The sequence below is a fragment of the Myxocyprinus asiaticus genome, chromosome 7, assembly GCF_019703515.2.
Source record: "Myxocyprinus asiaticus isolate MX2 ecotype Aquarium Trade chromosome 7, UBuf_Myxa_2, whole genome shotgun sequence".
NCBI lineage: Eukaryota > Metazoa > Chordata > Actinopteri > Cypriniformes > Catostomidae > Myxocyprinus > Myxocyprinus asiaticus.
In genome coordinates this window covers 15,892,674-15,964,762 of record NC_059350.1, presented here as the reverse complement: position 1 = coordinate 15,964,762, position 72,089 = coordinate 15,892,674, and the positions used below count along the sequence as shown (strand labels likewise).

Sequence of the window (72,089 nt, the reverse complement as noted above, 5' to 3'; positions counted from 1 at the left end):
GAATAAGATTGAAGGAAAGTTTAACACCACCAATTCTAGAAGCATGTGGCAGGGAATTAATATCATCACGGACTTTAAAGGGAATAAAAACTCCGCCATGAACACCGCTGCCTCTCTCCCGGATGAGCTAAATACTTTTTATGCTCGTTTTAAGGGAAATAACACTGCCCTCGCAGAGAGAGCTCTCGCGGCCGAAGCTACAGAAGTTAGTTCACTCTCTGTCGCTGTAGCGGATGTAACCCGATCCTTCCGACGGGTGAATATCCGCAAAGCCGCGGGTCCAGACCGCATTCCGGGCCACGTTATCGGAGCGTGCGCGAACCAACGGGCTGGTGTTTTTACAGACATTTTCAATCTTTCCCTCTCTTTGTCTGTAGTCTCCACATGCTTCAAAACATCCACCATTGTGACTGTTCCAAAGCAATCCAAAATCACTTGCTTAAATGACTGGTGCCCTGTTGCTCTGACCCCCATCATCAGCAAATGCTTTGAGAGACTAATCAGAGATTACATCTGCTCTGTGCCGCCTCTCTCACTTGACCCATTGCAGTTTGCTTACTGCAACAACCGCTCCACTGATGATGCCATTGCATCTACAATACACACTGCTCTCTCCCACCTGGAAAAAAGAACACTTATGTGAGAATGCTGTTTGTAGACTACAGCTCAGCATTCAACACCATAGTGCCCTCCAAGCTTTTTCTATATGTCTATGAGATGTCATAACTTTACTTAATCAGTTAGCCAAAATCTTTTACAAACATTATACATCTAGCTGGATCAGGGAAATTGGACGGTAACTCTTACACTCCCTTGGAAGAATCAGACTGATCCGGGCTTGTGTCATGGTTGGCGGAATTTTCCATTCTTTAAAGATTCCATATAAACTTCTAACAAAAGTGGAGCCAGTTCTGTAGCATAAGATCGAAAAAATTCAGCGGCAAAACCATCTGGCCCCGGAGCCTTGCCTTTAGGCAAGGCCTTAATTACCTCGTCAAGCTCCTCCAAGGTTATCTCAGTATCAAGAGAATTTTTTTGCTCAGTTGTCAATTTAGGGAGTTCTAATGGTTCCACAAATTTTCTAAAATCTTCATCAGTAGACGAAAACGTGGAACTATAGAGATCAAGATAGAACTCTTTGAAAGCATTATTAATATCAATGACTATGGAGGTAAATATTTCACCACCAGCAGATTTCACTGAGGGAATGGTAGAAAAAGACTCTCTCTGCTTTATATATCTAGCCAAAAGCTTCCCTGCTTTGTCCCCCGACTCAAAGTATGACTGTCATGCCCTGAACAACGAAAACTCCACTTTCCGTGACAAAATAGTATTATATCTGTATTTTAAATGGGTCAATTCTCTGAGGCCATCGGATGACATTCGGCACTTTAGCTCTGCCTCGGCACTTTTAATATTCTCTTCCAACTCCACGAGTTCATGTGCTTTGGATTTTTTGGTGAATGAGACATACTGTTTGATCCGACTCCTAAGAACAGCCTTAAGTGCCTCCCAAGCCAGGCCGACAGAGGATACTGAGGACCAGTTGGTCTCCATATAAACATTGATTTCAGTCTTTAACATTTGTTGGAAATCAGTATTTTGCAAAAGGGATACATTAAAACGTCAGCTATATGATTTCTTTTTCTCCGTATGTGGCAACATCTCTAAACTCACCAGGGCGTGATCTGAGACTAAGATGTTTCCAATTGAGCAATCCACAACAGATGAAATGAGGCACTTAGATATAAAAAAAAAAAAAATCTATTCTAGAATAAAGCTTATGGACTGATGAAAAAATTTATAGTCCCTAGCAGATGGGTTCAAAAGTCACCAGATATCTGCAAGACCAAGATTTTTACACATTCTGTGAAGCATCAGTGTTGCTCTAGTGGGTTTACACACTTTTGCTTCACTATGATCAAGGACTGAGTCCATCAAAAGATTAAAGTCTCCTCCCAATATTATATCATGAGGGGTGCCAGCAGCTTGCAACATCCCTTCAAGATCTATAAAAAAGCCCTGATCATCAGCCTTAGATGCTTAAATATTAGCCAAAATCAGACTTTGCCCCTGAATTTCTACTAAAACATCAATGACTCTTCCAAATTTATCTTTACTCTGTTTAAGACATTTGAATTGTAAATGTTTATTTATCAGTATAATGACCCCCCTACTCTTACTTGAGCCTGCACTAAAGAAAACATGTCCACCCCATATATTCCCAAATTTTTCAGCTTCCTGCAAGGAAAGATGCGTTTCTTGAAGAAACACAACATCATATTTCTTACACTTAAGAAAATAAATAACCTTCCTTCTTTTTATGTGGTGCCCCAACCCATTGACATTCCATGTGGAGAGAGATAACCTACTCATAATAACATTTGACATATTGATATAATAAAAATAAAGAAAAACAAAACAAAATTGTGTGTCAAAAATAAGATTATACAGACCACATTCCCCATTAGTGCAACAATCAAACCCCGAACTTCCCCCCGAACAAAACAAACAGAAAAAAGAAAAACTTGCGCATCAACCCAACGCAGGACAGTCAATCCCTCTAAACTCAGAAGGTCTGTGTACACCTACAAGAACCCCCGCGACAACTTTGCCATCGGAATACTCAAGTCCGGTGCCTCTGCACAATTTTTGTGTGGCAAAATTACATAACAGAATATACTTTGTAAAACAGACCCCAGCCAACAGGCTGAATAAACACAAAAAACATGTAGATTCATTCACAGAACTGTCTTGAAGGTGTGTTCCTCCACAAAACAACTTCCAGCTGATATAAAGCGTTCAGTTTCCTCAGACAGACAAACAATTGTTCAGTGAGCCGGCCGTTAACTTTATAAAAGACGTCCTTTATGTGAGCATGTAGCTATTTTGTGGTCATCCAAAGTGTCCATTCTCAATCTGGCCGGGAACATCAGTGTAAAATCGATCTTCCGTCAATGTAAAAGTTTCTTGAAGGAAGTGTCATTCTATAAAACATACTCCAGCCGCTAGGCGGAGCCAATGCAAAAAGAAACAAAAATGGTGCCCAGCTTTCTCAGAAAATCGAGTCACTGAACAGCGAGTCGGTCCACTAATGTAAGAAACATCAAATGGCTTACTCACTCCATTGTATTTATGAAGGAGAGTGCCAGTTTTGGACATGTAAATACTTTGCTGCCATCCTTGGTGTCTATTCTCAGTTTGGCCGGGAACATCAGTGCAAAAGCGATCTTCTGTTGATGTAAGAGTTTCTTATATTCCTTGAACCTATCACGTTTCTCTCGTCGAATTCGCAAAGTCAGGGAACAAGAAAATATTGCGATTCTTCCAAGAAAGTTTTCCTTTGCTCCTCGCCTGGCGCAACACGAGATCTTAATCAGATGATCTAAAAAATTTGGCCAGAATTGATCGGGGCCTGTCTCCCTCAGCAGAACTGCGAGCCGGGACTCTGTGAGCTCGCTCGATTTCCAGCTTATGGCCTGTTATGTCGAGCAGACTCGGGAAGAGCTCGTCAAGGAATTTCACCATATCTCTGCCTTCTTCATGCTCAGGAATTCCTACAATTCGTATGTTATTCCTTCGGTTCATATTTTCGAAATATTCAAGTTTTTCCAAAATGTGTTCCAAGTCTGTTTTGGACACGGGCGGATTAGAGGATAATTCCCTTTCCGAAGACTCCAGATAATCGATTTGTCTCTCAACATCTGCGACTCTTCTGACCAACTCAGAGAATTTTGTTTCCATCGCCGTAATCGATCGACATATTACAGCGAGATCCTCCAAGTCAGCAACAACCTTCATCAGCATTACTGAGATGTTGGACAGTTGACTCTGGATTTCATCTCCCGACATGCCGTCCAAATCGATTTCCCGGCTCGCAGGCCCGCCAGAGGTTTCAACTTGAGCACGTAAGTGTCTTTTAATGTCTCCAGAGTCTGAGGATTTTGACTTCTTTGCCATGTTTACCTCAAAAAGCAATTATGTAACTGGGTGTATCGAATCTCACCGGATTACAACATGAAAATACTTTAAAAAACTAGCAAAGTGCGCAGAGCTCGCAATCACACCTCTGCTTCTCGCATGGCATCACATGTCCCCCCAGTCTTTGTCTTTTTTAAGAATCAGACTGATCCGGGCCTGTGTCATGGTTGGTGGAAGCTTTCCATTCTTTAATGATTCTGTATAAACTTATAACAAAAGTGGAGCCAGATCTGTAGCATAAGAGCTACACAAATTCCACGGCAAAGCCATCTGGCCCCGGAGCCTTGCCTGTAGGAAAGGCCTTAATTACCTCACCAAGCTCCTCCAAGGTTATCTCAGAATCAAGAGAAATGTTTTGCTCAATCGTCAGTTTAGGGAGTTCTAATGGTTCCACAAAGTTCCTAATAACTTCATCAGTAGACGAAAATGTAGAACTATAAAGATCAAGATAAAATTCTTTAAAAGCATTATTAATATCAATGGCCGAGGTAAATATTTCACCACCAGCAGATTTCATTGAGGGAATGGTAGAAAAAGACTCTCTCTGTTTTATGTATCTAGCCAAAAGCTTTCCTGCTTTGTCCCCTGACTCAAAGTATGACTGTCTTGCCCTGAATAGCCAAAACTCCACCTTCCATGACAAAATAGTATTATATCTGTATTTTAATCGTGTCAATTCTCTGAGGCCATCAGGTGACATTCTGTGCTTCAGCTCTGCCTTGGCACTTTTAATATTCCCTTCCAACTCCACAAGATCTCGTGCTTTGGATTTTTTGATGAATGGGGCATACTGTATGATCCAACCCCTAAGAACTGCCTTAAGTGCCTCCCAAGCCACGCCCACAGAGAATACTGAGGATCAGTTGGTCTCCATATAAACATTGGTTTCAGCCTTTAAATTTGTTGGAAATCAGGATTTTGCAAAAGGGATACATTAAAGCACCAACTATATGATTTCTTTTTCTCCATATGAGGCAACACCTCTAAACTCACCAGGGCGTGATCTGAGACTAAGATGTTTTCAATTGTGCAATCAACAACAGATGAAATGAGGGACTTCTATTCTAGAATAAATCTTATGGACTGATGAAAAAAATGTATAGTCCCTACCAGATGGGTTTAAAAGTCTCCAAATATCTGTAAAACTAAGACTTTTACACATCCTGTGAAGTGTCAATGTTGCTCTAGGTGGCTTACACACTTTTGCTTCACTATGATCAAGGACTGAGTCCATCAAAAGATTAAAGTCTTCTCACAATATTATATCATGAGGGGTGCCAGCGGCTTGCAACATCCCTTCAAGATCTATAAAAAAGCCCTGATCATCAGCATTAGGTGCATAAATATTAGCCAAAATCAACCTTTGCCCTTGAATTTCTGCCAAAACAATAATGGCTCTTCCTAATTTATCTTTCATCTGTTTGAGACATTTGAATTGTAGATGTTTACTTATCAGTGTAATGACTGCCTTGCTCTTACTTGAGCCAGCACTAAAGAAAACTTGTCCACCCCATATCTTCCCAAATTTTTCAGCTTCCTGCGTGGAAAGATGCGTTTCTTGAAGAAACGCTATGTCATATTTCCTTCGTTTAAGAAAAGAAATTACCATCCTTCTTTTTATGGGGTGCCCCAGCTCATTCACATTCCACATGGAGAGAGATAATCCACTCATATTAACAGTTGACATTTTGAAATATGAGAAAAAATAGATTGTGTGTCAAAAATAAAATTATAAAGACCACATTCCAACATTAGTGCAACAGTCAAACCCCGAACTTCCCCCGAACCAAACAAACAGAAAAAAGAAAAACGTGTGCATTAACCCTGCGCACGACAGCGCCAAATGGCGTCCATCCTTCTAAACTCAAACAGTCCATGTATGGCTACAAGAGCCCCGTGACAACTTTGCTGTCGGATTGCTCAAATCAGCTATTGCTATAACAGAAGAAAATCTATAATACAAACTCCAGCCAATAGGCAGAATAAACACAAAGAACATGTAGATTCCTTCAAATAACTGTCCTGAAGGTGCGATCCTTCACAAAACAAACTCCAGCCTGTAGCAGAACCAGCACAAAAAAGGGCTGCTCAGTTTCCTCGGACATTCAAACGAATGTTCAGTGAGCCGGCTGTTCATGAGTGCAGTAGATGACCTAATCCTTCCAATGTCCTTCAAAGAATACTCCACAAAACAAACTCCAGCCAATAGGAGGCATAAACACAAAGAACGTGCAGATTCACCCACACGCTGTCCCGAAGGAGTGTTACTACACAAAACAAACTCCAGCTGCCAGGCAGAACCAACACAAAAAGAAACAAAAAGGTGCCAGCTTCCTCAGACAGTCAAGTGTATGTTCAGTGAGTCAGGTCCACTAGGTGGCAACATGAAAATCACCAGATGGCTTACTCATCCCATTGTCTCTATGAAGGACAATGCTTGATGTGGGCATGTAAATATTTTGTGGCCATCCTTAGCATCTATTCTCAATTTAGCCGGAAACATCAGTGCAAAAGTGACCTTCCGTTGATGTAAGAGTTTCTTGCATTCCTTGAATCGATCACCTTTCTCTCGTCAAATTCGCAAAGTCTGGGTACAAGAAAATGTTGTGGTTCCTCCAAGAAAGCCTTCCTTTACTCCTCACTTCGCGTAACATGAGATCATTATCGGATGACCTCAGAAATTTGCCTAGAATTGATCGGGGCCTGTCTCCTTCCGTGGATCTCCGAGCCAGAACTCTGTGAGCTTGTTCGATTTCCAGCTTATGGCCTGTTATTTCGGAAAGAGCTCATCTAGGAATTTTGCCATATCTCGGCCTTCCTCATGCTCAGGAATTCCAACAATTCGGATGTTGTTTCACCGATTACGATTCTCAAGGTCTTCCAGCTTTTCCCAAACATGTTCCAAATCTACTTTGGTCGCTAGCGGATTAGCAGCTAATTCTCTCTCTGTTTCTCCGTTAATCGATCCGTTTCTTGACATCCTCGATTCATGTAACCAACTCAGAGAATTTCATCTCCATCGCAGTGATCGATCGACATATTACAGCAAGATCCTCCACATCTGCCACGACCTTCGCCAGCATTACAGACATGCTCGACAGTTCATTAATTTTACAGTTCATACAAAATCTTTGTTTAAAGACTGACCCTTAACACTTACTTAGTTTAATAATTTTAAACCATGACTTGCACTAGGGCTGGGCGATAAAACAGTATCGGTATTTATCAACGGTACACCTTTATCGATAACTGTTATGTTGTTGAGCAGAAATGTTTACTTGACTTACAATAAATGGAATATAGCTAATTGTGCACCGGAGCTGGTACGCTATAAGCCACAGGCACCTTGCACCTTTGATTTGTTTTTATTTATTTATTTATTTTAACACTTGCATGTCATAATTTTAATAGAACTGTTTTCACTTAACACTGGGAAGTGACACTGATTTCATTATTATTGTCGACTGGTAATATTTTTTAAAACAACATATGCCTAAGCAAATAATATATGAGGTATATTTGATATACAGTGTAAGCTTAAGAGTCAATTTATTTGTTTACACTGTACATTGATTTAACACATTCATTAATATTGCATTAGGTCTATGAGTCTTGTCTCAGACTCAGCCTCTTCTGGTCTTGGTCTCGACTCGAACTTGACCCTCTCTGGACTCTGTCTTGTCTTGGACTCAACCTACTATGGTCTTGGCCTGAACTCTTTATTCACCAGTCAAGTACAGTAAATTGGATTTTTTTTTTTTTTTTTTTTTTAATTACATGAAGTTTGTAAATATTATGAATATTTCATTTTTTAAATTATGGCTCAGCATTGTATAAAAATATTTAACTAATACATGTAATAGAGAAGACAGACACCAATTCATATGAAAGTGAACAACTGATAATTTGACGATGTTTTGGCGGACTTGTTGGCACGTGAACATGCTAAAAGGTAAGCCTTAATAATTTGTACTTTCCTTTTATTTCTTAAATTGTCCGGTAGTCCAAGTGTGTTCAATCCAGTTCTGGATCACCGCAAACATTGTATATTTTGGATGTCTCCCTCGTTTTATATTCTCAGTTTATGTCGAAGCCTTTCCTGATTAGCATTTGATGTTGGTGTAGAAAATGGAGGGGAGTGGATATTGTGACACCTAGGACGGAGAGGTGCGGAGACCTTGGTGTGCACATGTTAAGTGTCCTCTGTGTTGCAGTTGTACAGGGATGATTCCACCAAATTTCTGTGCCACCACAGACTGATTGCTGACTCCTGCCCGGCCACCCCTGTAAAAAACTCCTGACTCCGCCCCTTTTATTGAGATATACTATAGCCCCTGACAACTTCCCTGTGTGACATCTTGCCCTGGGGCCTCATTTATAAAACTCTGCCTAGATTTCATCCTGAAAGTGTGCGTACGCACAAAAGTCAGATTTTGCGTACGCACAAAAGTTTTCAGATTTATAAAACCGTTCGTACGACAGAACCTGCGCAAAGTTTTATGGTGTAATTTTCCAAGAGAATGATGTTTTACATCAATGTTTGTTTGCTCTTCCTTGCATTCCCGGATGTCATCCTCGAATTTTGCCACCTGAATTCCTCAACCCATATTCAACAACCTGAATATTGAGACCTGGGGCCTCATGTATAAAACTCTGCTTAGATTTCTTGCTAAAAGTGTACGTAAGCACAAATGTCAGATTTTGCGTACGCACAAAAAAAAATAAAAAATAAAAAAAATAAAAAAACGTACGTACGCTACAACCTGCGCATAGTTCCCTCCCAGCAAACAGGTGACGTCACCCGGACGTTGCGAACGTCCACTTATGTCCGCATTTGGTCCGCTTTGTAACGTTCGCTGGCGGACATTCCGAACGTTCGCTACAAGTCCAATTTTCGTCCGGGCCAGAGTTTGCGACCGTCCCTCATCTGACATTTCCATAACACTTGCAAAATCCATTCGCAAACGTGTTCCCTTTTATCATCAGACCTGACACCTTACCACTCAAAGGAAAAATTAAACTAAAATATAAACCCATATTTGATTTAACCATAAGGAATGTGGATATTCCTTAAACACATCCCTTAAATTAACTGTGATAATGGTTTTTATGCAGAAACCATGTTTTGTTTTGCAGATTGACATTACTATGGTTTTGGTTTTGTGGTTGCTATGGTTTTATTAATAAAAATAATAGTTACTATGGCACAAATATTATTTTCCTTAATATTGGTTTAGAAACTACTCAATATTCTGTAAAACATGGCCTTTATATTGATCCTTATTATATTACAAAGATCCCACTTAACCTGCTTATATTTGTACTATAATAATTTTATTGTATTTAAAATAAAAAAAAGAACTGACACCTTGTAATTTTTTCATTAAATATTTTTCCCAACATTACTATATATGACTTTTAAATATTGTCAATTAAATGTGTTCTTTATAATCTAAATTATAATAATTCATGCAATAGTGAAAGAATCCACCATTGTGAAGTTATATTTTATCTGATTAAATAAAGTGCAAATACTGATACATTTATTTTGATTAATATGACATAGTGTGAATAAGTGGTTATTTTTCATGCAGAGTCTTTGCATGCTCCCATATATGAAGTACTGTGAAATAATAATTGTCGTCATAGCAAATATCCACACAAGCACATTAAATCAAGGATAAAACAAAATTCAATGTACAACTACAGCCCAAATGGAAAACTCCTAAGACTTTTATTATTGCTAAGGGTTCAAAATGCAAGTAAACAGAAATGCAGAATGACAGTTGCTGAATCAGATGCAAGCAATGACAGCAAATGCAGGAGAGGCCAAACAGGATGGAAACGAGTCCAATGCTGAAATTGCTGGAAAAGAAAAATGAAAAAGATACAGGTAAACATACATCCTCATGTAAACTTGGACTGTATCACATCCTACACCCATTATTGAAACTGGCAAACTGTTGGTCAGGCTGCAACATAAGGTTATTTTTTTTCCTTAAATAATAATAAAGAATAACAGTTTCATGCAGAATATTGGGTGGAAATATAATTTTCCCCTAAAAATATTTTCAGAATTATCTGTAAGCCCAAATATTTCTTATTTTCTCAAATAGGATTCTCACCTGAAAAGGATACAAGCTTGACAAAATGTATACAAATGAGACTAGATATGGACAAACTACAAACATGTAACCCAATTTTGTCACTACAGACAAATTGTTTGGCATACTTCACAGAAAAGGGTTGAAATGTTTATGACCCGGTTACACAAACAGTGTTTAGCGTTCAAAACAGTGTTACTATGAATGAAAACTATAATACAGTGAAAAAGACACACTATCAGCGTCACATAAAATATATATAATAAAATTGGTTTCACCCTTCCCACGTTACATTTTCTCCTACATTCTTTTGAATGTTCAGTGAATAAAATAAAATATTAGATGCAATGAGTGTACCTTCTACCATCATTTTCACATTTTAATGGCCGTGGAATATTAAGCAATGTGATAACATGAAATTAAAAATTACATTATATGGCCATGGTATATAATGGGCATTGTTCGTGTATTGTTTCAGGCCAGGACAGCTGACATATACTGCTATTGTCAAGTAATTGTTTGATGCCATACACAACAGTGCTTTGCATGTCTGAGAGTTGGCTAATGGCTGTCTAATAGTTGCTGCAAGCATTTTATAAATCGACCAATTGGTGTGCGAGAAGGCGGGAGTTACAGAGAGCAATACCAGTATGCGCACACAAAGTATTAGACCATAAGCACATCATAATGAAACTAAAGCTGAATCCAACACATTTTTGCAAATTTAGAAATCCCGGCTGGCTGAAAGAGGGCATGCCCAGGCAAAACTGTGTAAAATAAATGCATGTACTTATTCGTAATATTTTTGCAAATAATGCAAAGCAAATTTAAAAAAATAAATTTAAATATTAAAATAATTGTTTCAATGTCTTAAGTAAATCATGAATGAATGAACGAATGGTGTCATGATGCTATGACTACCCTTTCCAGGCTCACTATTGGCTGATTCAAAGGTTGTGGCTATATGTCATAATGCCCTGAAGCGGCCATATGTGACTTAATAGTCCTGAGGTGCGTACTCAGTGCACTAATGGTATCGTGTCACACACAGTGCCCCCGTGCCTCCAGTTCCATATGGCTTATAAACCTCAGCTCAAGCCTTCCTCAAATATCGATCAAATTGCCTTTTCTTTCTTTACGTTTTAAACTTCCTTTTTATCCATAGCCAGAAGCTCCCCTTCTCAGCTTCTTCTTATTAACAAATCGTTTATATTCCCTTAATAATAATTAATTATAATTATTCAAACATTGTAATGAGGAAAATTTACACTGAATGTCCCTACACTGAAAAAGTTATATGTGGTTGAAAAATTATATATTTTGACTCACATGTCAGCATGGTGGCCTGCAATCCTCCATTGTTATGATGGGATTCAGCAACTGTATCTTCACAAACAGGACGTTTCATAGTCAGCCTTAGCGTCTGGAGTAAACAGCAACATGCCTCCCTGTAACACTTCTCAGTTAAAGGAGGAGGCGAGAAGCAGATTTTCTGGTTCAGGTAAGCGTTTTATTCTCCCCACTGCAGCAAATGCACTCTTTCAGGGCTCTCACCGAGTTCAATAACTCAGTCTAAACATAAACAACAACTTCAGAAAAATAAACTCTCATCTTTACAATAATAAGCTCTTGGCTTCACAATCAGGTCTCTAGTGCCCAGGTTCTCTCTCTCATCTGAGTGCTGCGTGGCCCTCTTTATGCCGCTCTCCCCGTGCTCACTGAAATTAGAGACAGGTGTTAGACATAATTTGGCTCAGGTGTAAGCGCCCTTACCGCTCTCTCTCTCTCCGGAGAGATGTTTGACCACGCCCCCGCTGCCACATATCCCCACCGCCCGACTCAGGCCGGGGCGGCATCCGGCCTGCCTACCACTCCCCCCCCCATTCCTGGAAAGGAAGTCGGCGACAGCCATCTGCACCCCCGGTCTGTGGACCACCTTGAACTTAAACGGCTGAAGAGCCAGATACCAATGGGTGATCCGGGCATTAGTATCCTTCATGTGGTGGAGCCACTGGAGTGGGGCGTGATCCGAGCAGAGGGTGAAGGCCCGCCCCAGCAGGTAGTATTGGAGTGTGAGGACCGCCCACTTGATGGCGAGACACTCCTTTTCCACGGTGCTGTACTTAGTTTCCCTTAACGAGAGCTTACGGCTAATGTACAGCACCGGGCGCTCCTCCCCCTCCACCACCTGCGAGAGTACGGCCCCCAGCCCCCTGTCTGAAGTATCTGTCTGTAAAACAAAAGGGAGAGAGAAGTCAGGTGAATCTAAAAGCGGCCCCCCGCAAAGTGCAGCTTTAACTTGCGTGAACGCCCATTGACACTGCTCCGTCCACTGGACCGGATCTGGAGCCCCCTTTTTAGTGAGATCAGTCAGCGGGCTGGAGACGTCCGAATAATTAGGTACGAACCTTCTATGATAGCCAGCCAGCTCCAGGAACTGTCTCACCCCCTTTTTGGTCTTGGGTCTCGGGCAGGTCGCAATCGCCACTGTCTTGTCAATTTGGGGACGCACCTGCCCGTGGCCCAAGTGGAACCCCAGATACCCTACCTCCACCCGTCCAATCGCGCACTTCTTTGGATTCGCTGCGAGTCCCGCTCGGCGCAGCGATCTCAGAACCGCCCTCAGATGTTGCATGTGCCGCTGCCAATCATTGCTATAAATAATGATGTCATCTAAATAGGCAGCGGCATAAGCTGAATGCGGTCTGAGGATTCGGTCCATGAGACGCTGAAACGTAGCCGGGCTCCAAACAAACCGAACGGAAGAGTCACAAATTGGTGTAATCCAAACGGTGTGGAGAAGGTGGTTTTCTCACGGGAAATTGGTGTCAAGGGGATCTGCCAATAACCCTTCGTCAAATCCAATGTCGAATAAAAACGAGCAGTGCCCAACCGATCGAGCAACTCATCAACGCGAGGCATTGGATATGCATCAAATTTAGACACCGTGTTGACTTTTCTATAATCCACACAGAATCGCACAGACCCGTCGCTCTTAGGCACTAGAACAACAGGGCTGGACCAATCACTGTGGGATTCTTCTATTACCCCCATATCAAGCATCGCATCCAATTCTTCCCGAACGATTTTCTTCTTGTGTTCGGGTAATCGATAGGGGCGGCTACGTACCACGACCCCCGGCTCGGTCTCGATGTGATGATGGATGAGGTTTGTACGTCCCGGTAGAGGGGAGAACACATCTGCAAACTCCTGTTGCAACCTAGCAACCTCCACGAGTTGGCTCGGTGAGAGGTGGTCTCCGCAAATGACCGGGGTGAACTGATTATGTTTTGAACTCACCTCCGGTCCGAGCTCCGCCTTCTCGGGAACTACCGTAGCCAATGTCACGGGAACCGCCTCCCTCCACAATTTCAGGAGATTGAGGTGGTATATTTGACGTGCGTCCCCTCTATCGGTTCGTTTAACCTCATAATCGAGATCTCCCACTCGTCGTGTGACCTCAAAGGGTCCTTGCCACTTGGCGAGTAATTTAGAGCTCGATGTGGGAAGCAATACAGCCACTTTATCTCCCGGTGCAAATTCCCTTAGCTGAGTTCCCCTGTCATACAGTCGGCGCTGTCGTTCTTGAGCTTGGAGCAAATTCTCCTGTGTTAGTTGCCCCAAGGTGTGGAGTTTTGCTCCAAGATCAAGAACGTACTGAATTTCATTTTTACTGTTTGAAGGTCCTTCCTCCCAGGCCTCTCGCAATACGTCAAGCACGCCGCGTGGGCGTCGCCCATACAGCAGCTCGAATGGGGAGAAGCCAGTGGAGGCTTGCGGGACCTCTCGTACTGCAAATAACGGGGTCGAGCCATTTATCCCAATTTCTGGAATCATCGTGCACAAACTTACAAATCATGTTTTTGAGGGTTTTATTAAATCGTTCCACCAGGCCATCCGTTTGAGGATGGTATACACTGGTGCGAATCGATTTAATATTTAACAGCTCGTACAGTTCGCGTAGTGTTCGAGACATAAATGTTGTGCCTTGATCGGTGAGGATTTCTTTCGGAATCCCCACCTGGGAGATTATTTTGAAGAGTGCCTCCGCAACACTGCGTGCTGAGATGTTGCGGAGAGGCACTGCTTCCAGATATCGCGTTGCATAGTCCACTAGGACCAATACAAAGCGATGTCCGCGTGCTGACCGTTCTAATGGCCCGACGAGGTCCATTCCAATTCTCTCAAAGGGGACCTCGATCAGAGGGAGGGGGCGTAATGGCGCTTTTGGGGTGGCCAGTGGGTTAACCAGCTGGCATTCGAGACATGCCGCACACCACTTGCGGACATCATCGCCAGTGCCCGGCCAATAGAAACGGGCTATTAGACGGTTCAGTGTTTTCCTTTCTCCTAGGTGACCCACCATGGTGATTATAATGAGCCGCCTGGAATACCATTTCCCGACGGCTCCTTGGAATCAACAGTTGGGTTGTATCCTCTTTGGTCCGAGTGTCCTGTGTCACTCGATACAACCGCTCATTTATAATTGCAAAATAGTGGTATGAAAGTGCGATGTCAGGCTGGAGTCATTGACCATCGATGACTCGCACTTGGTCGAAGGTGTGTTTGAGGGTTTCGTCTCACGATTGCTCCAAAGGGAAATCCCCGTCAGGGAATTCCCTGAGAAGGGGAGGGGCTGCAGCCTCTCCCCCTCTCTCGTCATCATGACGTGGAGCTGTCGAGGATGGCCCCGGCTCCGCCTCCCCTGCCAGAGCATCGCACATCACACATCTCCCTATTTTCACACAGGTCCCATCCACGCAAATTCCCTTAAATAAAACTCTAAAATCAGGCCAATCAGTCCCCAAAATCAGCGGATGGGTGAGGCGGGAACTAACCGCAGCCTCCACTCTATGCTTTTTCCCCCGAAATTTAATTGTCAGGGTCACCACCGGATACTTGTGAATATCCCCGTGTACACATTTCACCTTCACCGTTTTGGTTGTGACCAATGCCTCGGGTTGAACCAGGCGTTGGTGGATAGTGGTTTGATTACAACCGGTATCCACCAACGCTTGGCGAGTACCCCCCTTGACACTTACCGGTATCCGGTACACTCCGGCCCGGTCGGGGGCAGCCTGTGGGAGGTCAGAGACCCGCACCACCATCCCCAGCTCCAGAGGGCACTGATCTTGGAAGTGGCTCGGGTCTCCGCACGTCCAGCAGGCCGGCCCAGGCGCTACGTCTGCACTTGCGTCGGCGGGCGCCCCCCCTGAGGGGGAGAGCGGCGGGGCATTGGAGTAGGGAAAGGTGTCGCCTCCCACACCCGGGGAACTGGTCTCAGGGGCTGAGGTCCTCCTCGTCTGCGTGGGGCAGGAACAGGACCTGGAGAGAGAGCAGAACGAGAGGAGATAGGGGAGGGTAATGAGACAGGGGGAAGAGAGAGAGAGAGGGAGGGCTCTTCCGCCCTCGGGATCGCCGCCATGTGGTCCTCCGCAAGTCGGATAGCTTCCTCCAACGATGCCGGGCGGTGGCACTGGACCCACTCCGCCATCCCTTTTGGCAGTCGAACTATGAACTGTTCCAGTACCACCTGGTCGATAATTCCCTGGACGTCACGATCCCCCGCTAGCAGCCATCTTCGGCAGGTGTCACGGAGCCGCTGGGCAAAGGCAAACGGGCGGTCGGAGCTCTCCAACTTCAAGCTCCGGAAGAGTTGAAGGCTTTCCTCTGGAGTGCGATCAACCCGTTGCAAGATGGCTCTTTTTAAATCTCCGTAGGCCAGGAGGCTCGACGCTGGCAGTTGTTGAGCCGCGAGCTGGGCTTCCCCGGACAATAGTGGGATCAATCGGGCTGCCCATTGGCCGAGCGGCCAGCCCCAGATCTCGGCGGTCCGCTCAAACAAGGGGTCGCGGCTGAGGATGCCCCCTGGCTGAGGAGGCTCCAGATCGCCTGCCGGTCCTCGGCTTGAGCATGCATGAGCTCGACAAACCGGCGGTCTTGATCTTGTCAGAGCTCAAGCAGCGTCTGTTGGTGGTTCTAATGTAGGCTGGCGAGGGCTTGGAGGATCTCCGCCAACTGGGAGGACTCTACGGGGCAACTTCTGTCCATCTTCAAACCTTTCCTGGGTTTCGGCACCAGTGTAACACTTCTCAGTTAAAGGAGGCGAGAAGCAGATTTTCTGGTTCAGGTAAGCGTTTTATTCTCCCCACTGCAGCAAATGCACTCTTTCAGGGCTCTCACCATGTTCAATAACTCAGTCTAAACATAAACAACAACTTCAGAAAAATAAACTCTCATCTTTACAATAATAAGCTCTTGGCTTCACAATCAGGTCTCTAGTGCCCAGGTTCTCTCTCTCATCTGAGTGCTGCGTGGCCCTCTTTATGCCGCTCTCCCCGTGCTCACTGAAATTAGAGACAGGTGTTAGACATAATTTGGCTCAGGTGTAAGCGCCCTTACCGCTTTCTCTCTCTCCGGAGAGATGCTTGACCACGCCCCCGCTGCCACACTCCCATTAATAGGGAACCCATCTATAGAAAACATATATTTGTTACACTTTGAATTTTCAAGCTATACAACACATAACAATTAAAATTCAGCAAAACTAAAAGCAATATGCTGATTTCAATTATGACATTTTATGGTTACGTACCCATGTTATCAAATTCTGTCTGTCTAGTATGTACATCTGAGTAACAACATTTAAGCAGCTTTTTAATTTATCCTGTTTTAAATAATTTGATGTATATATATTAACTTATGTTTATTTCTGTTTTCTCAGCCTTTATACTTCTGGCAAATATGTCCTCCAAAAAGGTAAGTTCAGTACCAAATCAAATTATGTTATATGGTTGATACTGGTAGTTTGAGAAAAACAAATTAAATCTGGAAATGTATTGAAAAACGTAATTTATTGAATTAGACACCAGTACAGAAGCTTGATGACGTCCAAAGAGCGTAAGAGGCAGTACAACAAAATCTGGGCTAGAGTGTCAAGGGCACAAAAGAAGGCAGCCAACAAAGAAATGATCAGTTCAGTTGAGATGGCCAGCACTGCTGAAAGTGACAGCCTTAGTCACAACCAGCACTTTGAGGTGGATAATCTTAACATGTTTTCAGATCCAGCCTTTTCAAGATCTGAGAGTGAACAAGATATGACACCCACGCTCAGGAAAGAACTTTCAGGAAGGGCATGTATGTTTCAAGTTAAACAATGCTTTGAATGCTCTCTTAAACATCCTTAAAAGACATGGGCATGCAGAACTCCCCCATACTGCAAGGAAACGAGAACCATTATGAACTTACTATCAAAGATGGTGTTGAGAATGTACAGTTTAATGTGGCAGATCAGCTCTCAAAACATCTGAGCAAATATCCTGCAGCTGTGACAGACCATCTGCAGTCACTTGACCTCTTTATAAACGTTGATGGGCTGCCATTATTCAAAAGCTCAAACCTATCCCTCTGGCCAGTTCTCTGTTCCATAAACTTGTCACCAGAATGCATTTCCCCCCGTGCATATCTACTGCTGCATCCAAACCCAAAACTCTAAACTTTGTCAATGACACTGTTCAGGAATTGGCAGAACTAATCCAGGATGGTCTGACCTGGGGAGGCAAATGCTTAAACATCCAACTAAGATGTGTTACCTGTGATGCTCCAGCAAAAGCTATGGTCAAGTGTGTAAAGCAGTTTTCTGGATACTATGGGTGCGATAGGTGCAACCAGAGGGGATCCTGGGATGGTCGGATGATATATCCTGAAACAAATAACCTGACCATGAGGACAGATGAATCATTCAGGGAGTGCTGGCAACCTGAACACCATCAAGAAGAGCAGATCTCACCCTTCTCTGTCCTCCCAATTGACATGATCAAATCATTCCCCATAGATTATATGCACCAGAGCTGTCTTGGGGTAATGAAAAAGTTGCTGCTGTTGTGGACAAGAGGTAGAAGAGATTTCCGGATGTCATCAGGAGATGTGACCCATGTAAGCAAGAGGCTGGTGACACTAAAGAAATCTATTCCTGACTGCTTTGCCAGGAAGCCAAGGGGCTTGCAGGAAATTGAACGCTGGAAAGCAACAGAGTTCAGACAGTTTGCTCTGTACACAGGGAAGATTGTTCTGAAGGGAGTTCTACAAGATCAGCTATATGAACATTTCTTGTGTTTCAGCACAGCTCTTTGCATTTTAGTGAGCCCAGATCTTACAAAGGCACAAGGACCTTATGCAAACCAGCTGCTGAAATATTTTGTGGAGAGAGGACGGAAGCTATATGGGGAGACATTTTTAGTTTACAATGTCCATTCCTTGCTGCACCTTGCAGAAGATGCCCAAAACTTTGGCAGCCTTGACAACTGCAGTGCATTCAAGATTGAGAGCTCTTCATCAGATGAAGAAACTGGTCTGCTCTGGGAAAAATGTTTTAGCACAAGTTGCAAATCGTCTGGAGGAAACAAAGTCGAAGCTAGAAAACAAGGAAAAGTTGATGTCATTCAAGGGCCCAAACAATGTGTTTGTGTTAAGCCCTGAACAATGTTGCGAGGTGGTGTCAGAAGAAGTGGACAGCACAGTGTTATGCAGGGTGTACACAAATTTACAGCCATATCTGATGACACCATGTGATTCCCGTCTGTATGGAACATACATGACTAACATTAGGCATTCTCAAATGCTTTGTCTAGACAGAAAGTCACTTCAGAGGAGGGCATTCATCGTGGAGGAAAACCATGGGATCAGAATTGTGGTGTCCATACTTTCTAGGGTGTGACAAAATGTACATAAATGGAGTAGTTCACCTTGAACTATTCCTTGAAGTATTCCTTTCGCTCCCTGAGTCTCTACCTCCTTCGGCTTCACCCCGAGTCTCTGCCTCCTGAAGCTTTACCCCATGAATCTCTGCCTCCTACAGCTTCTTCTGGTGACTTGCTCTCCAGCGCCATATGTCCTTTTGAAAACTGGACCATGCATGTAGAAAACAAGGCCAAAGATGTTTCCAGTACAAAAAAAAAAAAAAAAAAAATTTGGAAAACACAGTTTAAGCATGAGGTTAGAGAAAGTAGCCAATGGTTGTCTATTAATAGGTAATTTTGTACAATTCATGTGTATTGCAAGCTGAACTTACAGCTTTATCTGAACTTTACTTACAGGTTTATCTGCACTATGTTGTGCTCCATTTCATTGAGCAAAATTAGGTTGAGGTGGCACCATCCTTGTGGTTAGAGTGGAATGATGGGGTAGAATTTAGTCCATATGGTTTTTTTATAAAACATAAATGATAAACATTAAACAATGTCAACTACATACATATAAAAAATTAAACATTATTGTTTCTGTCTGAAAGATATTGTTTTGCTATTGGCCTAATTCAAATGCTGGGAACATGGTCAAAAAATGTGCCATTCCAGACAAACATCTATGGGCAAAATATGCAGTCAGAGTATTTTCTGACACAGGTAAAGTACGCAAAATAATACCATGGTTCTTTTTAATCTCAACAAATACCGGCAACCATTCCTAAAATATAAATTGTTTATATAATGTATATTAAGCAAAAGTTGTGTTATTTTGAGAACAGACAGTTACAACATGGCAAGATATCGGGCCCAAAAAGTACTGGAAACCTCTCAGGTTGAGGACTCTGTTGGAAATAGTGTACGAAAGATCATCCCACCAAGACGATTTAGAGGTATCAGATCTGTGCTGATACTGTAAATAAGGTAAGGTTCTTCACATTGAAAGACAATTGCAGTTTTAACTTTTGTTTCTTGCAGAAGAATTCCAGCCCAGCAAGCCCAGAAGGGCACAACAGACACAACACTGTAAGTATTCATATAAAACAAATGAAGATGGAACGATCAAGGAAAGCCAAAATGCATGTTGTCTATACATATTTTCTTTAAATGCTCATTTTGTTTTACAGTTCAAGAGGACAGTGAATCATCTCAAGGTGAAATCATTATTATGTCACTCATTGCATTCATTGTTAAATATGAGGTTAAACAGTGGGTATAAATGATTCAGAACAGGACCATTTTGCATCTCTTTCTAATTGATATCAAATACTTATTTCTTGCCATATTTCTTTTGGTCCTGAAGATGAGATTTCCAGTTTGAGAGCAAAGAAAATAAATAAAAGGTCAAGATCAACAGCAATTGCACCTGAATGTAAGTAGAAAGTTAAAAACTATTCAACTGTTGAATATTTTATTTAATACTTACATTTAACAAAATGTAAGATGATAATCTAAAGAATACAGAAAACCCCCTATGTTGTGCAAAAATAACCTAATTTAGGAAGGCCTATACATTTAGAAATGTCAAACAAAGTCTGTTAATTTTTTTTTTTTTTTTTTTTTTTTCCCAGCTGAGGAGACTGATGAAGGTAAGGTCACTATGATTTACTTTCATATGTTTATTCTATTCTGATTTTTCTACTCACTGTTTTTTTCTAAGTTAGATGAGGAGCAATCAAGAAAAAAAGAAAAAAGATCTACTGTGATGTTGCCTGAGGCACCTTACTGTGAGTACATTTAAATGTTTTCAATAATTTAAATAGTTTAATTCCATGGAATTAAAGAAATATTCCAGGTTAAACTCAGTCTACAATATTTGTGGTATAATGTTGATTACTACAAATTGTAATTTCAATTCAGTTCTCCTTTTCTGTAAAAAATAAATAAATGCAAAACTCTGTTTCAATGAGGCACTTACAATGTTACATAAACATTTTACTTGTTTTCAAAAGTATAGCCATGTGATTTAAACAATATGATAACATTTTATGCCTGCAAACATTTAAAAAAACTGAACAGCTCAAGCATGCACAACTGTTGGACTAATAATGGGTCTTAGTCATCAATTTTTGAATCTAATGCTTGTTTTCTTTTTTGTGATGTGTTTACAGTTCCATCTCCTTCATCACAACTGCAGCCACATCAGTCAGTTTTTGCCAACAGGCAGAATCAAGGTACACTATTATTTTTTTAAATCTTTTTGATAACTACACACATGGATACATATATTGATCTGAATAATATTTTTGTGACTTGTTTTAGGAAGTGTGACTGATCCACAATCTCTTCGAAATGGTAACTATTTAATTTCACCATAATTATCTTACAGTCAGTTTTATTAATTGTCTCCCAGACAGACTTATGTTGACTTATGGCAGTGTTAATTTTTTCATTGCTGTAGTTAGTAATGTCATTGATGTTTCAAAACAAATTCTGGACAGAAATATACAAGTTATTTGAGAGTTTGGAGAGGAGAATCATGCTGAAACTAGACCAAATCCAGGACAACATCACAGCAGCGGTCGGAACAATGCAGCAGTCAATGAGCCAGCCAAGCACCTCTAATCTTACAGAGCTGCTAGAGGAGCCTTGTAAGACTGTGGAGGAATTAGAAGAGCTGTGTAATAAGCTGAAAGATCCTGACTTTCGAAAGAAGATGGTATGTGCCATAACACAAGCAACAGTACTAGTCATTGTTAACCTGTAATAATTTAAAAACCATTTACTCGTGTTTAATTACTGATTGTTTTTGTTTGTAGATTCGTTATCCGTGTCTTCAGAGTGGAGGCAGCTTGGGAGGTGGAATTAAGAGGATGCTGAAAAAAATTGGCGATAACTCCTTATGGGGACGGTACAGTTACAAAGGGAGAAACTTACATTTCAGCACCTCCTAATCAATCAATGATGTCATCATACGCAAGTTTAAAAACTTGCCACTGATGACTAATAATGTGTCTGTGTCAATCCCCAAGATCTCAAATTATCTGAAATGTAAATAGGTTGTAAATTAGAATGTACATTGTAAAAAGATGTTAGTTCTCAGTACATAAATATTCATAGCAGTTAATGGTCTATTTTGAAAACAATATTAATGTTTGATACTTTTGGAATAGAACTTTCTACATCCGAGTTCTAGTTTTAAATGACTGTGATCTCTGTATTGAATCAAGGTGCCTGTAGTAAGGCATACCCACACCAAAAATCCCAGAGTGTGTAGGAAATGATTGCTGTGACCTTAAAACATGCCCCAGATCGTGCAAAAATAGCTAATCAGGTGAGTGCATTATGGATGGCAAAACACTGTACATATATGATAGTCTATAAAATGGTTAATATGGAATACTAATCAAACAAAAGTACTTGCATTCAAAGGCAGCCGGCACAAACAACATTTTATAATCAGTGAACATTTAGTGGAGACTGCACTAAGAGATCTAATTTTTTTCACAATATTATAATTTGTATCTGTTTGTCGTTATTATAGCTTTGGGTCATGCATCGCAAACTTATTTTGATCCGGATGATCAAACGCGTAACGGAGTTCCAAATGTAGCGCGTAATTAACAAAACGTTTCTTTCGCTTTACGCTGCGGGCAATAATATCACAACAATATCAAAGATCATAAACAGATCAACATATGTCAAGTTATATTACTTGATGTCACAGTAAAACATGAATAGAGGCCATTTTCACGTGCTTAGCTGATGATCTCTGATCTGAGACTGAGATGCCCCTGTGACAAGGTCGCCCTGGAAACGACACTAGATTATTAGCTCAATTACTCGAGTTATTTTTATTTGTAAGCCTACACTGTAAAAAAAATGTCCGTAGTTTTAACGGTGAAAGACTAAAGTAGCAACGGTAAACTGTAAATTATAAAACATGAAATAACCGTTTAATTAACAGATATACTGTTAATTTAAATACAAGAAAATGTTATAACTTTTGCATCATTGCTTTGTAAAAACTGCATTATTTTACCGTAAAAACCCTTAAAACAACAGTAAAGTACACAAAAACACTAAACGGTAAATCACTGTGTTTACTACAGATGCATGCTGTTAGAACTGTTTTTCCTCTTGTGTTTTTTAAACAAATCACAATGATATGGTCAACAAGAATGTGTATCTCTATGAAAATAACCCATTTTACGCCTGCCCTGGTATCTCCCATTAATTAGATTACATGATTTCAATGACTAGATAGATACTTTATCAAATAAAACTAATAAAATAAAAATAAAAACTAATGCAGTGTCATGGAATTATTATTAAATTGATATAACATGCAATGTGTGACATGTTTTAAAGTCCAGTCTTTATTTTATTGGCCATATGCATCGTATTGCATCATATTAATAAAATGTTGAAAAGCATAATTTGTGTTGAAGCTCAGTCTTTATTTTTTTATTGACTTTTCAGTTTTCCAATATGTTCCACAACGCTGCATAACATAAAGAAACCATATTTTTAACAAGCATTTTATGTTTTAAAGTTATTGTTTTTTGACTTCTCCAATCAGCGCTCAAGACGTTGCATCAGGTGCGCTTGCGCCTTTTGCCCAAATTGTCCTTGAACTGGCGGTTTTTCTGGAACAGACAGCAAGCAAGAAGCAACGCACAGACCACAGCGAGCTGCTGAAATTACATTTTTTTTCCCCACACGAAATCTGTCTGGTAAGCACAAATAAACAAATTCTGTAAAGTTGAAGTTCAGTAATTGTTTTAGTTATTTGAATACAGCTTGTGTGTTGTAAAGCGTTTATTTTCATATCTTTAATGTCATGGTAAATCGTAAATGACGTGGACCTGTTGGCTGTCTAGATGGTAACGTTTTATCCTTTTAATATATAAACTTACCCATTGGAAATCAACGAATTCGCTCTGATTTCTTTGATTTGAAACGTTTGTAATGCAGTTTAGCAGTATGTCGTGCTATAACCATGGCGAGGCGGACTTAATGTTTAAACGATACCTCGCATTGGTTATTGGTTGAGTTCAGGATGAGTAATGCATTACAATGTACACTTGCTGTTTTTATAGTTTAACAGTGCAAAGTCTGAGGGAATGTTCTACACTGCAGACTGCATCGCAACGAACCTCGCGCCATTTTCAAATGTGTCGCAGTTGATTGCAAACAGTCGTTTTCCAAATACGTAGCATTTAAGAGTCATTTCTATCGCCGCCATAACAGCTCTACCACTGCTGTGACTGCACATGCAGTGGTTGATACGGCCTTGACATGCAGTATTTCACTATGTAGTCATCAGTGCCAGGATGTGCCCAGTCTTGTTGCTCACTTAAATAACCATATGAAGGACGGTCGTGCAGTTAACCGTCCAGTGAGAGGGTGCAAAAGTGCTTTTCAAATCATGTCCTCTTTTACCTCTCATATGTCTAGGAAGCACAGGAACTGTTAAGTAAACGGCATCAGAGATACCGTCTGTTTCAACTGAGCAATGTCCTGCTGACCTGGATGCAAATACAGGTGAGTCAGAAGAAAGTGAAATGGGCTCGTTTCAAAATTGACAATTTGTATGAGAAATGTTAGCCTATTTTATCTGAAATTACAAGGACAGTTTCTTCTCCCAGCTTCTACAATACAAAATATTGTAGATGAGATGCAAAATATTCATGAATTGGGACAGACATACTTTTTAGTAAGCTACATTCACTTCTGCAGTTTGTCGTTACCCATGGAGACCATTTCTCAAATCTTTACTACTGTGAAGGAATCAGACTTGTTTTCTGTTCGTCATAAGGGACCTATGCGAACAGAGTACTCAAGGAGTCAGACCTTTATAAAAAAAAAAGTATTCAAATATGTTGAACCAAAAAGAATACTTTTAGGTAGAGATGAGAATCGGACAGAGCAATTTGCATACTATGTACCTGTGAAAGAGACATTGAAGTGTCTGTTAAATTCAGGTTGGGAGGAATTGCATTTCGATGCACGTGCCTGAAACAAACTCTATTGACGTACTTTGTGTTTGCACAGATGGCCAAATACTGAAGTGCAGAGATCTCTCTCAACACAGCAAACTATATATTAAAACCAAAGGCATTTTGTTTGTTTTTGTCTGTAGGCTCTTCCTGCTACACATCAAAACTATTCATGCTGAGCATCGACCAAAAGATTACAACTCCACACATTTCTACATTCATCTCTGCATTGTGCATGTTTACGGTTTTAACATTCATTACCCTTTGGAACTGGGTTCTACTCTGGAGAACATGCAAAAGGTAGGCATTAAACCTTTTTTTTTTTTACATGAAATTTGTGTTAACTTTATAGTAAGGTCTCATTTGTTAACATTAGGTAATGTACAAACTAACAATGGAAATTACCTTTGTAACAGTATTTAATCTTTTTGTAAGAAAAAGAGTTGTTCATTGTTCATGTTAGTTCATGTTAAAGGGTTAGTTAAATTCCATAAATTGTCATTAATGACTCTCCCTCATGTCATTCCAAACCCGTAAGACTTTCATTCAAGTTTGGAACACAAATGGAGATATTTTTAATGAAACCTGAGAGCTTTGTTCCTCCATTGACAGCTTCGCAACTACCACTTTCAAGGTCCAGAAAGGTAGTAAAAACATCATTAAAGTAATCCATGTGACTCCAGTGGATTAACCTCAATTTATGAAGCATCGCAATTGCTTTGCTTGTGTAAAAGAGCATAATTTACTATATTTTTAAAAAATATTATCGTGTTCTCACAATGTCTGCTCTCGCATCCATACAACACGCGTCATGATGCTCTCATGAACAAGTTACAGATCAATATTTTTGTAAATAAAGTGGTAAATTGTTTTTTGCCCAAACAAAGCACTCATGTTGCTTCATAAAATTGAAGTTAAACCACTGGTGTCACATGATTGCTTTGTCTTTACTACCTTTCTGGGGCTTGAAAGTGGTCATTGTGTAGCTGTCAATGGAGGGAGAGAAAGCTCTCAGATTTCATTAAATTCTTCATTTGTGTCCAGAAGATGAACTAAAGTCTTATGGGTTTGGAACAACATGAGGGTGAGTAATTGATGTTAACTTGTAAAGTGTTACAGAAATTAAAATTTTCACCCAAAAAAAAAAAAGGATCATTGACTAGATGGTGAGAAAATGACATTCTAAAAACTGACTTCTGCAGATCACAAATGATCTATTTTAAAGAATGTTACAATGCATAAAAGTTGACTAATAAATGACTTCCTTTACAGTGGTACTCCAAATAGTACACTAAAGTTTTGTTGTGGTTAAAGGTATAGTTCACCCAAAAATGAAAATTGTCATTACCCAGCAAACATTGGTCCGACGGCAACGTCGTGTCCCTGGCCAAAAATAGTCGCGGTAGGATGGTATAAATCAATAAAAAAAAAAAAATTGTAACATTGAACATTTCTTAATGCATTCAGATATGTTTCATAACTTTCATTTTGGAACTATTTTTCAACCATGATGGGATGTGTCAGAGGGATGTCTTTTCAATGGTCATTAAACATCCAAATGGTTGCTGGGTACTCACTCACCCTCAAGAGGTTCCAAACCTGTTTCTTCTGGTGAACACACAAGATATTTTGAAAAATGGGTTACCAGACAGTTTCTAGTCCCTATTGACTTCCATAGTAATCTTTTTTTCCCATACTATGGATGTCAATGGGCACCAGTAACTGTTTGGTTACCCACATGTTCAACAGAAGAAATTCATACAGGTTTGGAACAACTTGAGTAAATGACAATTTTCATTTTTTGGTGAACTAACCCTTTAATCAGTGTATATTTGTGAGCAACAAATTCAGTCATTCAATTCTCTTAAGGTGCTTCTTCAGCATAAACCCAGAGAAAGGCACCAAGGTTGAACCGAGGAAAAACAAAAAGCTCCCAGTGAACCCTTGCATCCTTATACTCATAGCAGACCTTGCTGATCATGAGAGCAGATTAAGATTGGACAAAACCTTTGACAGATGTTTTAAGATTACGTTGGCACTGAGAATGTTTTACAACTTTGTTATCTGGATTTACACTGAAAGATGCTTGAACTTTGAATGTCGAAAACTACTTAAATGCGAGTCCTGTCCTCTTAGAAAGCTATTTTTGGCTTATTGTGCATCCGAGAAAAAAAAAAAAAAAAAAAAAAAAGTTAATGCTTTCCAAGCATTTGGTTCATGATTAATCCATTCTGTTAATATAATGGTGTTCTGTCTTGTTCAGGTTATTGAACGTGTGGCTTTCTGGTAAAGATTGCAATTACTCAAAATGTTTGTTCTGCAAGTTGAAGCGAACAGGGAATACATTATTTTACTGCTATTTTAAGGAGAAGAATACAGTTGTCCAAAGTACGTATTTAATATGTTTGTGGTATTTAAAAAAAAAAAAAAAAAAAAAAAATTTGCTTTTCATACCAGTTCTGAATTTTTTTTTTAACATTATGGCAACCAAAACTGCAAGTTTTTACCATAAATGTTAGTTCACTTTTAGGTATAACGTAAACAAGAATATTTTGACTTTAACAGTAGATTTCTTGCAACCACAGCTGCCAGTTTACTGTAAATTTTATGGGATTTTTTTTTTTGCAGGGTACATAGCAGAGCCTCATCTCTAAAGAGATTTGAGCATTTGCTTTTACACTATACACACACACTGCATAAGCCGGTGTCAATTGTTTCAACCTTAAGTAGCTGCAGAACACTTTACATATAATATAGGCTATAAAACTGATTGGCAGGGGACCAGTTCAACCAGGATGAAAAGTGCAAATGCACACGTAATCAAGTACCAAAAGTTGCACTTAATTAACAAGTTTTTCCGCTTTACACTGCAGACAATATCACCACAATGATATCACAGACCATAATAAAAACAATCAATATATGCCATAAGACAACTTACTTGGTGTCACAGTAAAACGGAGGGTATTTTTCCGTACGCTGAGTACATGATCTCTCTAGCTGTATCTGAGATTGTATGATCACACCCCTATCAGGAGGGAAGAAAAAAAAAAACTTTTAGGGTAAAAGTGACCATCGCTGGGGTGGTACCCTGAAGGGCACCTTTTTGTACCTGTAATGCAAGGTACAAAACTGTACCCTATAACTTTGTACCATTTAAGGGGCAATTTTGTACCCCAAGGAACAACTGTGCATACTGCAATGAAAGGACAAAATGGTACCCTATTAAAAGAATTCCCAGGGTACACTCCAATGACAAAGCAGTTTTGATCCTATGGGGCACCCAAAAAAAAAAAAAAAATAATAAATCTTAGAAACTGGCTTACAAAAGGTGTAGGTTTTACAAATATGCAAGATTCATAAACTTTACAAAGAGAATTACTTGAACTGCATTACATCATCTCACAACAGTAGGTGTGAGTCAAGACAATTAGTTGTTCGTTGTACACAAGAGCTCATCAGACATTACTCAAATATAATCAGAGGTATAAAACAGTATTTTAAGACAGTAATGCCTTTAAAAAATTAACAGGAACACAAGAAATGTTCTATACTATAGAATCCTAACAAATCAGAAGGAAAGATCTGTTATACAGCTGATTAAACAGGCTATATCATGTGCTGAACATTGATGTTTACAGCATAGGGCAGTTGTTCTTCAGCAAGAATACCTAGTGCTAATAAATAATCAACACTGTAGGCATCTAGTGCCTGGTAATCAACCTCCTCACCTGATGAGAGGACAGTCCATTCGTTCTCATTTCACACAGTATGAATAATGTTGACAAAATGATTCCACAATTATCAGCTTGCCACACAACCAGTCTGTGTCCATGTTAAGAACATACTTAATCTGAAAAACCATATGGAACTTCTGCATGCAGGTGACACACAGTAAACATCTTTAACACAATATTTGACATTAATCTCTACTTCTGTTACTCGCTGAAGCTGTTTGCCTTCAAAATTGACATGGCTGTACTTGTAAATATATTCACTTGTGTTGAACAAGTTTTACAGGTTTGGAAAGACATGAGGGTGAGTAATCAATGACAGAATTTTCAGTTTAGGGTGAACCGTCCATTTAAAAAGTAGGATTTAAAAAAAAAAAAAAAAAAAAAAAAGATTCAGTTTGTCCACTCTAAAAGAATGGATATTGGTTGACATCTTCAGTCATCCCACCAGTAATCTCCTTCCACCTCCAGGCAAAGGTCCTCCTCATTTGCTCTTCAACAATGCGAGTATCTGGCAGTGTCTTTCGAAATTGGTCCTGTAGGACTTTCACATGTCCCTCTATTGAAGTAGCATCCTCTCCAACAACATCCATGTCCTTGCGCACAGACAAAAACTATCAGGTAGAACATTTCTAATTTCTAGGCAAGAAAACGTCTGCATCTTGTCACTTACGATAAACTTCAGAACACACTGGTAACATGTAACACTAAAAAGATTATAAATATACTTCTCACCACAGGCCTTGTAATTTGTTTGCAAGTGCTTTCAGGTTGCAGAGACTTTTTTGAATGACCAAACTTCTAAGTCTTTTCACTTCATCAGCCGAAGGGGTCCGCTCAAATTTAAACTCGTTTCAGAGACATGTGCCATTTAAAATATTTGGGCAAAAAAATAAAAAAAATAATAATTCTCCACACAAAACAAACTGTATCAACAGAACCAAGAGTAGGCTATTAAGATTTACTTGTCTACTTGCATATCCATTGCCCTCTTTGTCCTTTAAAAAGGGGTACCTCAGAGTCAGGGCCTTAGCCACTTGAACACTCTTCATTAGTCAGATACCTGCAAAAATACTTTAAACACGTGTAGCGTAAAATTTAAGATAGTATTAAGATGTAACCCATTAAGACCTTGGCACAGTTAATGGGGAACTCTTACATACTGTACCGAGCCATGCTTTCATACAATGTTCTTATATAATTTTGATCCTATCTGATGCTGAAAGTTTGCTTTGTTTTTGGTCCAATTTAGCCTGAACATCAAAAGGAAACTTAGGAAATTCAAAAAGTGCAGGAAAAGCTGCTGATGGGCTGATATTACTATGGTTTCTATAAAAAAAAAATAAAAAATAATTTGTGTTCTGGAGATGAAAGTCTTACGGGTTTGGAATGACATGGGGGCAAGTAATGACAATTTTATTTTTGGGTGAACCGACCCTCTAATAAATGGTTAGAGGAAGGGCCAGATTTACTAAACAGGGCAAATAAGCGTGAGAGCGCAGTTCCAAAATAAGCGCCGATGGGAGTGGAATGTTTTGCGTGTGATCTACTGACGACACGCAAATTAAAGAACACAGACGCCGCCGGATCATTCCCATAATGACCAACGCAGTACACCAGTGGTTCAAGACCTGCTTTTTTTGGGCGGTAAATAATGGCGCAAACAGTAAAATGAGGAGCGCAAACCTTAGTAAATCACCTTAACGGATTCATTTAAATACTCTCCTCCCATAAACTTTGGGTTCGAAAGGGAAACTCCTACAAATGCAATAAAGTCAGCCGCAAAAAATAACTGTGCTCACGCCTTTTCAGCACCAATTCTTCACTGCGTGTTTTTAGTAAATTCTGACAGTAGTTTTTTTTTTTTTTTTTTTAAAATGCCAAAGAGGTTGCGCTGGTGCAAGCTGTTAGTAAAGCTGGCCCTTAATGTAAAAAAAAATAGTTATGTATTCGGCACACTGGGCACCCTGCTTTTTCACCATGTCAAAGCGTCTGTTATCTGATCTGTTCAAGTAGTGTTTTCGGTTTATATTGTTGAAATGGCAGAAATTTCAAAACACCTCTAATAATTAATGTTCTAGATGCAAGAAATGAATTAAGCACTAGTATAAGTTACAGTAAATTAATATGGGGAAGCAAAGAAAAACCCCAGCTTCTTTAAGAATAGTTCCCTGAAAACAAATGAAATATTAAATAGAAACAACCTTGCTCCAGCTGAAGACTGCAAAAGGCATTCTGCAGGCACAGGTTAAAGCGTCATCACCATTTCCTTCATCTGTTGGACAAATCTAAGGAATTTTGCCTGCTTCTTAAAAGATCCCTCAAACAGGAATGAAACCATTGACTCCGTCAGACCAACGTCAACGGTCTCTCCATCCACATCATTGTCTATAATATAGGAGATAATGAAAAGTACAAGTTAATTACCCTTCAATTAGAACCATGCACTAAACCAGTGTTTGAGGCTGGAACACTGCCTGTCAGATAAAGTACACACACAAAAATGGTAACCCTTTACAGGGCTAACAAATAAATTCTGAAATGAAAAAAAGCTGAAAGATTAAAAACACATGAAAACCACATGAACCCAGGAGTAACATACAGCTGAATTTAACAATTGCGGTGACGTAATTCCAAACAGAAGTCCAAATGGCAATCATTGATTAAACAGGACACAGCTTTGGCGTCACTGTTTTTGTTAGTGGATAATGCGAATAAAAACTATAAATTAAAAAAAAAAAAAAAACCCTCGCATATATTTTGGATAAAGTGGACTGTTACAATAGTCTTATCAAATATTTCTCTCGTGTTTGTAACAAATCAATAAACTATTCGTACCGCTTCTGTGCGGTCCATTTTACTTAAATTATGAACTACTTGATTTTCCGTTTGATGGCCGTGTATAATCCGAGTCAGAGCGTCGCGTTGAAGTCTCGTGCGGCCTAACAGAATGTCGCAATCCCAACGGCAGGACATTTTTGGTCTCAATGTAAAAAACCTGAGATAACCACCAATTACAATAACTGCCCTGCAAATATACTGTTGGCCACAGTTTTTATTAAAGAAATAAAAGGTATGAGGCTACGTTATGAAAGTCTATAATCTATGGATAAAAGGCCGTTGTCACACCGAGAAGAATCCTCGAGAAAAGCCTAACATTTCTTAAAACATCAACATGACAATTAACGTACTCATTTTTTCCCCTCTCCTCTTCAGAGACTTCTATACCAAACTGCCTTAACTCCGTTATTAATTGAGCGGTAGACAACTTCCCCAACTCCATTCTGAACTTCTGAAGGCTCTTCCGAATCGGTCAGTGACGTACAACAGCCAGTCTGACTGGAGTACTTTTCGCGGGCTTCAAGCAGGGGAACAACGAGTTAAACAAAATTAACAGAACATGCCATCATACGTGGAAAAAATAATATATAACATTATCCCGAAAATGTGCCTGAAAAATGTGTCCTCCAAAAAATGCTCGATGCTGAAAATCGTGTTCTGAAGTTCTGTCGGACCGCACCGAACGACAGACAAGGAGGAGGTTTCCTGGTTCAGGTAGGCGTTTAATTGTGCACCCTGTCGCTTACAGTTCCCCACACACACTCACTCACTCACTCACTCACTCACTCACTCACTCACTCAACAGTTTCACAAGCAAAGAGTTACTTAAAGAGTCCCACTTCATTACATCAGCATAACAATATATAACGCCATGGCCTTCCTTGCACCAATCTCTCTCCCCGACTGCTGGCGGTGTGGCTCTTTTAAGCCGCTCTCCCCGTGCTCACTGAAATTAGAGACAGGTGTTAGACATAATTTAGCTCAGGTGTAAGCCTCTCCGTAGAGATGCTTGACCACGCCCCCGCTGCCACAAGCGATAACAACCGAAACGTCTGCATAAGCAATAAGGTATGTTTTGAATGTTTTGTTGCCGTTCATCATGGTCTTTATTCCAAATTTAATTCAGCATCTTAAAAAAAAAATATCTGTCTGTTTTTGATGCAACGGTCAAAAGTTCATTAATTTGATAAAAAAGTTTTTTAAACAAAAAATTAATACTACATTACAACAAACATGAACAATTATTAAAAATATTTCATTTAATAAATTCATTAACATGTTTGGAAATAACATTTGTCTTATTTTACAGACAGGACAGGCTACATGAAGTGAAGTATATATTCATATAGCCTACATGACATGTAGCCTAATCTTATGTATAGGCCTACAAAATATATTTTTAACATTTAAAACAACTTAATATGGTGTCTTGATGTTATCATGAGCTGACATACATTAAATTAATAATATAAAAAGACTTACGTTATTCCAGTTAGAGCTAAACTGTAAAAAAAAAAAAAAAAAAAAAAGGTACAAAAATGGACCTTTCACATCTAAACCTAAACTGTTGTACCTTTATAAGTCGTTTTGGGTACATAATTGTACCCTAAGGACCTATTGTGGACCTTTAAAGGTACAGTTATATATTTTGTACCCCTAGGAACAAAATGAGCACTGTACCGTTTTTTCTGACAGTGTAAATCCCAGCTAGCGGAAGATTGTGCGTACATGCACGTGATTCATTCCCCACCCTGTCTCTTCCCCAAAATAACCATATATGGAGTGAACAACGCCTGTTTTTACTATGCATATCCTCATCTGCATACAGTTACCATACGCATTTCACCACCAAACACGTGATTACTGCGTTTAACGGTACGATAAACTGTATTATAAGAGACTGTAAATGTCACATGTACCCAAAGGTTAGATGCTGCACCATGAAGAAACATTATTTATTAAGATATTAACTTGTTTTCAGAGAATATATCTTGAATATCCTTTGGCAAAATGTTATCTTTGCAGACATCAGAATCAGAATCAGCTTTACTGCCAAGTATGCTTACACATACAAGGAATTTGTCTTGGTGACAGAAGCTTCCAGTGCACAACAATATAAAAACAATACAAAAACAGCAGCAACACATAGATAATAATAAAAAATAAAAAATAGTTATACACATATGTACATACACACACACACACATACATACATACATACACACATACGTAGTGCAATCTAATACAAATCTGTTATCCGGGCAGTGGTGGCTCAGCGGTTAAGGCTCTGGATTACTGATCAGAAGGTCAGGGGTTCAAGCCCCAGCACCACCAAGATGCCACTGTTGGGCCCTTGAGCAAGGCCCTTGACCCTACCTGCTCCAGGGGCACTGTATCATGGCTGACCCTGCACTTTGACCCCAGCTTGGCTGGGATATGTGAGAAAAAAAAAAAGAATTTCACTGTATATGTGCAAATGTGTGATAAATAAAATTATAAAAAAAAATTATTATCTGTTATGTACAGTGCAAATTGTTGTTTTTTTTTTTTTTCAGCGGACATAAATCTAACCTAAGCAATTTTGCTTCTCAGAAAACCTTTTAAATAGTTTTAAGGGTGTTTTTATTAATATTGATATTTAGTACCGGAAACAAAATGAAAATCATTAAAATTCTTTGTGCAGCATTTTGTGATATCATCAGATTACTAAGATTTTATATTTGACTGGTATTTTATATTCAAAAAACAGCTGAACGGCAAATGTAATTTTCATAATGTTTTTATTAGGCTAGAATGGGGGTTTCGTTGCGATGAGGGTCAGGATGAAGTGGAACAGGCAGCACATTTGATGTGAATTTTATGTGCATTGCTGTATCTGTTTGCAGCTGTACAATACTGTTTCTGATGAGACATGTCTCTCCAGTGGTCAATTCGACTACTGAATATGGCCAGCAGTGCCTGTCTTTTAGCTACTGTCCATTTTACCGAGCATTTCACGTCAGTCAGAGTCAAGTGCGCATCGCATTACAGATCATCTTTATTCAAATGCTGTATTTATCTCAGTACATGATTGTAATAGAACAGAAAATATCTCAGACTAAGAAATATTTGCTGTCATTTTTAGTTACTGTATGTTCCTTCTCTGTGAGGACATGGAAAAGTTCTCCAAACGCAGTGCATCCCAAACCAATATTTCCCTTTTACAGCTTATATTTGAATGCCTTTTCAATTAGTTACATAAAAGTAATTTTGCCTACTATTGGCTTGATAACGATTACTTCTGTTTCAAGTGCTTAACTACATACTTTTTTATTCTAATTGTGAATTAAATGAAAATCAGAGTTTATAATCAGTCGGTTTAGTGCTATTGCATTGTTTATTGTGTACAGTACATAAAGAACATAAAAGAGCCGTTTGCTTTGCGACGTCTTTTTCAAGACGCCATTCCGCCTAACCATGGTGGTTTGTTAGAGCGCATGCTCATTAGCTGACACAGCAACACACATAAAAGTAATAACATAGGAACATAATACATTTTCAAATGCATTCTACATAATTAATATTATTGTCTTAGCAATAAATGTGTAATCCAAGTAACATAATTTTATTCATGTCTGTAACTGTAATCAGATTACTTAATTTGTAATTTGCATTACATTACCACGTTACTGCTAAATGTAATTTGATTACATTACTTTGTAACGCGTTACACCCAACATTGTTAACGACACATTTCAGTCAAGAAACTTGGTTAAAATTAAAATAGTAGACTCATACAGTCAGCCAGGTTAGCTATAAAACGAATGATCAGGACACTCTACAAATGGGCAGTTTTCAGCTGTCGACATTTAACAAGACTCTACACGTTTATAACCCAGAGAAAATGATACAAACCTTATGTCAAAGTATTCCTCTGATGGTGTCCGTTTCTTTAAAAGTTTGAGGCCTTGGAGTTTATCTGTAAGTGCTTGATCTCTGGTCCCATCCTGATAGTAAAACAGAGCGTGATTGGTTGAAGATAGAACATGCTAGATTGGGCCGAGTATCTGATTGACTTGAGTAGACGATGGGTTGAGTCCACCTATTTGTAGATTTGTGTGCACATCTTGATGCTAGATTTGTTTCGAAATCAACAAATGCGTGTAGCGATCCGCAAATGCACAGGAAGCGATCCAAAAATAAATGTGCGCTATTCACAAATGAACGCTGGACAGAGCTGTGTTTGTGATTAAAAAATGTATTTGTAAATAATTTTTTTATTTGCAAATCTCATTTTATTTATTTGTTAATTCACTTTATTTTTGTGAAACTCCTAACATATATTTATAAATCTCATTCTTTTTATTTGTAATTCATTTCATTTTTGTGAAACTCATGACATTTATTTGTGGATCTCTTTGAATTTATTTGTCCTAAAAATGTATGTCCACATATGTGGACAGTTGGACTAAGTTCTGAAATTGTAAACATTACCAAGCTATAGAAAGTCAAAATTTTTTAATCAAATTGTTTATTATGTTTCCGGGAGTGTTGGTTATTCGTGTTTTTGAGACATGTTATCAGAAAGTAGCACAAATAATTCTGATTCAAAGTAATAGACAGCATCATGCAATCACTGCCATCCATGTTAAAATAACATTTTGCATGAAAAATTCTGAATCTATGTACTGATTACCATTGGCCATTACCATCAAAAATATGTCTTTATTGTTTACCCTTTTGATCTTTCATTCAAAATATTCACAAAAATCTATCCTTTAATGGATATCAAACAATATATGTGTGACAATTGTTGGCACCCTTTTATTCAATACTTTGTGCAACATCCCTTTGCCAAGATAACAGCTCTGAATCTTCTCCTATAATGCCAAATGAGATTGGAGAAGACATGGCTAAGGGTTCTGAAACCATTCCTCCATACAGAATCTCTCCAGATCCTTCAAATTCTGAGGTCCACGCTGGTGGACTCTCCTCTTCAGTTCACCCCACCCCAAGTTTTCTATGGGGTTCAGGTCAGGGGACTGGGATGGCCATGGCAGAACTTTGATTTTGTGGTCAGTGAAACATTTGTGTTGCTTTTGATGTGTGTTTTGGATCATTGTCCTGCTAGAAGACCATAGCCCATTTTAAGCTTTCTGGCAAAGGCAGTCAGGTTTTGATTTTTTACAGTATCTGTTGGTATTTGATAGAGTCCATGATGCCATATATCTGAACAAGATGTCCAGGGCCCCTGGCATAAAACAGCCCCACAACATTAATGATCCACCACATTTAACCGTGGGCATGAGGTACTTTTCCATATGGCTACCTCTCTGTGTGCAGCAAATCCATCTCTGGTCTTTGCTGCCAGAAAGCTCTATTTTTGTTTTATCTGACCATAGAACCTGGTCCCATTTGAAGTTCCCGTAGTGTCTGGCAAACAGAGATGCTTGAGTTTGTTGTTGGATGAGAGCAGAGGCTTTTTTCTAAAAACTCTCCCAAACAACTTGTGACGTAGGTGACGTCTGATTGTAGTTTTGGAGACTTTCTGACCCCAAGATCCAACTAATTTCTGTAATTCTCCAGCTGTGATCCTTGGAGAATTTTTGGCCACTCGAACCATCCTCCTCACCGTGCATGGGGACAAAATAGACACACGTCTTCTTCCAGGCCGATTCTTAACATCTCCAGTTGATTGGATATTCTTATGCCCTGATGTTGGAAATGGGTATTTTCAATGCTTAAGCTATTTTATTATTGCCACTTCCTATTCTGTGAAGCTCAACAACCTTGTGCCACACATCATTACTTTATTCTTTGGTCTTACCCATTGTGATAGATGTCTAAGGGAATCTGGCTTGTGTGTTACCTCATATTTACCCTGTGAAACAGGAAGTCATGGCTGAATAATTTCATGTTCCTAGTCCCCCAGATGTACTAAAAAAATGTAAAATATGAATGGGAATATACTAGATTTTACTCATAAGAATTTCTAGGGGTGCCAATAATTGTGGCTTTTGGAGAAAAAATATTTATGAGATTTTCTGCCCCTTTAAATTAGTTTACTTCAATTAAAGGTTAGATTTTTGTGAATATTTTGAATGAAAGAACAAAAGGATAAAAAAATAAAAATTTTCACAGTCTTCTTTGTTCATATTTACCAAGGGTGCCAATATTTTTGCCCACAACTGTAACCACTAGTGTGCTATCTGTCTCCATTGGTCTAAGAACAGTTTGAAATGCACATTATTTTGATCCTAACTCCGTATACAGCATCTGAAAGCAACATTTTCCAGCTTTTAGATGCATCTATTGATTCTCAATGTGATAATGTACAGTGACTATATTTTAAGGAAAATGAGCCTATAGTCTATGTATGTGGCCACTGTTTAATCGTGCCGTTGCGCAATAACTTGATAAAATTTAAATGGCATATCGGATGAAACTAGAGACTCTACTTTTACTCAAACAGGGTTTAATGTAAAAACTTAATGAGGTTTCTTACCAGATGTAGTTTTGTTGCCATTTCTCCCAAACACAATCTCAGCTGAGATCGGCACCATGTTGTTTTGTCACATGATTCGGTGCATCAAAAATTTAAACCTTTAATGACAGCCTAGAGTCTCCTGAACTGAGATCAGTCAGTTTAAATGAAATGAAATTACGCATAGCCTGTAGCGAAGCCAAAACGTAATGTCCATGCATGTGGATGCAAGTCTCAGGAGGATAAATCACATTCCTGATTTCTCTGGTATATCACTAATTGTCATTTGGTGATTTGAGGTTGTAGATTTCCAAAGTCTTTTATACCTTCTTTTTTTTTTTTTTTGTAGGCTTTGACTTTTATTGGACAAGACATTGGAGGTTAACAAGCAGCAGGAAAGAGATAGAAATAAGGTTGGTACATGAGATAATTTGAACAAACCTGCTTTTCCATGTCATGAGCACTACCCAGTGTGCTACGGCTCGGAATCCTGTCACACATATTGATCAGGCTCATCATGTTTATTCTCTTCATAATGCTTGTCGGTTCATTGATTCATCTCTTTGGTAGCTATTAACAATTTCTATCTACAATTCAGTTCAGTTTAAAAATAAAAATAAAACGGTTTTACATTGTCTTTTTAATTTGACATTTTCATAAATAACATGACTCATTGACATATATTAAAGCTGTTGTTCCCCAGAACTAAGTAACAAGTGCTTTACTTTTAGAGAGAAATAGAACCTCTCTTAGATAGAAACAAATCTTTATACAATAACATGGTAAGTGGACTTTACAAATCCTTCCCAATCTGTTATAACATCACTTCATTACTGACAAAGGAGGCAAGTTATGGATGTCTATGCTGTACAAATACAGTACACACACTACAAATTGCTTTCTTTAGATTATGTCTTTAGTGCACTGAAAATTATAAATTAGTCATAATCAGTGAGGCATCTGATTATCAACTTTCTGAAAAGTGAGTAAATTAAGTTTCACTTAATTATTTAAGTATTAAGTATCCTTGACAGATTAATATTCAAAAATTTCAACTTTTTTCAAGAACTAAAACATATTACTCAACACATTATTAAATCTATATCTTTCCAGGTAAACCATGAGCAATTCTTATTGCATCCATATCTCAAATTTAAATTCAACCTTCACTTGAGACAACTTTACCTCTGATGCCAGCCTGAAGGGAAGTACCAACGGGCCAGACAGCTTCTTGCCTATTGTCATGCATCAATATGTACAGATCACTTATTTGTACAGTACTCAGCATGCACATACTTCCTATGCTCATCTGAGAAGCTGGTGTACATACACGAGCATTAAGAAATTCAGTGGATGCATTTCTGAGGTGTTACATACACTTAAGATACTACACAGTTTGGTTAGAGACCAGAACACACAGAGCATTTCAGTCTGTCTGAGATTCTGGTTTATTTCTGAAGACCATAAACTAATACAAAACTTTAGACTGAATATGAAGAGACGGCTTCAGTCCAAGACCTGTATTGGACCGCATCTAGACTGCTTTGAAAATATACAATTATGCACATGTTCAAACACAAAAGCAGATACAGTATTATAATCACATGCCTCATATTTGCCTTAAAGGAATAGTTCACCCAAAAATGAAAATTCTGTCATGAAACACAAAAGGAATTCCCAAGAAGAATGTCAATGTTGCTTTTTATCCATACAATGAAAGTGAATGGTGACCACGGCTATCCCTAATCACCATCCACTTTCATGGTATATGAAAATAAAAACAGCATAGACATTCTACTAAATATCTCCATTTGTATTCCATGCAAGAAAGAAAGTCATACATGTTTGAAATTTTCATTTATGGATAAGCAATCCCTTTACAATGTCTATGGTGGCATCTGGAAACACTTTGTGCAAGATGCTCTTTTGTGCTGATCTAGGACCATGTTTCTAACTATGATTCCATAAACTGAACATTAAAAAAAAAAAAAAAAAAAAAAAAGCTCAACTAGCTTTTCAATGGTGACGGTCAATTTCGAAGAACATAATTTTCAGCAAAGGAATCAGTCGATTCCTAATAAGAGCAGCATTACTTGGCAAGAGTGAATCCTCCTGACCACTAGGGGGAGATAACAAAATTCAAACTGCAATAATCTTTGAGCACTCAAAATGTTGCAGTTTTCATTTAAAAATGCCTATTAAACAGTATATTTTACAGTATTACCATAGGACGTACTACACAAATTGCATCTAAACATCAACATGTATCAAAGATTTATCAACAAATGTTTGACATCAGTACACAGCGTCACACACACTTGTACACTCTCACGGCAAAGTGAAGAGCACTCAGTCTTGAAAAGGAATGATTATCTAATAATAAATAAATAAATAAATAAATAAATGAGAAGCTGAAAATGCTTGACATGCCACTATTATTCATGTTTATAGTATTCATAGTCTCCATCATCCCAATCACAGTTTTAGGGCTTTAAACGCAGTAGCTTTAAGTGGATTTAGCAGTTGTGGTAGTGATGTGCAAAACTACCAATTTTCATAAGCGACTAGTCATCAGTGGTTTGAAGGACTAGTCGATTAGTCTGTGTTAAGGATATTAATGTATAATTAGGCTCCGTTTTCCATATACACATGATGCCGATCAGACATGTTTCAGAAGGATATACGGATGCAAAGTGCAGCACTTCAACATGGTGACTAATAGATATTCAACAAATAAACAGGCTAAATAAATATAACATTTAATCTTATTGCACAAAACTATGAAAGTAAGAAATAAAAAAGGCTCCAATACAGAGTGGCACAAAACCGCTTATGCACATCCGGAACGCAGAATGATGCTTTACTGTAGCAACAGCGCATAAAAAGATTAAACTTAAAGCATTAAAAAGATGAAACTTCTTGGAAAGGGTTTTACTGTGCAGACTGTTATTCACTGTTTAGCAAGATATCATCACACAAAAACACTCTAAGAAGTTGCGTCTCTCAATTAATTTGAGAATTGCATCTCCCATTAAAACCACCACCAATAAATATTAATGCTAGTAATCGACCCCACTTATTGACTTATCTGTTGTTAGATGACTAGTTGAACACCCTTGCACATCCCTAATTTGGGGAACCAAAAAGAGCACACATTTAAAGCACCCATTATTGTACAGATATAATATTACCTATGAATCTGGATTATGTAAAAATGCCCAAAACTATGACATTATAGGATCAAAATGTATGAACTGTATATCACACTGTCTCATCCGCATATTGCAAAATCAAAAACCACTAGTCGTGAAAGCAATTCTCTGTTCTTGCTATTCTCTGCATTGCATCCAGTAAGATGATCATCCTGACATCAGTGCTGCAGCCTGACTGTATGGTGTTGTAAATACAGTGTAATTTCTAAAGCCCAAAGTTTACTTCGGTTGTCCGCGTTGCTGATCGCTCTGCACACAGTATGCGTGACACAAATTTTGTCATCAGCACAGTCTGCACGGACTGTCCGCGCACAGCCCATATTTTCTTGACTGTGCAATCATACTATGCATGCGTCGAACACGCTCATAGTCGGTCGCGGTCAAAAGAATATACCTTGAAAGGCAAAGCCAAAGACCAGGAGCGATCTGATCTGGAACGCAGAAAAACAAAGTATACCCAGCACTTTAGATATTGCAGCTCTTTTTGAGGTCACTCTCTTTAGGTTTGGGCCTCTGGAAGGGGTAACCCTGGCTCACAGGTTGCTGTGGGTGGAGCCAGACCCTTAGCTCTGCGACAGAGCAGTCTCTTTGCTGTGGCTACAGATGCCTCCCCTCTGTTGAGGTTCCTGTATGGTCGTCGAGGGGGTCCACGACTAGAGGGAGGGGCTCCACGCAGGCACAGAGAAGGGAAGCTAAACCCAGCCAGGCAGCAAGCAGGACAGGTAATGACATCGTCTTGTTCAGAAGTAGGTTGTACTGGCACTGGGGCAGGGCTGCGGTAACCGTTTAGTCTAGCCCATGCAATAGGATGCCCAGGCCTCAGCAGTCCATTGTTATTGTCCAAATGGGGAAGAGGAGGTAATAATGGCGGTCCATTAGAGACAGGCGTAGCCCAGCCATTGGGCTGCAAGGAGGAGGGAGAGGAATAAGAACTGCTGATAGGTTGCTTCCCTGGTGTGGTAACCTCTGCCGTGTCGGGGGAGCTATTACAGTCCATGGGCTCTGTGAGGCACTTCTCCACCTCATCCTCCTCCTCTTCCTCAACCCGTTCTAAAGACACCATCTCTAAGTCCAGCACTAGGCCTGAGTCCTCAACTTCATCTTGCCATCCCTCCACCTCTTTCTCTTTCATTCCATCTCCTAGTTCTTTATTCCTCTCCTTCTCTTCCTCATTCTGCTCCTCGTTGTCCCGGAAGAGTAGTTGGTGGCCCAGCTCGGGGGTGCAAGGCAGGGACCGACACCTTCGAGGAGGTCCACGGAGTCCTGGGCTTCCACTGAGGGGTGGGGAGGCACAGGGGTCTGGCGGTGGTGGAAGGGTAAAAGTGAGAGAGATTACAGATTTGCTAGGGGTGTCAAACAGCTTGATGCGACCACCATTGAGGTCTTGGCGAAGAGAGAAAGGGTTGACACGAACAGGCGTGCCAAAACACGGTGATGTGGCGGGTGGCAATACATCCGACTGACTACGCGACAGACGATGGTCACCTGGACGGCACGCCAAACTTCTCCTCCTAAATGGGCTGTCGTCAATGGCAACAGGTTCTGGGGAAATTACAACAAGGAGTTGTTGTCTGAGGTCTTGTAAAACTGAAAACAGTTATTTCTCTAGCATTGGTAAAAAAAAAAAAAAGAAAGTAGAATAACTAATTAAACTCATTCTCAGTACAAGTTAAGCTCAATCAACAGTATTTGTAACAATGGAAGGGAGGAAGCACTACGTGAAGTGTGTGTGTGTGCGCGTCTATGGTATATATGTGTGTGTGTGAGAGAGAGAGAGAAAAACTGCTAAAAATGTATACTAGTTTATCTATGTGATATGCTAACACAAATATGGCGTTGGCTAGCGTTATCTTCACATTATGATAATACTATCAAAATTACCTTGAGTTAGCGTTGCAGAATGGGCATTATGAAAGTAAATTAACAACAAATGTCTTTGAAACAAAAAAAGTACACTGAATTGCACTAATTGAAAAATAAACGCATTTCAATAACAGTGCTTGCATTTTTGAAAGATTGCAACTTCATATGGTTGTATATTTAAGCTGTAAATATTTCAGTTGCACAATTCCATCATTAAAAATTTTATAATAAATATTCACCTTCCAAAATTCAATTCAACAGGTAATATTTGATCCATTAGATTTCGGTTTGCAAATTCACCTCTAACCTTGTACATCCTGGCATTGCAGGAAAAGAAGTAGAGTGCCGATGTACAATCTTCACTCTCTGTTACTAGGCTTCACCACTAGGTGGTGCAAATCATTTTGATAAACTAATATGACAATAAACAATAAAGTCATTTTCTACAGTTTCTTCAGTCTGATACACCACTTTACTATGTGTGTCATCTTCAGTTTTAATGTACCCTTTCTCTATCTTTTGGTCTTCACTCTTTTCAGTATGCATACTGGTTTCATCTACATATTTCATATATCTGATTTGTAAGTATTTAATCTAAATTGTAACCATATGATGTAACCTTTTAAGATATAAACATTATGAATCCATGTCAAGTTTAATGTCACTGTGTAAACTATATACATTCAAGTGCTACATAGTATACTGCAGTAAGGTCATAATAGGGTTTTAAACAATGCTCTCCCACATATTTTGCTATTCTAACTGCACTTATTTCTGTAGTTGGTATTATTAGCAGATGGTGGTAATAGACAAGAAATTCAGTTTTATACCATCTTGCTGTTAAATTTGTTTTCAGTCTCTTCAGCATTCCTACAGCTGAACCACTGTAGTGAAAATTCACTTTACAGTTTAATTGATTCATAAAAACGGACTTCTGCCTGTTGACTACAATGCAGGTGGAACTGCAATAAACCTACTAATGAGAGCCAAATGAAATGACACACAGATAAATGAGTTTATTTGATGAGGACCTCTCCCTGTTGCTCATCAACACCCGATTGCCTCACCTAGTGGTGAAGTCTAGTAACAGAGAGTCAAGATTGTGCATCAGCACTCTACTACTTTTCCTGCAATGCCAAGATGTACAAGGTTGAACTTCCAAAGGAATTTTAACCACTGAAATTTTAGAGGTGAATTTGCAAAGTGAAATATAATGGACCGAATATTATCTGTCGAAAAAAAAAAAGTAACTTTTAAAAAACTGAATTTTTAAATACATTTTGGAAGGTGAATATTTGTTTTTTTAATTTTTAATGATGACATATTATGCAAAATGTTTTCAATTGAAATATTCACAGCTTAAATATACAACCATATGAAATTGCATCCCAAAACAATGCAAGCACTGTTAATGCAATGTGTTTATTTTCAACTAGTGCAATTAAGTGCTCTTTTTTTTTGTTTCAAAGACATTTGTTGTTAATTTAATTCCACAGGGCATTCCCTAGCGTCCTCTTTTACCCAGCCAGGACTTACTCCAGACAATTCATCTTTTTCTTTTCTTTTAGCTTACTGGGCAAAATAATGCAAAATTAGCGCTATAGCTTGTCTAGCGCGTCTATGTGGATGAGACAACATTAAGCGGACTGCTGACTATTGCCCAGTAAACACTGTCAATTGACATAGAAGACAGTTGATGTCGCGCAGTCTGTCTTGGCATATTTAATGGGGTCATGTCGTACAGCCTGACAAGCAGCAATAGTAAAGGACAGAAAGAATTGTACAGTGTGAGCCAGGCTTAAATCTCACTGGCCCAAAATCCTGCTCCAGTTAATTGTATATTAAACATCAAATATGCTCTGATTAGCTGCAACTGAATCACGTCGCACAGCAATTTCACAGTTCACAGCTTGTCACATTTCACCTAATTACACAACTCCTTGTTTTTACAGTATATATGAACATTTATTTATATACTTTATATGTGCATATGAGTTTGTGAAATTACTTATTTACTTGTTTGTCTTTGTAGTTCTGTTCAGTTTGGTCTTTGATAGTGTTCAAATGGCTTAACAGCTAATTTCTTTCTTTTTTAGAGTTGAAGTCAGAAGGTTACATGCACTTAGGTTGAAGCAATTAAAACTAATTTTTTAACCACTCCACAGATTTCATATTAGCAAACTATAGTTTTGGCAAGTCATTTAGGAGATTTTTCCAACAATTGTTTACAGACAGATTGTTTCACTTTAAATTGACTATCACAATTCCAGTGGGTCAGAAGTTTACATTCACTAAGTTAACTTTGCTTTTAAGCAGCTTGGAAATTTTCAGAAAATGATGTCAAGCATTTAGGCAATTAGCATCTTGCAATTAGTCAATTGGAGGTGTACCTGTGGATGTATTTTAATGCCTACCTTCAAACTCAGTGCCTCTTTGCTTGACATCATGGGAAAATCAAAAGAAATCAGCCAAGACCTCAGAAAAAAAAAAGTTGTGGCCCTACACAAGTCTGGTTCATCCTTGGGAGCAATTTCCAAATGCCTGAAGGTACCACGTTCATCTGTACAAATAATAGTATGCAAGTATAAAGACCATGGGACCACGCTGCCATCATACTGCTCAGGAAGGAGACGCATTCTGTCTCCTTGAGATGAACGTAGTTTGGTGCAAAAAGTGGAAATCAATCCCAGAACAACAACAAAGGACCTTGTGAAGATGCTGGTGGAAACAGGTAGACAATATCTATATCCACAGTAAAATGAGTCCTATATCGAAATAACCTGAAAGGCTGCTCAGCAAGGAAGAAGCTAATGCTCAAAAACCGCCATACAAATGCCAGACTACAGTTTGCAACTTTTTGGGAGAAATTTCCTCTGGTCTGATGAAACAAATATGGAACTTTTTGGCCATAATGACCATTGTTATGTTTGGAGGAAAAAGGGTGAGGCTTGCAAGCCAAAGAACACAATCCCAACCATGAAGCATGTGGGTGGCAGCATCATGTTGTGGAGGTTCTTTGCTGCAGGAGGGACTGGTGTACTTCACAAAATAGATGGCATCATGAGGAAGGAAAATTATTTGGATATATTGAAGCAAAATCTCAAGACATCAGCCATGAAGTTAAAGCTCAGTTGCAAATGGGTCTTCCAAATGGACAATGACCCCAAGCGTACTTCCAAAGTTGTGGCAAAATGGGTTAAGGACAAAAAGTCAAGGTACTGGAGTGGCCATCACAAAGCCCTGACCTCAATCTGATAGAACATTTTTGGGCAGAACTGAAAAAGCATGTGCGAGCAAGGAGGCCTACAAACCTGACTCATATGGGCCAAAATTCCAGCAACTTATTGTGAGAAGCTTGTGGAAGGTGACCAAAAAGAATTGACCCAAGTTAAACAATTTAAAGGCAATTCTACGAAATACTAACAAAGTGTATGTAAACTTCTTACCCACTGGGAATGTAATGAAATAAATAAAAGCTGAAATAAATCATTCTCTCTACTATTATCCTACCATTACACATTCTTAAAATAAAGTAGTGATCCTAACTGACCAGGAACAAGCATTGTTTTCTACGATTAAATGTCAGGAAAACCTGAGTGGAAATGTATTTAGCTAAGGTGTATATAAACTTCTGACTTCAATTGTATATAACTATGACATAAAAAACTCATTACCAATGTTTAACTTGTAACATACCTAATATAACTGGCGCTTCACTCCTCTCCCTCTCGCTCTTGATTCTCTCAAGGGTCACTACGATCTCTGAGAATGCAGGACGGCTGTCTGCACACATCTACCACAGAAAGAGAATAAACAAATTAAGAAACAGAACCATGACCAGGTGGGTCATCTCTTCCCCCCTCTAGATTTTCCTTATGCCCCATACAGAAACTTTGTACAATATGGCTTACATTGCAGCAGTTGACAGCCAGGCAAAGAAATGAAGATGGACAGTCTCCCACCATGTGCTCAAAGGCCTCAACATCCAGACCAAAATCCTACAAACAAACAGACAGATGCCTTGATGATGTTTCATATGTACTGGACATATAAGAAACCTTCAAACATGCATTGTTTCAGAGAAAAATGGAAATATGCTCCAATAATTTTGAGATAAATCCTGAGTTTTGCAATAATGAACATGTGTTACAACGTCCTATAATACATTTGTATTGTACATTTTGGATCTTAATACATTTTCACTTCATAATAGCTGTTAGGAGCAAATGGCTGCATTGGCAATAGACATTCAGACGGGATTTAAGGCTCAAATTTAGTTATTTGATGATTCTCCACAAAAATTGAGTCTAGGCTTCATTTATGTTTGGCAACCCATTACTTAAGCAGTGGTTTATTCAATGTTTAATTCACTGCTGTGGCCATGTGCAGTCATGTACCTCTGTCCGTGGCAGGATATCTGGGTCAGCCTCAATTCGACCAATAATCTCACAAAGGATTATACCATATGAGAAGACATCCACCTATGAAATAAAAATGCTTACTTTACATTTATTTCAGTGATAACAAGACACAACACTTGGATGTTGAGATGCTAATATTCAATAACAAGGTACCTTCTCATTGTAAAGCTCTCCTCTTAACATTTCCGGGGCCATCCAGTAGGGGGAGCCCACAACAGCCAAAGGTTGCTTTTCAGCACAATCACTGTGCACAAACAAGATAAATGTTTATATTTTCTTATCTAGGAATAATCCAGATTTGGTTGGTTAACATGGGGCTGTGATAAGTAAGCCTCTACTTTTAGATACCATAACTACACTATTATGGGGGCGTAAAAAAACTTTATTGATGGCCATTTAAAATTAGTAGTGTATTCTGAATAAATACAAATGTTTCCAATTAACATGTAATTTGCAAATACTTCATTATATTACAGTACTATTTTTGGAGCTCTACCAAAAGTGTGAAATTAATTTTCCCACATTTTTCCCTGTCTGCTGCCTTTCACATCACATCTCAGGTAAGATGCTAGAAAAAGGCTTGAGATGGTGCACATTCATGGGATGTCATCAGCCAACCAGCATTGGCAGCATGTCAGGACATAGTTTTCCTGTGGCTCCAGAGTGACATGGCATTTTAGTTTATGGGGCCATTTGATAGCCGGGTAACTGGCATGGAGATAAGTTGGAATGCTAACTCCTAAGTTATTACACAGCTCTCTGGAATAATTGATTCTGATTGTCCAATCACAGCATTCAGCAGTCAAATATTCCAGTATAATGATCGCACATTCAGGCACAAACTGATATTTCATCAATCCATGTAAGGTCTAATCAACCTGTCGGATTTATTTCACGTTAATGACCAGCTGACTGTACACTACTCCTTACGTATTATAGACCTCCTTGTTCCTTACAATCAATATTTGGACTTCCCAAATAAGTGAGATACTTCAACTTGTATCACTAGGTAAAGACATTTAAAATGCTAATCAAAAATATAATTAAATAAAAAAAGTGTCAAAAAACCTGTTTTTCTGTGTAAAAGGAGAGTTGAACTGACCTGTAATCAGGGATTTTTTCTGCCAGTCCAAAGTCCCCAACCACAGCTGTAAAAGCAGCATTTTCACAACGCACCAGACAATTCTGCGAAAGGGTGACATGTTAAGAGTTAGGGCTTGGAAAAAATACAGATTTTCCGATGCATCGCGATCTTCGTTTGAACGATCTCAATATTGATTCCCAAGATTATCAAATCCCAAGATGATCTTTCGCAACCCTCTGTAATTCAAAGTCGCTATGAAACTAAAAATTTCTATGATTAGCCACTGGCTAGTAAATGTTCAGATTTCACTCACCAGTGAATGAGTAGTGGAGAAGTTATTAGCACAGAGGTCCTTTCACTGTGTGTTGAGAATAAAAGTTTGGTTTAACACGCCTGTGTGTCCAAAGACGATCCATGGATCCATATGTCATTGAATAATGTTTCTTTTAATACCCTTTCTGTTTTTTACAGTCAGTTGTTGATTAAAAAAAAAAAAAAAAAAGAAACATTTATTTCTAATCACATATGGATGCGCCATAGAAACCACGCACGTCTTCTTTCGCAATATGCGCTTACAGGCTGATGCCGCTAGTCTTAAAGAGAGGGTACCGATTAAGCATGTGTTCTACATATCAATGTAATTACTTGTAAATACTACAAACTATGCAAGAAACAATAAAAATGTAACAATAATATATATGCAACATAATACAGTATATGCAATTTCAAGACATTCATTGATAGAATAGACTGAATGTGAAAAATATTAAAAGCTAAAATGTGACCAATTTGATGAAAAACTAATGATAAAATATATTTGTAAAATTTATATTTTCGAATTGTACCTAGAAGTTTCCTTTATAATTAAGAGCATCAACTAAGGATTTATTTTATATGCTAGCAAAATAAACACTGTAACAGAAATGTACCCATATGAATCGAGATTGGATTCGAAAGCTTGTGAATCAAAATCGAATCGGGAAATCTGTATCAATACCCATCTCTATTAAGAGTATGTATAAGGTATTTTTAAATGTTCCTTTACAAGTTTCAACATCTCAGCTTTATTTATTTGTCCCATAGAAGCTTGTAACAAGCATACAGAGACTAGTCTAAGGCAGTGGTGTAATAGACTACTGTATTAAAAATGTGTTTGTTTACCTTGGACGTGAGATCTCGATGGAAAATGCCCTTGCTGTGTAGATACTGCAGCCCTCTTGCAATGTCCAGAGACAGACCTATCCTCACAGTCCATGAAAGATATATTTCACTGTCCAGCAGCTGCTCCAGGTTTCCCCCATTAATGTACTGTAACCATGATACCACAATTATTACTACATCAACCAGACAGACCATTAACTACTGTAGTCTGGATTTCTGTGTGAAGTCTTACCTCAGTAAGAGCATGAAGCTGTCCTTCTTGAACACATACCCCCAAAAACCTAACAGAGGAACACAGGGAGATAAAGTAAGTAATAGAACATATAGTGAGTAATTGAATACATAATAGAATACACTATAGTGTCTGATTTAAAAAAAAAAAAAAAATAATTTTTTTTTATAAAATATTCAATGCCCGACATATGTCTTTAACTGAAACATTGTGTTATTGAATAAAGATTTGCAACCTATGACAGTGTGCAGGATTTGTTTTCCAGAATATTTTATAAATAAAATAGAACTGCATATAAGAAATGTTGATACTGTATGCCTATTAATTTTTCTGAAGTGCTTTTAGTGAATCCTTTCCAATGCCATAATTTAGCACAAAGCTAATTTATAAGCTTTATGTTCAACTTTTTTATATATGATTATTGATCTTGGCTATCCAAAGATTCTTCCTGTACATGTTTTGTTGATCTCACGTTAAAAACCTAGGACTAGTTTGCAAAAGTAGGTTTTTTAAATAATTTCAAATATTTAACTAATTATTTGATAGACACCAATGGTCCTTGAGGCAAAGTTGTTCAGAAAGTGGAGAGCTATCATATGATATGCCTAATGTGTGTCTGTGTGTGACACATCTAACAATATTCAGCGATTTAAATGCATGTAAAATGTGACAGCTCCTCCCAGACCCCATTTTTTTTTTTATAAAATATTCAATGCCTAAAAAACGTCTTTGACCGAAACATTGTTATTTAATAAAGATTTGCAACCTATGACAGTGTGCTGGATTTTTCTATAATCTTTTCCAGAATATTTTATAAATACAATGGAATTGTATATAAGAAATTTTGATACTGTATGCTTATTAATTTTTCTTAAGTGCTTTTAGTGAATTTTTTTAGTGAAAGCCATAATTTAGCACAAAGCTAATTTATGGATTCTGTCTTCGGTGTCAAAGGTCTAACTGTGATGTCATTGTAGCAGTGTTTCCAATGGAATTGTTTTTAAAACGAGGGAGCTATTTTAAATGTATATCTTTAACTACACGGTGTCGAAAACATTCAGTGAGTAGGTGAGAAGTTAATTCAGTAACCACTCTGACAGATTCAGTGAGTAATTCGTTAGACTGATTCAAACTCATGAGTTTGTGAGTCTTTTTGTCTCAGTAAAAGAACCAGCTCATAAGAGAGTCATTCATTTCGTAAATCAGATTAAGCTGGTCATTCTACACTTTTCTTTTTGCGAAGTCTGTTTACTGTCATTGTATTATTTCTCAGTACCCAGTCTTTTGCTCTCATCACAATCAACTCAGACTGCAACGTGTTGTGGCACTGTAAATTCAGCATCTGTGCAGTTCTGCGACTGAAGAGCAGTGCAGGAAACACTCCACTGTAGTATTTTCAAATCATTTCATACACAAACAGAGAAGTATTCCCAGTTTTAAGAGGAAAGAGGAGAAAATGGTGTGTGTCATACCTGAGGATGTTGGGGTGGCAGAGGCGGTTCATGAGTTGCACCTCTCTCAACATGTTGGCCTTGTTACTGGCCATTGTGTTCATCTTCAGAGCCATCACCTGCCCAGTGATTCTGTGCTGCACCTGTATGATACACACACAGACAGAGAGAGAGAGAGAGAGAGAGAGAGAGAGATTCAGTAACACCACTAAAAGAACTCTTGAAATGATTCAGGCAATGCACAATATAACATGCTTTATGTTGATTTTCCATTAAAGGGGTCATGACGTGCCTTTTTTATTATTTTAAAATGTTCCTTGAGGTTCACTTATAATATTAGTAAAGGTTTTTGCACAAAAAACAGTCATATATTTGTAAGACATTTCCATTTTCCATCCTCATTCTGACCCTGTCAGATACGCTCAGTTTTGTTGCTGCATCTCCTTTAACCCTAATAACCCTAATAATTTTGCTCATCATTTCCATCCAGTTTCTGCATGTAGGATCAAAATCTAGTTTTATCACTCACATTCTTGTGAACTCATGATGGAGTGGTGAAACTCATGAATATTAATTAGGTTATGAGATGATGTCAAACAATCTTTTACCGTTTTGATAAACAGTTGGTCTTGATGACCAATTTAAGAGCTCCAAAAAATATTTCACATAATTTCATAAATTGAACCGTATATCTGGACACTGTCAGTACTTGGATTTTGTTAGTCAGTGGATAAATACATGGATCAGTAAACTTAGCCAGAATGACTGATTGGTCTCTTGGTAAAGTTTACGCCTCCAGTACAAGGGGTTCAGGATTCTAATCCACCCTAATAATGCTTTTTATTAAAAAAAAAAACAGAGAGTGCATCTGTACGTCAGTGGATGTATATCATGAGCAGGAACTCATCTGTTTGCATTTTGCTTTTTGATTTAACTGGAATGGAGCGCGAGCTAAGCAACAGCGTTTCTTTTGCATTAGACAGTTACCTGACAAAAGATAGATCAAAAAGTGGTGGGGACATGTCCCACCCATAAATACAGCAGTATTGTCATTCACTTGTTACGAAAATGGAAGAGAGCTCTAAAAAAAAAAAATCAATTTAGGCCACAACCACACTAATCCGTTTTTGTTTGAAAAGTCAATTTTCAGTTCTCACGCCATCTTTTACAAAGTATGCAGCAATTTTCAGTGGAGGAAAATGCCATTCTAGTGTGAATGAGAGGCATAAATGTAGCGAAATTAATGCGTTTTCAAACATAAACTTATTAGTGTGGAAACCCATACTTCATAAACATCAAAACATAGTCCACTTTTTCCAACCTACATTTAGATTTGATCCAGAACTGTAATTACGAACGTTGTTATGTCTCCCTAAAAATAAATTTCTTACACAAAATAGTCATCAAAGGTGCATTACTCCACTGGAGTGCCTAAAGCTTCCACAGCTGGTAAGCACAGCAGTGTTGAGTGCTTGATGGGTAATGCCATTCAGTCATGTGGATGACCTGCACTCATTCAGTATGAGATCTACAGTTGTGCTCAAAAGTTTGCATACCCTGGCAGAAATTGTGAAATTTTGGCATTGATTTTGAAAATATGACTGATCATGCAAAAAAACTGTCTTTTATTTAAGGATAGTGATATGAAGCCATTTATTATCACATAGTTGTTTGGCTCCTTTTTAAATCATAATGGTAACAAAAATCACCCAAATGGCCCTGATCAAAAGTTTACATACCCTTAAATGTTTGGCCTTGGTACAGACACACAAGGTGACACACACAGGTTTAAATGGCAATTAAAGGTTAATTTCCCACACCTGTGGCTTTTTAAATTGCAATTAGTGTCTGTGTATAAATAGTCAATGAGTTTGTTAGCTCTCACGTGGATGCACTGAGCAGGCTAGATACTGAGCCTTGGGGAGCAGAAAAGAACTGTCAAAAGACCTGCGTAACAAGGTAATGGAACTTTATAAAGATAGAAAAGGATATAAAAAGATATCCAAAGCCTTGAAAATGCCAGTCAGTACTGTTCAATCACTTATTAAGAAGTGGACAATTCGGGGATCTCTTGATACCATGCCAAGGTCAGGTAGACCAAGAAAGATTTCAGCCACAACTGCCAGAAGAATTGTTCGGGATACAAAGAAAAACCCACAGGTAACCTCTGGAGAAATACAGGCTGCTCTGGAAAAAGACGGTGTGGTTGTTTCAAGGAGCACAATACTTGTTGACCCCTCTCCAAACATAGCGCTTATGGTTGTGACCATAAAGCTCTATTTTGGTCTCGTCACTCCAAATTACAGTGTGCCAGAAGCTGTGAGGCATGTCAAGGTGTTGTTGGGCATATTGTAACTGGGATTTTTTTCTGGCATTTGCTTTTTTCTGGCAACTCGACCATGCAGCTCATTTTTGTTCAAGTATCGTCATATTGTGCTCCTTGAAACAACCACAGCGTCTTTTTCCAGAGCTGGAAAACAGCCATTCAGAAACTAGTTGTATTAATGTCTTTTTGAATTAAAGTTTGAATTAAATAAGACCATCAGCCTGAGAGGGTGTGAGTGACAGGGAGATCCAGTATGGTGTGTTAATAGTCAACATTAGGCACTAATAGGTTTTGCATTTCCCGTCATCACACCTAACCTGCTGGAATCCAGGACATCATTGCATACTGAATCCCACATGTAGAAATCAAGATATCAGACTGACTTTGATTAATAACTATTTGCAACAGCTGAAACAACCATATAATCTGTAATTACCCTGTGATGCTTTTGTTGTATAGAAGTGATTTATTACAATTTTGACTTCTAAATCATATCGCTCATCATGGAAAGAGGGAAATGACTGTTGCAAATACCATTTTCTTGCAATGGCACAAACCACCACATTCATTAAATATTCAATTTCTGTCCCAAATGAAATCAATGAATGTATTGAAGAGTGCTATTCTTTAATTGGACTAATGTTGAAAGCTACACACTCGGTTTTTACTCAGTAAGTGGCCTTTTAGTGCTGCACTTACAGTAAAACAACCTGTACTGCTCTTTTGTAACTAATTGTGGCTTTCAGAAGTAGCTCTACAAACAAAATACAGTAATTTAATTTAGTCAGATGTGCCTCTTAAATTTTAAAACCTCATTAGTTAACTTAAAACCTATGCTCATGTATCTGTAATACTGAAATAAATCTGTAATGCTGAAGATACTAAACTAGGAACCACTGATGAAGAAAACTGTCATTCTATGCTGACAATGTTCCACATGACAGCCCTAAATAATAGAAAAAGATAAGAGACATGAATACTACACAAGGTCCACTATGTGCCAAGTTCAAAAGAAGTGTCGGATTTGTTAATGATTAAATATGGAACGTTTAGAAGTTCAAGATAGTCAGTTGCGCCCAAGGAATGTGCCGCAAAGGGAAGGGTCACACTGTGATGTCATCAGAATGATGCTGAAATAAGAATCCAAAAACCAGAGAGGTCAACTGTTGACCATGTCAGCATGAAAGATTATTAATGTGACGCATATTAAGCCTGGCTGTTTAATATAGTGGCAAAAGCATGGCTTTTAAATAAAAGAAATAGGCAGATATTTTTGTGGACTAAAGTCTTGGGTACTTGAGACAGTCAGCAGAGACATGGGCCAATAAACACACACATACCCCTCTGTGATGAGGTAGATAGATTAGGACAGGTTGGTAATCTGATTATGCTGTCGAGTAGAACTGACCTGTTTTATCATTAATCACTGACACTGATGTTGCTCTTAACATTAACACATTATTGGTATCATGTACTATCAGATACAACTCAAGATGATTGGGGAAAAGAGATTTAAAACAGCTAATTTGCATTGCAGTTCATGAGACATTTATTAAAGTGAAACATTCCCTACATATACATCCAAATATGCATTCAAATTCAAGTGTGTGTGCTTACAATTTTCTTATAAACTACAGTTTAATGTTGCATTGTTGATTATTGGAGGCTCTTCTATGAGCTCCAGTAAGGACCATAATGAATACATTTCACAAGTCTCCTGGACTTTTCTTGACAGGAAATAAAAATCTATTCTGTCATATATGTTATTGTATGGATGGGAAGTAGAAATTTGCTAATTGTTTTAATCCCAAACTTGAAGCCATTTATGTTATAAGTGTAATTCCTCAAACCAGCAGCCAGTAGTGACAGGTGCAACCAATCATCTGTCAGGAAAAGCATGACCACTGCAATAAGTCTGCCACAGTTGAGAATCATGTGTGGGGGTAAGAAGAGGAAAGGTTACCTTGAACACTTCAGAGAAGAAGCCGGAACCTATTTTTTCACAGAAGAAATCGTCAATTCGTGCCAGGCTGGAAACAGCACTTCGCAGAGCCCGGTACGATGACGGACGGATCCGGTGAGGCCCATAAAGCCCATGTGAATGGTGCTCGCATGGTTCTTGATTATCTCCTTGATTCATTATAATGGATGGATAGGCAGCAGGTACTTTAACGTAGCCAAGTCCATATATCCATGATCCGAGTGTGATGAAATACGATTAATCCCTACTAATTCAAACTATGGCAATATTCCCGTTTAGTCAATAATGCTCCCTGTTGTACTATTCAGCATCAAACCACATAAAATTACCCAATTAGACATTTTCCAAAAAGGACTAAACGCAAATGATGAAGAGTATGCTTGGGCTCTTTCCAGAGTGATGCAGTTGCCATGTTTCATATTCTGGTCAGCTGTCCTCTCCAATCTCTGTCACCCGGTTTCGGGGTAGCTTTAGTCAGTACAGGTTACAGCACCAAACTTCCTGCAAAAAAAGTTCAATACGTTTTTAATAGAAATATCATTAGGGTCCGTTCAGGACTAATGTGTTGTTGTGCTAGATGCAGTGCAACGAATAGAACAGAACGCAGGTGTCTCAAGATGCATTTTTGAAAAGATAAAAGGAATATTCTGGGTTCAATATAAATTAAGCTCAATCAACAGCATTTGTGGCTTAATGTTGATTACCACAAAAATGTATTGACTCGTACTTCCTTTTCTTAGGGAAAAAGCAAAAATCGAGGTTACAGTGAGGAACTTACAATGGAAATGAATGGGGCCAATATTTGGGGGGTTTAAAAGGAAGAAATGTGCACTTGCATTAAATCTTCTACTAAAATTTGTGTATTATTTGAGCTGTAAAGCGGTTTAAATAGTTGTTTTTGCGAGATTACAGGGTTTATGGCGTTATTTTGTCATGGCAACGAAATTGTAAAATTGGCTATAACTTGACACCGAAAAGGTTAGTAAGTGATTTTATCACACTGTGTTGTGGCTATAGTTTAGAAACAGTGGGTTTTTTTTAAAGGAATATTCCAGGTTCAATACAAGTTAAGCCCAATCAACAACATTTGTGGTATAAATATTAATTACCACAAACATTAATTTCGTCCATCCTTTTCCTTAAAAAAAGCAAAAATCAAGGTTATAGTGAGGCACTTACATTGGAAGTGAATGAGGCCAATCCGTAAATGTTACAAAAAACTCACTATTTCAAAACTATAGTCATAAGAAGTAAACAATATGCATGTTAACATGATTTTAGTGTAATAAAATCGCTTACTAACCTTTTCTGTGTAAAGTTATAGACAATTTTACTACCTCGTTGCTATGATGATGTCAACAAACCCTAAAACGACAGTAAAATGACAATTTAAATGACTTTCAGCTCAAATAATACATGAGTTCTAACAGATTAATTAATGCAAGAGTTTTTATAAAATTATAAGCTTCACATTTCTGCCTTTAAACCAAAAAAATTGTCCCCATTCACTTCCATTGTAAGTGCCTCACTGTAACCTGGATGTTTTTAAAGAAAAGGACGAAGTCTAAATAATTTTGTGGTAATCAATATTATGCCACAAATGCTGTCGATTGAGCTTAACTTGTATTGAACCCGGAATATTCCTTTAACTTGACACAACGTCTAAAAAACGCAGAGCTCCTGCGCGAGACGCTGAAAATACACGAGACTTCTAGCGCATGTTTACATAGAAATATAATGAAAAAAAGAGCACACAGTAACTGACGCAAAAACGTGTTTGGTGTGAACGGCCCCATACACTGAGCGCCTAATTACTTTCATTCATAGACGTAGGCTGATCTATTACATGCTGTCGCGATTTATTGTAGGCATTATTTATTTACAGAGTAAAATTATGACAGTATGATTTATGGTACATTGCTGCAAGCTTTTTAAATCAATTTACAATACAGCAAAACTAATCCATCTTGAAGGTGGCTTTTATTTTTAATGGCTGAAAGAAAGGAGGTGTGCTGTCCGCACCATCTGTCAAGCATGACCGCTATACAGCTTGCTCAATGTAATTAGTGTCTCACCTACACCGAGTTTTAAAGCGACTACAGTCTCATCGTTTTTGCAAGCTTAACTGATAATTATTTGATATCATAAATGCGATATAATTATAAAACCATATATAAGTGGGCACATGCAAGCCAACCGGTTAGCGCAGGGTCGGCATGCACGTAGCATGCCCATACGGCTGCCCAAGAATAAGGCACTTTACCTGATTTTAATAAGATCGAAGAAATGACTGTCTCGCCTGCGTACCGACGTTGCAAGTAGCAGATCTTTTATGTTGAGTCATTCAATATCTCATCCCTATGCTGTCACTGTACTCATCAGCCATAGTTGAACGCTTATACCGCTTGTATTACCCGTTCATTGGGGCTGTGTCTAGAAGGTAACACCCCCGCAGCCTAAGTCTCGCGAGAGTCTGGTTAGATTTTGTGGTAGGGTTGATGTAAGGGTTAGGTTTAGGGGAAGGTCTAGGGTTTCTGTAGGCACTGTTGCCAGGTCCAATAAATTTTTCCAGCCCAAAGTCCTTTCGAAACCCGCCCAAAAGGAGTAAAAACTAGCCCAATTTTTTCAGTGTCCAATTAGGCTTGACAACTGCGGACTATATATCTACTGACTATTGATTTTAATTTGTTTTATGTTTTGAATTGTATTCAAATTATATTTGCTAGGCATGCTTATATGTAATATATGCATATTGAATTTATCTGTATTTTATTCCTGAATTTTTTATTTTATTTTGAGTGCATTTAATTCTTCTGTTTGTCTGTTTCTGTTTTTAATTTTCAGTTGAATATTTTTGAAGCATATGTATTATAAATAGTTTGAACACTATATGTCATGATATGTGATACACTAAAAGAACCATCTATAAAATTGTATGTCTATAAGCCAAAGTTTTTGCCTTAAGAGCATTTTCCTTTCCCTTCCCCTCTCTCAACACACTGTAGTTTTACAAATCCTCATACATACAATAAAGGAAACATGTCCTCTCCTGCATTTTCTGATCCCAGTCAAGAGTATATTAGTATACAGGTGCATCTCAATAAATTAGAATGTCGTGGAAAAGTTCATTTATTTCAGTAATTCAACTCAAATTGTGAAACTCGTGTATTAAATAAATTCAATGCGCACAGACTGAAGTAGTTTAAGTCTTTGGTTCTTTTAATTGTGATGATTTTGGCTCACATTTAACAAAAACCCACCAATTCACTATCTCAAAAAATTAGAATACATCATAAGACCAATAAAAAAAACATTTTTAGTGAATTGTTGGCCTTCTGGAAAGTATGTTCATTTACTGTATATGTACTCAACACTTGGTAGGGGCTCCTTTTGCTTTAATTACTGCCTCAATTCGACGTGGCATGGAGGTGATCAGTTTGTGGCACTGCTGAGGTGGTATGGAAGACCATGTTTCTTTGACAGTGGCCTTCAGCTCATCTGCATTTTTTGGTCTCTTGTTTCTCATTTTCCTCTTGACAATACCCCATAGATTCTCTATGGGGTTCAGGTCTGGTGAGTTTGCTGGCCAGTCAAGCACACCAACACCATGGTCATTTAACCAACTTTTGGTGCTTTTGGCAGTGTGGGCAGGTGCCAAATCCTGCTGGAAAATGAAATCAGCATCTTTAAAAAGCTGGTCAGCAGAAGGAAGCATGAAGTGCTCCAATATTACTTGGTAAACGGGTGCAGTGACTTTGGTTTTCAAAAAACACAATGGACCAACACCAGCAGATGACATTGCACCCCAAATCATCACAGACTGTGGAAACTTAACACTGGACTTCAAGCAACTTGGGCTATGAGCTTCTCCACCCTTCCTCCAGACTCTAGGACCTTGGTTTCCAAATGAAATACAAAACTTGCTCTCATCTGAAAAGAGGACTTTGGACCACTGGGCAACAGTCCAGTTCTTCTTCTCCTTAGCCCAGGTAAGACACCTCTGACGTTGTCTGTGGTTCAGGAGTGGCTTAACAAGAGGAATACGACAACTGTAGCCAAATTCCTTGACACGTCTCTGTGTGGTGGCTCTTGATGCCTCGACACCAGCCTCAGTCCATTCCTTGTGAAGTTCACCCAAATTCTTGAATTGATTTTGCTTGACAATCCTCATAAGGCTGTGGTTCTCTTGGTTGGTTGTGCATCTTTTTCTTCCACACTTTTTCCTTCCACTCAACTTTCTGTTAACAAGCTTGGATACAGCACTCTGTGAACAGCCAGCTTCTTTGGCAATGAATGTTTGTGGCTTACCCTCCTTGTGAAGGGTGTCAATGATTGTCTTCTGGACAACTGTCAGATCAGCAGTCTTCCCCATGATTGTGTAGCCTAGTGAACCAAACTGAGAGACAATTTTGAAGGCTCAGGAAACCTTTGCAGGTGTTTTGAGTTGATTAGCTGATTGGCATGTCACCATATTCTAATTTTTTGAGATAGTGAATTGGTGGGTTTTTGTTAAATGTGAGCCAAAATCATCACAATTAAAAGAACCAAAGACTTCTTCAGTCTGTGCGCATTGAATTTATTTAATACACGAGTTTCACAATTTGAGTTGAATTACTGAAATAAATGAACTTTTCCATGACATTCTAATTTATTGAGATGCACCTGTATGTGTTATCACTATAGGCAGCCTGTGTTAAAATAAAAAGTACTGACTTGTACTTGCAGTACTCTTTTCACTTCGCTTCACTCTTTTCTCCTCTCCGCATTGACTGCTGTTCTGTCAACACAAGCATGAACATCCAATTAACCTACACTGGCAAACTTTAATTTATATAAAAATATTTCCATAATATGGTATTTACCAAGGATATATTCAAAGTAGGCTTACAGGATGAACTTGACTTCTTGTCCATTTCCTCTCTTTGTTCTTGTTTGACCTCTTCAGTTCATTTAGAACTCTACAGAACATTTTCTTGCTAACATTTCTCATAAAAAATTTTTTTCTTCTAGCATTCTTTAGCTTTGAACAATAACTATTTACAATCTTTTTGCTGTTTTTTTTTAGAAACTTGTGTTCACTTCCTCATCTTCCTCAGCTGATGTGGAGTAGATTTCAGCATTAAAGAGAGAAAGCATCTGTGGTGATGGCTTGAATTCATGGCAGCAGATTTTTCTTCTTTGTAAATAAGTTCTTATCCTCATTACATTTAGCAGAGACTTCTGTTCTAAACTGTTTCGTTGCTTGTTCTTTATGAGTGACATTTGGGAAAATGTACGCTCAACAGCACCATTGCTGAATGATAAAGCTAGAAGGGATAAGGCAAAATTGGCAAGTTCTTCAAAGTCTTTGTCACCTGCAGTGTTTGTGTGCACAGCATCCTCTATCCAGAAGTCCTCAGTTTTGCTGTCTTCTTTATTTTTCCAATCTAGAGAATGAATGACTCTCCACTGTTGCTCTGCTTTCCCCTATCTCCCTTGAAAAGAAAGAAAAAGGGAAGATCATCAAGCCTTGGCTTATCTGAAGACAGAACATGGCTCTGTGACAGGAATTTGAGAGCCTCTAGTTGTTTGATGTTATCTGGTAGTCTCTTCTTGATCTCCTTAGATAACTGCAGCGTGTAGTCCCTGCACCTGCGTTTCATATCCTGTACCGCTTTACAAATTATTCCATTGGATTCACGCAAAGCATGACAGAACTGCACCCCAAAGTCTACAGCATCAAGAGGCAAAAGATTCGCATTAGAAAGGGCAAACTCCATGATGACTTGCCAGCTTTGGAATGTCTGTGGCAATCGTATGCGCTCAAGAAGGGACTGGTAAAATGCTAGAAGTTCTGCTAGAAGTTTTTCAGGATTGGGTGTCTCAAGCTGAAAGATTTTATTGAGTCTGTTTAACTCTGACACAACTGGCTGGAGGAATTTCAGGTAGATCAGATTAATTTTGTCATTGTACGTTTCGTACAGCTACTCCGCAGCTTCTCTCACTGTCTTTTGTCAATTGGAAATGCAACTTAAGCTCCTCATACTGTGAAAGGATTACGGTTGACACACTCACTAATCGCAAGCCACGGGGCCTGGGTAGCTCAGAAAGTAAAGACGCTGACTACCACAACTGGAGTTGCATGTTTGAATCCAGGGTGTGCTGAGTGACTCCAGTCAGGCTTCCTAAGCAACCAACTGGCCCGGTTGCTAGGGTGGGTAGAGTCACATTGGGTTAACCTCCTCGTGGTCGCTATAATGTGGTTCTCGCATGGGGCGAGTGGTGAGTCGTGCGTGGATGGCGCGGAGAATAGCGTGAGCCTGCACATGCGCTATGTCTCCGAGCTAACCTGCTCTACAAGTCACATGGTAAAACGCTTGGATTGACAGTCTCAGACGCAGAGGTAACTGAGATTCGTCCTCCGCCACCCGGATTGAGGCGAGTCACTACACCACCACAAGGACTTAGAGAGCATTGGGAATTCCAAACTGGGGAGAAAAAGGGAGAAAATAAATAAAAAAATAAATAAAAAAAATAATTGCAAGCCACTAGTGTCTGACAGTTGCAGTATCTTCAGAGAGCTTTCACCTACATTTATGGTCTTGTACATTTCCGAATACTTTTGGAGCCGCTGGGTGGCATTTGAAAACCAGCTGTAGGTATGAGAAACCATGTACTCTACGTTTCTGAGTAGGACACTCACAGCTTTTGATGAACAGAGCTGAAGAGAATGGCCCGCACACTGTATGTAGACAATATGTGGATTACGGTCACTGAATTTCTGTAGCACTGAGTTATATTGTCCACACATTGTGTTACAGCCATCCATTGCAAGACTGATGCAATTCAGTACAGACAGTTTGTTGTCATCCAGGAAACTGAACAAAGGGTTAGGCTATATGAATCATTCCAGCAAAAGTGCTAATGATTTGTGAGTGCTTTTTGCTGTAAAATCCGATGACTATGCATAGTTGTTTCCTGGTTGTGACATCAGTGCTCTAATCTACAATGAGAGAGTATGGTCCACTCCCTATATCCTCGAAGATCTTCATGAACAACTTGTCCTATCACTGAATTGATCAAAGCTGCACATTTTGTTCGGTGTAAATTAATGCCTTTCTTGGAAATTTCTTCCACAACACGTCTTAAGTGATCAACAGTTAAGATGCTTGAGTGTAGCAGTCATTTTAAAATGGGGGGGGGGGGGGCACAGCTGTCAGTAAGTGGCTCGCACAGACCCAACACTTACAGTGCAGTATTTATATATTACAGTATATATTAATATACAAGTATGATATAAGTATTATATTAATATATAAGTATTATATACTTGAAGTATTTGTAGTATTTTAAAGATTCCGGTATTGCAAATTAAATGCAAATTTAGCTAAATTAGCTGCAAAAATAAAGAGCATCTTGTGGAGCACTTGCTTCTGTTTCATACATGACAATAAAAGACTGAGCACAAGCTGGTCCTTCAATAAATTATTTAATCAATGACAATAATGCCAATTGTGCATATGCGCAATTACATTTTGTACTCTGTGCTTGTACATTGTGGGATTTAAATTTATCCAAGTGGCTCGAGTGTTTTGACTACATTCACCAAAATTCATTCAGATCCATTTAATGATTCGTTCAGTGACCATTTCTGGTGATGCCATCGGTTGATGTCTTGTGTGAAATGAGTTAATCACTGAATCAACAATCAAAATAAAAATTTAATCCTTTAAAATTTGTGTCTACAGACCTACAAAGAGACTTTTGTAGAAGTTTTATGCATTATAAGAACAAAGCAAATCTAACTTTTTTCTTACAGTTTGTCGACTGCACACCAACATTGAGTTAAAAAAACAGGAGCTGATATTAAAAATAGCTTTACATATTTAGCACAGATCTAATAATCTGCTTAAATTGGCCAAAAGAACCAATACCTCGCAAACATAATGTAAAAAGCATAACTTAATGAAGACTCAGGCGCTGATATAACCTCCACTTACAAAGTGTGCTTAAAAGAAGGATTGTCCTTTGTTTTTTTTCTGCAGTGCATTTCACGTAATGCTGCCAATCAAGAACGATATGCCGATAAGTAACTCTCGTTTGTGTGTTCCTTGTCTCTACATTATTCATTTAGATCAACATCAATGCCGACAAAAAATTTGGATAAATGAGCATTGTTGAAAGCAGCTTTGCAGAAATTGACAGAGCCACGTTGATTAGACTGTCTGACTGACAGCCTATTATGTAAGGGTTGTTTCGGCTCAACTCACCTGTGATTGGCTGGATGGTTGCTCAATTAGCCAAAGAAACAAAACACGAAGAATACTAAATACAAATCCACCATTTGGACTCGTTATGGGTTTAGCTTGGAAAAGTGTGGGGGACCGAATCACCTTATTTAAAGAGTGCGGGGGACGTGTCCCCCACGTCCCCCCTGGCTGCTATGTCCTTGCCTGTGTCAAATAATGTTCTGGTATTTGAGAAAGGAGCAGAATTTTTTTTATGCTTTTCAGTGGCAGCGTGGGCTATCAGATTACTGTGGTGCGCTCTAATTTCACATTTGCAATATTTGCAAAACATTTTTTTATCGTCATTTGGAAAACTTAGAATCCATTCCATTAACTCCTTTTCTGTCTCCCATTCTTTGCAATATTTTTTCCATATTTGCACCATTTACCTGCCATGTCTTAATGCGGCAGCTGCTTGTTCCTCCGCATACAAGCACAATCTACCGCCAAATTCGCGCCGAAAAATTAACGAAGTGGGCGTCAACTCACATGTTGATCTTCTTACGGTTTGTGACAGGATAGCAAACGAGCGCTCCCACTCACGTGACGTCTCTCTTCGCCCGATTCGCTCTCTCAGAGCCAGCGGTCCTTAGGTTGCCAGGTATTCATTCCCAGGATCATTACACATTAAGTAAGGATCCAATTTCATTTTTTCATTGGCAACTCTGTCTGTAGGACTCCAAATAAACACAATAAACAGTGTGGGAACGTCGCATAAGGCTCTCGCGAGACTTTAGGTAAGCAGGAGGATACCTTCTAGAGACGAACGTTCATTGGTGAAGAAAAAGGGGCGGGTCTTGCCAAGGCTAGACATTGCGCGTTGAGCATGCGCAGTATGTGCTTCCCCACACACTAGATTCAGATGCAGAGAGGTCAACAGCGATGTCAACGAAACCAAGGGGTAGCATTTTTAAGACCCAAACAATGGTGCTAAAATGTATCAATCTTTAGTGTAAGCCAGTTTAAGACACTTCGGCATACTTCAAAAAATTACTGAGTGCACCTTTAATTGTATTTAAACCAGGGTTGGGGAGTCACGGAATAAATGTAACGGGATTATGTATTTAAAATACAAAATATTAGGAACTGTTCACTACAGTTACAATTTAAATCGTTGGTAATCAGAATACAGTTACATTCCAAAAGTATTTTGATTACTGAAGCGATTACTTTGCATTTTATTGTCATTAGTTCAATTTAATATTTACAGGGATGAAAAAGTCATAGCAGGTGTTTCAGATGTATATTTTCAGTTGATTTGTTTGTTGTATTTAAAGCTTTAAGTGTTTAAGCCTAAAGTATTCCCTTTCAAGTGAAAAGAAAAATGTAGAAATTTTAACCAAACAATTTGGGCAAATTAGCTTCAGAAAAGGTGATTTTAGATGAAAGGTGAGTATTTAGCATACCTGATTTAGTCTATTCAGTTGGAAAACATTTATTAATATAAATGATGTGATCCAAAGAGCGTTTGAACAGTGGTGAAACACTTTCTTAAGATGTGATACATTCATACGAGCAGACAGAGAAGTTTGAAGTAAGTTTGGAGCAGCAGAAATAGAAATAAACCTTGTGTAAATTGTCATATGAACATTTAGCTTTATGCTAGGCTAAAATGCTATATCTAGCCATTTTACATGCACATGTTACCAGGCACGATCATATTTATTTTTCTATCAAGAAAATTAATGTTAGATCATGTTTTGTTTTTTCTCTAGTAAGACCTTTGATATTAGGGCTATTATATTAAATTCTTAAAGATAATTTTTGAATTGTTTTCCTGTAAAAATATCTAAACATTCTTAAAACAATATCAATTTGCTTTTCTGTTTTTCTATTTAGGCTTTTTTCAGAGAATGCATTTTTAATGTGTATTTTGTCTTACTGTACTGGCAGTTTTTTTGTAGTCAAAAAAAGTGAAAAAATCTACCAGTGCTGAAGAAGTGATCCAAAGTATTTAGATTACATTGCTGACCTTGAGTACTCTAACGGAATACATCACAAATTACATTTTACGGCATGTATTCTGTAATTTGTAGTGGAATACATTTTGAAAGTAACTCTCCCAACACTAATTTTAAAGCAGCCTAAACACATTATAGGCTAGACTTTGCACTACAATACACAGCGCACACAGTCATATGTTGGAATGTTTTGAATAAAACCTCTTTTCTTTTAGATTTTCCTTCTCACATGATATGATCTCTCAAACGTTGGCTTCTCATTGGCTGTATTATACAGTACCAAGCATAAATGAGTACACCCCAACAGATTTCTCACATAATCATCTGTCTCTTTTTAGAATGAATAATTTATATGGGATCCTATACAATAAAATATTCCAGCAACTCTGGTTTATTGGTTGCAAATGAGATTTGTCAGTACAAAAAATAAAATTAGAATTTTTTTTAACCAAAATGATTTAAGACCATTTGCCAGGGCCCATGCTGACAAAGCTGTAGAATATTGGGACTCCATACTTTGGTCTGATGAGACAAAGATAAATCTTTTTGGAACTGATGGCATCCAAACTGTATGGCGTTGCAAGGGCGAAGAGTACAATGAAAAATGCATGCTACCCACAGTAAAACTTGAAGGTGGCAGTGTTCTTCTGTGGGGTTGTGTGAGTGCTGCAGGTGTCGGGGAATTGCACTTCATTGATGGCATCATGAACTCAGAGATGTACTGCAAAATACTGAAAGAAAAGATGCTACCATCTCTCCGCGCCCTGGGTCACCGAGCACACATTCAACATGATAATGACCCAAAGCATACATCCAAGGCCACTGCTGCATTTCTGAGGAAGAACAGGGTAAAAGTGATTCAGCGGCCAAGCATGTCACCCGACCTCAACCCAATAGAACACCTGTGGGGAGTTCTGAAAAGACAGGTCGGGCATCATTCTCCATCCAGCATCCAGGCTCTGAAAGAGCTCATTCTTCAAGAATGGAGAAAAATAGACGTGGCGGTATGTCGCCAACTTGTTCACTCTATGCCTAGAAGAGTTGGTGCTGTTCTGAAAAATCATGGAGGCCATAATAAGTATTAGATTTGGTAGAATTTGTTGTAGGGTGTATTCATTTTTGCAACACCTCATTTGAATAAAATGTATTATTTTCTTATCCTAAAGGTGTTGGTGACCAACCTTTTATGTTCATAATAAAACAAATGTTTAATAAAACTCAGTTTTGTCAAAATTCCGCTGATTGTTCTGGTGTTCACTGAGAATTAGTTAACAATCTTAATTTTCAAAAGGGGTGTACTCATTAATGCTGAGTACTATACATCATTCAAGCATTTGAGCCAGTAAGCAGCCAGTCCGCTAGCTTTGTTGAACTATGATGTCACCTTCACGTTTAATTTAACAACGCAACATGCAAAAGACACTTTTTTTTCTCTCTTTTTTTCTTCTTTATCTGAAAATTTGTGAAGATGTCTAACAATATAGAGATGGGCAAGGAGGAGGCGGGAACCAGCTGAACAGTCAAAATTATGTTTAATGAAAACTTAAAGACATAAACAAACACAAACGGCAGCTGTGTGTGGCTCTCTCCCTCGAACTGCCGCATCCGGCTCGGCCTTATCCCTCTCCTCGGCTGATTAGACCGATTGGGGGCCGGCCATGCGCACTCATGGCTCGGCCCTGCCCTTCTCATTGTCACACTCCTCCCTCCTTTGCCTCAGGCCGGGGAACCCAGGCTTTCCCCACCTTTCAAGACCTGGGAGGGAAAAGAGGAGAGGGAATGGGCAAGGCGAAGCGACAGTGAGAGAGAGATAGGAGAGAGAGAAACAAAATTGCTTGCTGGTTCCCAGACACGCCGTCGCCTGGTCCTCGACCACTCCTCCACCCTCTGGCAGACGACAGTCGCTCCTCCCTGGGCAGACTGGAACGAGTCCTTCGACACCAGGCAGATGGAACGCCCCTCCGCGTTCTGGCAGCCGGTAGCGAGCCCCTCTGGGAGGAGGCGGGAACTGGCTGAACAGTCAAAATAATGTTTAATGAAAACTTAAGATATAAACATAAACACACACGCCAGCTGCGTGTGGCTCTCTCTCTCTCGAACTGCCACATCCGTCCCCGCCCTCCTCCTCATCACAATGTCATTTGCCATACTTATTACTGTTTTGTTGAAAAACTACATTAATAAATAAAAAAGCAACATGCATTTGGATGATGTAATATTCGTGAGTCAGCCATGCAAAAACGTACTACTGACCCATTTGTATGAAAAGAAAGTATTGCATCGTATTAGTTTGGTCACTGTTATGAGGTCAGCAAAGTGCAATTATTCTAAACCTTCTGTTGTAAATATGTTGGTGACAACACAGTGAGCTTCAGCTCCTCTCCTTTTTTCACCTGGAAGTTTTTACGTTGTTCAGTAATGTCAGTATTACAACCCCCAGTACAGTGAATTTGCTCATTTAATCTAATATAAATGTATTAATACAATTTGATTGTTAATATTTTATTTTTATTTTTTTATTTGCCTTGATAATAAACGTAATAATGTTCTCTTTAGAACTGTACCATTCGTTTATAATATGAATCCAATTTGGATACATGTTTAAGATTAATACATCATCTTATTTAGCAGTCTTCATGTATTTTGTGTGAATCCCCTGCATTTAGATACTCAGGTGCGTCCCAGATGAAAATGCTTGTGATTTCACCCCATTATGCCACACACTGATTACACATTTTGAAAGAGTCAGTGACCCAAAGGAGATATTCCAAACTTTGCATAATACTTAAGCAAAACAAGTGTGACACAACTACCACCAAAGACAGTAGTGTTTTTCAGTTTCATGTATTATGAGAGGCCTGATTTGTTTGTGCCCTGGACACATTTTTTGTAACTCATTCTATTTGTTGGATTAAAAATAACAATAACTAATTCAATTAAACAAACTTGCAATTTTGCTGGACCACAAAAATTATCTAAAATAATTGAGTAAATGCTATAGTCAGTAAGGTAAACTTAACTTAATTTATATATCACATATATGATGGCCAAAGAAACTTAATTTAGAAAGGGTTAAATCAATTAGAAATAGCTAGTTTAATAACAATTTCAGGTTACCACTTTTTACTGTATGGTCTTGTGGATGTTGAAATGAAGGAAGATGCTTCTTTAAGAAGGAGGAGAATAAACTGCACACAAACGTCATTAGTCCTCAGGTGCATCGTGACTGGCAGTAATGAGACGTGTGGTGGTTAAATGAAAAATCATGTAAACACACATTTTGTTTATGTCTTGTGGCTATACTTCTGAAATAGTGAGTATTTTAACATTTATGGATTGGCCCTATTCACTTCCATTGTAAATGTCTCACTGTAACCTCGATTTCTGCTTTTTTTTAAAGAAAAGGAGAAACAAGTCTGTGACACTTCTCAGTGGAAGGAGGAGGCGAGAAGCAGATTTCCTGGTTCAGGTAAGCATTTTATTTTCCTCACTGCAGCAAATACACTCATTCAAGGCTTTCAAACTGTTCAATAACTCAGTCTAAAAATCCACAAACTACTTCACAAAATAAACTCTCAAGTTTGCAATAATAAACTCTTGACTTCACAATCGGGTGCCCAGGCTCTCTCTCCCGTCTACCTGCGGTGTGGCTCTATTTATGCCGCTCTCCCCGTGCTCACTGAAATTAGAGACAGGTGTTAGACACAATTTAACTCAGGTGTAAGCGCCCTTACCGCTTTCTCTCTCTCCGGAGAGATGCTTGACCACGCCCCAGCTGCCACATATCCCCACTGCCCGACTCAGGCCGAGACGGCATCCGGCCTGCCTACCACTCCCCCCACCATTCCTGGAAAGGAAGTCGGCGACAGCCATCTGCGCTCCCGGTCTGTGGACCACCTTGAACTTAAACGGCTGAAGAGCCAGGTACCAACGGGTGATCCGGGCATTGATATCTTTCATGCGGTGGAGCCACTGGAGTGGGGCGTGATCGGAACAGAGGGTGAAGGCCCGCCCCAACAGGTAGTATCGGAGAGTGAGGACCACCCACTTGATGGCGAGACACTCCTTTTCCACGGTGCTGTACTTAGTTTCCCTAAACGAGAGCTTACGGCTAATGTACAGCACCGGGCGCTCCTCCCCCTCCACCACCTGCAAGAGTACGGCCCCCAGCCCTCTGTCTGAAGCATCTGTTTGTAAAACAAAAGGGAGAAAGAAGTCAGGTGAATGTAAAAGCGGCCCCCCGCAAAGTGCGGCTTTAACTTGCGTGAACGCCCGCTGACACTGCTCCGTCCACTGGACCGGGTCTGGAGCTCCCTTTTTAGTGAGATCAGTCAGCGGGCTGGTGACGTCCGAATAATTAGGTACGAACCTTCTATAATAGCCAGCCAGCCCCAGGAACTGTCTCACCCCCTTTTTGGTCTTGGGCCTCGGGCAGGTCGCAATCACCGCTGTCTTGTCAATTTGGGGACGCACCTGTCCGTGGAACCCCAGATACCGTACCTCCACCCGCCCAATCGCGCACTTCTTTGGGTTCGCTGTGAGTCCCGCTCGGCGCAGCGATCTCAGAACCACCCTCAGATGTTGCATGTGTAAGCTGAATGAGGTCTGAGGATTCAGTCCATGAGACGCTGAAACGTAGCCGGGGCTCCAAACAAACCAAACGGAAGTGAACTGGTGTAATCCAAACGGTGTGGAGAAGGCGGTTTTCTCACAGGAAATTGGTGTCAAGGGGATCTGCCAATAACCCTTCGTCAAATCCAATGTTGAATAAAATCGAGCAGTGCCCAACTGATCGAGCAACTCATCAACGTGAGGCATTGGATACGCATCAAATTTAGACACCGCGTTGACTTTCCTATAATCCACACAGAACCATACAGACCCGTCGCTCTTAGGCACTAGAACAACAGGGCTGGACCAATCACTGTGGGATTCTTCTATTACCCCCATATCAAGCATTGCATCCAATTCTTCCCGAACAATTTTCTTCTTGTGTTCGGGTAATCGATAGGGGCGGTTACGTACCACGACCCCCGGCTCGGTCTCGATGTGGTGATGGATGAGGTTTGTACGCCCCGGTAGAGGAGAGAACACATCCGCAAACTCCTGTTGCAACCTAGCAACCTCCGCGAGTTGACTCGGTGAGAGGTGGTCTCTGCAAGTGACCGGGGTGAACTGTTTATGTTTTGAACTCACATCCGGTCCGAGCTCCGCCTTCTCGGGAACTACCGTAGCCAACGTCACGGGAACCGCCTCCCTTCACAATTTCAGGAGATTGAGGTGGTATATTTGATGTGCACCCCCTCTATCGGTTCGTTTAACCTCAAAATCGAGATCTCCCACTCATCGTGTGACCTCAAAGGGTCCTTGCCACTTGGCGAGTAATTTAGAGCTCGATGTGGGAAGCAATACAAGCACTTTATCTCCCGGTGCAAATTCCCTTAGCTGAGTTCCCTTGTCATACAGTCGGCGCTGTCGTTCTTGAGCTTGGAGCAAATTCTCCTGTGTTAGCTGCCCCAAAGTGTGGAGTTTTGCTTTAAGATCAAGAACGTATTGAATATAATTTTTACTGTTTGAAGTTCCCTCCTCCCAGGCCTCTCACAATACATCAAGCACACCGCGTGGGCGTCGCCCATACAGCAGCTCGAATGGGGAGAAGCCAGTGGAGGCTTGCGGGACCTCTTGTACTGCAAATAACAGGGGGTCGAGCCATTTATCCCAATTTCTAGCATCGTCGTGCACGAACTTACGAATCATGTTTTTGAGGGTTTTATTAAATCGTTCCACCAGGCCATCCGTTTGAGGATGGTATACGCTGGTGCGGATCGATTTAATATTTAACAACTCGTACAGTTCGCGTAGTGTCCGTGACATAAACGTTGTGCCCTGATCGGTGAGGATTTCTTTCGGAATCCCCACCTGGGAGATTATTTTGAAGAGTGCCTCCGCAACACTGCGTGCTGAGATGTTGCGAAGCGGCACTGCTTCCGGATATCGCGTTGCATAGTCCACTAGGACCAATACAAAGCGATGTCCACGTGCTGACCGTTCTAATGGCCCGACGAGGTCCATTCCAATTCTCTCAAAGGGGACCTCGATCAAAAGGAGAGGGCGCAATGGCGCTTTTGGGGTGGCCGGTGGGTTAACCAGTTGGCATTCGCGGCATGCCGCACACCACCTGCAGACATCGCCGCCAATGCCTGGCCAATAGAAACGGGCTATTAGACGGCGCAGTGTTTTCCTTTCTCCTAAGTGACCCGCCATGGGATTATAATGAGCCACCTGGAATACCATTTCCCGACGGCTCCTTGGAATCAAAAGTTG

The 72,089-nt window shown here is 39.2% G+C and overlaps 1 protein-coding gene and 2 long non-coding RNA genes across 6 annotated transcripts; 2 read left to right on the top strand and 1 right to left on the bottom strand.

Moving 5' to 3' along the window:
• Positions 1 to 19,674: 19,674 nt before the first annotated feature.
• Positions 19,675 to 20,147, top strand: LOC127443959 (uncharacterized). The gene is made up of 4 exons (XR_007897728.1): positions 19,675 to 19,719; positions 19,808 to 19,852; positions 19,954 to 19,980; positions 20,130 to 20,147. It is a non-coding gene; the product is annotated as an uncharacterized LOC127443959 (long non-coding RNA).
• A 3,242-nt stretch (positions 20,148 to 23,389) lies between these two features.
• LOC127443956 (uncharacterized) lies at positions 23,390 to 48,892 on the top strand. 2 transcript variants are annotated; one of them, XR_007897725.1, is made up of 6 exons: positions 23,390 to 23,502; positions 24,227 to 24,313; positions 24,912 to 25,068; positions 38,156 to 38,219; positions 46,630 to 46,722; positions 46,803 to 48,892. It is a non-coding gene; the product is annotated as an uncharacterized LOC127443956 (long non-coding RNA). The 2 variants fall into 2 exon arrangements; XR_007897724.1 differs by having other exon boundaries at positions 46,800 to 48,892.
• Positions 38,230 to 57,947, bottom strand: LOC127443895 (dual specificity testis-specific protein kinase 2-like). 3 transcript variants are annotated; one of them, XM_051702933.1, is made up of 12 exons: positions 57,801 to 57,947; positions 56,841 to 56,902; positions 55,520 to 56,038; positions 51,252 to 51,373; positions 49,780 to 49,828; positions 49,548 to 49,694; positions 48,405 to 48,487; positions 47,456 to 47,546; positions 47,279 to 47,362; positions 46,793 to 46,879; positions 46,578 to 46,674; positions 38,230 to 42,560 (listed from the first exon to the last, which is right to left on the bottom strand). In XM_051702933.1, the coding sequence occupies exons 3-12, from the start codon at positions 55,694 to 55,696 to the stop codon at positions 41,518 to 41,520; spliced, it is 1,980 nt and encodes a 659-aa protein (XP_051558893.1). In that variant the 5' UTR covers positions 55,697 to 56,038; positions 56,841 to 56,902; positions 57,801 to 57,947; the 3' UTR covers positions 38,230 to 41,517. The 3 variants fall into 3 exon arrangements, with proteins under 3 accessions (XP_051558893.1, XP_051558891.1, XP_051558894.1); XM_051702931.1 differs by lacking the exon at positions 56,841 to 56,902; XM_051702934.1 differs by lacking the exon at positions 56,841 to 56,902 and having other exon boundaries at positions 55,520 to 56,034.
• Positions 57,948 to 72,089: the final 14,142 nt, after the last annotated feature.

Bases quoted from the DNA above. Each gene is read 5' to 3' on its own strand.
- LOC127443895 (XM_051702933.1), bottom strand. From the start codon at position 55,696: ATGAATCAAGGAGATAATCAAGAACCATGCGAGCACCATTCACATGGG. The intron at 51,374-55,519 runs GTAACCTTTCCT...TGTATCATACAG, and splicing joins TCTTCTCTGAAGTGTTCAAG to GTGCAGCACAGAATCACTGG. The intron at 48,488-49,547 runs GTAAACAAACAC...ACCCTTTCGCAG, and splicing joins ATCGAGATCTCACGTCCAAG to AATTGTCTGGTGCGTTGTGA.